At 37.9% G+C, this 72,089-nt stretch overlaps 3 protein-coding genes and 1 pseudogene across 3 annotated transcripts; 1 reads left to right on the top strand and 3 right to left on the bottom strand.

Annotated features, from left to right (window-relative positions):
* Window positions 1–3,895: 3,895 nt before the first annotated feature.
* LOC143622707 (protein SHORT-ROOT pseudogene) lies at window positions 3,896–5,714 on the bottom strand (annotated as a pseudogene).
* Window positions 5,715–20,268: 14,554 nt separating this feature from the next.
* LOC143622706 (cyclin-D5-1-like) lies at window positions 20,269–22,262 on the bottom strand. Its single transcript, XM_077093775.1, has 5 exons — window positions 21,864–22,262; window positions 21,692–21,778; window positions 21,036–21,330; window positions 20,829–20,962; window positions 20,269–20,728 (listed from the first exon to the last, which is right to left on the bottom strand). Exons 1-5 carry the CDS (start codon window positions 22,107–22,109, stop codon window positions 20,570–20,572), a joined length of 921 nt encoding a protein of 306 aa, XP_076949890.1. The 5' UTR covers window positions 22,110–22,262; the 3' UTR covers window positions 20,269–20,569.
* Window positions 22,263–50,205: 27,943 nt separating this feature from the next.
* Window positions 50,206–51,813, top strand: LOC143622705 (BTB/POZ and TAZ domain-containing protein 4-like). Its single transcript, XM_077093773.1, has 5 exons — window positions 50,206–50,478; window positions 50,555–50,676; window positions 50,747–51,053; window positions 51,134–51,420; window positions 51,517–51,813. The coding sequence occupies exons 1-5, from the start codon at window positions 50,224–50,226 to the stop codon at window positions 51,656–51,658; spliced, it is 1,113 nt and encodes a 370-aa protein (XP_076949888.1). The 5' UTR covers window positions 50,206–50,223; the 3' UTR covers window positions 51,659–51,813.
* Window positions 51,814–53,827: 2,014 nt separating this feature from the next.
* On the bottom strand, window positions 53,828–57,049 carry LOC143622746 (formin-like protein 6). The gene is made up of 4 exons (XM_077093809.1): window positions 55,634–57,049; window positions 55,354–55,553; window positions 55,024–55,265; window positions 53,828–54,952 (listed from the first exon to the last, which is right to left on the bottom strand). Exons 1-4 carry the CDS (start codon window positions 56,989–56,991, stop codon window positions 54,194–54,196), a joined length of 2,559 nt encoding a protein of 852 aa, XP_076949924.1. The 5' UTR covers window positions 56,992–57,049; the 3' UTR covers window positions 53,828–54,193.
* Window positions 57,050–72,089: the final 15,040 nt, after the last annotated feature.

Here is a 72,089-nt window from a genome sequence, read left to right as displayed (position 1 = left end):
CTGTTTTTTCTCCTTGGAGAGCTGGATCATAGCCTTATCCTTGGCAACCACGGCTTTCCCTAAACCCGACAGCTTGTCGCTCATTTGGCCAATAATCTTTTCATAGTGCTATTTGAAAGCATTCATAGCCTACACACAACAAAGTACTCAAAATCAGAAGGATATTGGATCCTACAACTCAAAGTGTCAGGATACAGGATACTTACAGAGAGGACAATGTCGTAATGGGTCTCAGGATCAGAGGATCTTTTCCTCTTGGAAGCCGCAGACTTGGCCCTGGTCGTTGCAGTCTTGGGCTCGGAACTAGTGCCCGCCTTCGTAGCCTCCTTCTTGACAACAGGATAAGTGACCATGCAGTCGATGTATTCAAGAGAGAACTTGTCGGCTGACTTCTGGGATTTCTTGGCGCCTGAAAAGGAAAAAAGTTATCAGATAAGTTCTCTTATTCTAATCTTATTTATATTAAAATTATTAACTTACTTGACATGCTTGAACTCGAGGAGATATCACAAAAACCTTCAACAAATCGAGCTTGAAAGGTCCTAACTTCGGTATCCAGTGCTAGGAACCGTTTTGTCTTTTCTTCTGTGCCAGGTAACTTGCCTAAAGAAGCAAAGTTGTCAACTGCAAACAAAAAAGAAAGTTCAGAATTCAAGTCAAAGCATCAAGGATCCTGCTATTTCTTAAGGATCCAGGATCCTACCCTTTCTAACCCGTTTTGAAGGAAGATCGATTCCTCCTGGTATAGAGTCACGCTTTACAAAAAACAAAACTGATTCCTCCACAGGTAATCGTTTAAGGTGACTTTTAATAACGGGTGAGGTTGTCGGGGCTTAGATTTGAAGATAAAGCGGGCAGGACCGTAGGTAGTGAGGGTATACAAATGTGATAACTCCGGAAGACCGAAATCAATCTTTTGCGCCTTGATGATTCCCTCGATAGTGTTGAGAACCCTCCAAACCATAGGCATGGCCTGTATGTAGGATATGTCGGTGGAATCAAAGAAGCATTGAGTAAAAGACGGAAAAGGGTATTTGTAGCCGATCAGAAATGGAGTCGCCGGAAAGCAGACCCAGACCTTGGAATATACATCACATCTGACACTGGATTCGTAGGGTCGGAATAAGGTTTTTGGAGGAAACAGTGCGCGAAAATCATCAACCTCTGGATCCGTGAGTTTTGCAGATTTCGGTAGACGGGTTGGCCAGCAGACATTGGGGTTCCATTTCCGTTAACTCAAAACCGTCGGAGGTTTGTTCAGAAGGTTTAGAGGGAGACGGAGAAGAAGAAGACGAAGCAGCAGACATGGTAAAAGAAATTAAGAGAAAAGTAAGAAGGATACCTGATGCGTCGGATGAAGGTGTGTTTATAATCAAAGATATAGGGCGGCATATATAGACGGTTATAATTAACCTGAGGGCTAAATGGTAAATATCCTGGCAAAACCGTCCCATCTATCAGTTTTCGCAGTAATTTTGAAATTCAAAATAACAGCTGTATTCCACTGTCACCCGCCATTTTGGGGGCAATTGTTAGGGCATGAATTTTATGCTGAGGATCCTTAATCCTTAACTATCTTATGGATAGATTATCCTTGAGATGTGTATCAGGGTATAAAGGATCAACGATCCTCGGTATTATTTGTTTACTAATAATTGCGTTTAGTATGGTGATGTGTTAGACAGGTATAACAATTCTAAGACGTACTTACATCAATTATCCTCATGGAGTCTCATCTAGCTGGAGTATGAATCCAGGATCCTTATTCAAGATAGCTGTTAATGGACGAATCCATGTGAAGATTGATGTTTAAATATCTACAACGGCTCCAAGGCTCGTTCTTCCGCTTATCTCGCTACTGAACGGCTATTGGCACGTGGTCAAAGTCATGGGAGAGGCTAGTGGAAGACTGCCGGATTGTTAGGAAATATTGTTATTGGTATTTTCTTATTTAATTGAGTTATGAACGAGTAGAAAAAACACATATATTATCACACACACTAGAGCAGAAGCAATAAACTCTCTCTAATCACTAGTTTACTTTATAATCTCGATCATCAACTCCACAACACTTGTAACCACCTTTTATTATCAATATAATCGACGGTGATAGTTTTCACCGTCCGGGGGTTTTTTGTGCCGGAGATTACTATAATCACATACTATCTGACCAAAGGTTACCTCGTTGATCCTTGACCGAAGTGATTCGATCAAAGATTACCTTGTTAAGTTTTGACCGAAGTAAGATTATCGTATTCAAGGGCTTTTTCCATCGTGATCAAATCATTGTGTTTACCAAGATTTCGATTACACATTCAATATTGTTGTTTTAGCACTAAACCTCACATAACATATTTGGATACATTATCCTTAGCAGGTTTTTGTCCAAAACATGTATAATGTTGCGTCTATGCTTTGAACCAAATGCATTCACTTACTTGCATCCAATTTCCTGACAAAAATTCCATTTTGTCTATCTTCATTTGATATGCGTAATTTCCACAAATCAACTATAAGATCGACCATGTTCATTTAGTATTCAAACAATTATCAACCGACTGTTAGTGTTATCAGGCCACCTCCCTCCGACGACAAACCACTTTCGCTGCAAGGGGCATATGCTCTCCATAAACCCCTACACAAAATCACAAATCACAACCACTGCAAGTGGGCAGTGGGTTTTGCTTCAATATTCATTTTCTTAAAAAAACACGACTGCTTTATTTGGTGAATGGTGAGTTGGTAACGGATGTTCGGTTTAGGGGCAAATTCAAACTTAAATGTTCTTTCATGTTTCAACGACTCAAGGTGACTACTTGTTAAACAAATATAGGTTCCCATATATCAAAATATGAATATACATTAATTTGGAAAGTTGTTGGAATTGATGTATTTGTTCTTGAGGTGACTTTCGGACAGGTGGAGCGCCCTATCTTTCTTATTATTCCGAGTAGATTAGATAAATAGTTCGTATTTATTTCGAAGAGATAAAATAGTTATTTTCATAAATTGATAATGTAAGTTTATGTTAATACCCATATATGTTACACATGTAAAGTAACATATCTCAAACAAGTAGCAGAAGTTAAACTAGTAAGATGCTAGTTCTTAATATGAAGTATCTGTGTGACTGTGTGAGTAAGAGTATTCTCAATTCATTCTTTAAAGTTGTCAAACCCATATTATTTAGGGTAAATTTTAAGAAAACCATCAAAATCACCTCTCCAATCCATTCCCTATTATAGGGATGAGTTATATGGCAACTAAAGTAAATCCCTAAATATAGGGACTCATTTTTTATCCATACCATATAATATATCACATATCTACCAATCACCATTTACTATATAATAAGACAAAAGAGAAAAAAAATAATAAAGAATTAATTTATGGATATGAATAGGGAATAGAATGTGGAAGAATTTTGAAAAATAATAAATAAATGTATGAAATAGTAATTTTTAACTAAATTATAGGGAAAGTATATAGAATGGTATGTGAATACTCAAACCGAGTATATTTACAATAGTATCTTGGTTGTGTAAAATTGATTTATAAATTCAATAACTAATTTTGCTTAGTCTATAGAGCCCACTTACAACGGAATCTTCAAAAGGAGGCCTATGGGCCATGGGCGACCTTACTTTTCAGACTTGACACATTTTAAGATAATCTGAATGGCCCATGACTCCTTTTAAGGTTCATGATATTTTATTGGTTGACAGAATTAATTTAATAAAATAGCTATGTAGAAACTGCGAAAAGAATAACTTTGATTCATGTAATAAAAAAGTTAACCAATAAAAAAAAATAAAAATAAAAATTCTAAACAAGGTTAACCCAACATTTATCAAACGCTTTAACCTCATGATCATCCCACGCACGTGCCACCAACTCATACCGGTTTCCATGCACTAGCCCACACCACCGGTGTCTCCTTCCGCATCAAGAATATTCCGGCACCGGTTTCCGAAGGCGACATCGACCACCCTTCCTTATATCTCCTCAGCAGCGCCCTCACATCATCGCAACCCTCTTCGCTAAGCGAAACACACTCAAACCCGCTTGCACGAAGCCTACTCCACCACCTCACCGCCGTCTCCCGCCTCTCTACCGAATACTCGGGCCGCCTTGCAACAAGGTCCATCACGGCCCGACCCGCCTCCCGCTCCAACATCAACCTTTCGTTACTAGTTTTAGAAAAACTATCGCTCAAAGCGTCGAAGTAAACCCGAAACCATCTTAAACATTCTTGAAACCCTCTCAAGAATTCAATCCCATCAGTCCCGATATCCAAGTCTGCTTCTTCTTCGACAATCGTTAAAATTTTAGGGTTTGTTCTACGAAACATTGAAATCAAATGATTCCTACGATCGGTGCAAACTGACCGTAATGTACCATTCAAGTTTATTGCTAAACACTCATCAGACTGAATGTCCAATTTTCCTAAATCCAAATACGCTAGATCGCCCGAATGGTGTACTACATTGAACTTAAACGGTACACCCATTAACCTTGCAAATTTGCCCATACGACTCCCGATTTCTTGCATTAACGATTCCATTCCGTTGTAGCTGTCATCAGACTTACCGGTGAGGATAACAGTGAGACGAAGATGAGGTGTTTCGTCTGTCCGGGTAGCAATGGCTTCGAGCAAAGTCGGCCATTGCGTGCAGTACGTGTTGCTGATATCAACTATGTGTAGTTTCGTTTCACCTTCAAAGGCTTCCATGATGGCGGCATTACACGCCACATGTCCGAATGTCGTCCAAGGGCTGACCTCTTGAAACTTGAGGCCCAAGTTTCTAGTTGTTTCAAAGCTGCATTTTCTCTCAGAGACTGATGATAAAGTCCGGTAACTTGAGTCGCCAGAGTTCGTCATGCGACAGTGAAACGCTTGGAGAAAATAGTACGAAAGCTTCTCATCGATGTCACCGTAAGGCGAACTAAGCTCGTTGAGCATCCACATTACTTGCTGAAGGCGGGAACTGTTATTATCCGCGGTGGCACGTGCTGCTTCTAATAAAAGCTCACTCGCCCAGCCGGTGGCCGAGAGAGAATTAGAGAACTCCATACCGATATCTTGGGGTACATAGTTAACATTATTATTGGATTCAGAACAAGAAAAGGCATGCGATTTCGACTGCGGAGGAGTGGTCGAAAACGAGTGATGCAAATGTGATGGTTGTAGTTGGTTAGGATCAGAGTAGAAGTGTTGGATTGATGAAGAAGAAGAGAGGTCATCTTCTTCCATGAAGAAGCATTCTTGAGGTGGTGGTTGTTGTTGGTGGTGGTGGTGGTGGTGGTCGGTGGAGGATCTAGAGCTGCCGGAGCTAGTGATGGTGGAGGTGAATGATTGATGATGGTATGGAAGAGTGAAGATGGTATCCATAGTTACAACTTACAAGGAAAGATGTTTTGTGTTGTGTTGTCATATATACGAGGTACTGTGTATGTTTATGTAGGTGGGATGAGATTGGTTTGCCTGCCGGTATTTAACAGAACAATATCTGAAAGGGTGTTTATGTTTTTTGGGTAATTAATCAGAGCAAGTGGAAGTTTGAAGGGTGTGTTTGTGCTTTTGGGGTAAACGTGGGGGGAAATCGGTAAAGAGAAAGTTTTATGATAGTTTTGGTCATATATAAAATTAGGATTAACTCTTACTGCATCTTGAAAAGTATATAATTTATCATAAGTTATATTTAGGATTATTATTATTATTATTATTATTATTATTATTAAGTATTGCGGGAGAAAAAGCTGTAAGAGTGACACATCTTTTAACGACCATGCCTTGCCTACTCAAATTCTTATTATTCTGCTTTTTGATTTTCCCATGCGACCAATCTTCATGCTTCTTCCTTTCCTCCCAAATTCCCATAATTAAATGATTCTTTGTTCAACCAAATTCCTATGAACGGATTTGGGCCTTAAAATGTATTAAGATATGAATTAAATTAATAGGCTAACTTATTTACCTAAGCGTGTCTGATAGGTTCGTTTAGAGATGAATCAATCTCCTTAGATAGACCCTTTGAGCGGGTTAGACTCCAAGAATAATCAGATTAAAGACAATATGTGACACCATTTTCTTTATAATTTTCATTAAACTTCAATGCAAATACATGGAATATAAATATGCAAACTTAGGAGTAAACCACTAACAGCCACTAGCCTTATTTTAAGGAAACTAGAATGCCACTAAACAACTAATGCATAATTAAACATTTAAACTAATGATTAACGGGCTTTCTGGTATGGGCTTGTTGTCTAGCCCATCTGGTTCAGAATGCTGGTAGTATCAACTATCAACTATCAACTATCAACTGCCTCACCCTTAACAAACAGCTCATCCTCGAGCTGTGGAGCTGTGATTTCTCCAAGGCGGGCGCCATTCAAATCTCCCACCTGAATTCGGCGCGGTCTCAACAATACGACACAATGGCCGCCGGTTGGTTCTTCGCGCAACATTTGGAGAAGTCGAAACAAAATGCCATGGAGCTGATTAATTAACTAAAACTAACGAAAAACTGAAATTAATTAAGCTGTAAACAAGAATATAAAAGGATGATCACCCATTCACCCCTAAGTTTCAGGTTTTAGAAGCTAGAAGTATAACCTAGATTGATTTACCGAGTAAAAAGGTTACATACACATAACCACATTTGTTCCAAGAATTCAAAGGACAAAGCCAAACACGAAATCCGGTCGTGTTGACCTAAAGGTTTGAACAACCAGTTACTCGGTTAGAACACAAGTTATAACCAAAACTCAAAACAAAATCTAACTTTGTTAGAACACAAGTTATAACCAAACCTCCTAATCAAAATCCAACAGATTAAATTAAGAACACAAGTTATAACCAAACCTCCTAATCAAAATCCAACAGATTAAATTAAGAAAAATCTAACTTTAGCACTCTTCAAAACTCAAAACAATGCATAAAATATTTATAACCAAAACAAAGTCAAGAATTACAAACGAGATACGTTCAGCTAATGGTTAAAACTCGGTTAAATACTTAAATACACTTAATAACTAAACCAAACAGCTAGGTTTGATCACAAGAAAATTAACCAAACATAATAACTAAGAAACCAGATACTGTGACTATCGTATTCTTCAAAAAAAAATACGAACTACAAATCCACTACCTATTTTCTACAACGAAACTCGAGAAACATTCTCGGTTACGTCCAAGCCACAATAATTGTTGCCTTTATTTTTCCTCTATTGTGCTAGGGGTGAGCATAATTCGGGTATACCCGAATTTATATGACCGGACCAGAAAAAGCCGATCACTAGCCAACGATAATGAATGTGGGCGGTCTTCGGGTCTGGATTTAAAAGAGAATCTGTTATCAGGTCGGTCTCGGGTTAATCCCATTGCAAACCAATAAGAACCGAATTCGACAGCATCCAAAACAGAACCAGCTAAATGTAATTTGAATCTGGGAGTCTCATATTATGCTATTAAACACCAATCATGATACTTATATCAAGAACTAATTAGCTAAATAAGTAAAATAGTCAAAGGCAAGTTTCACACAGGCATTTCATCGAACACTTGGCATGAATATATCAAATACACTATGGGGTTGCCAAATTTGATTCAATTGAATATCATAATCATAATTTATACATGATCATAACATCCAATATTGAACAATTGCACTTCAAATTAACGAAATCCGGTATGAATTTGAGCTAATCACTTACCTTTTGGAGTCTGCAATTGAATAATTAATTATTGGCCAACCAATTGATCGATTTGGGTCTTCACGTCCTAAAAACCCACATTACCTAACATTACTACATTTTGCTTTATTCAAGGCCCACATCACATTCTTGATTTATGGAAGCCCACTTTATTTACTAACTTCATGGCCCACCTGAGTTTTTCTTCTCTTCTTCTTATTTTTTTTCCTTTTAATTACACTTACATAACATGTATGCCCGTTACTTTTAACCAAAACCCGACTTTGAGAAAACTCAAACCCAAAAAAAACACTAACTCGAGATTGAAACGCAGTAATCGGGGATTGACTTGGGTTTGATTTTTGGGCTTCTGGTCAACCCGAAAACACAAATAAACATTTTGTTTTTAAAACCTTTTATAAATATTAGGTATGGGCTAAGGCTATCAATATCGACACTTCGCATTCTAGGCACCGTATAAAGTAGAACCTTACGCATGCCACCTGTTATGGTTGATTGATCATTTATTGTAGTGGCGCCCCAAACTATTTAGGAGGCCTAAAGCGAAGTAAAATTCAAGAACCTTTTGCATTGTCTTTATTCGATAAACTTTTGAAATTATTCCATTTATATGATCTATTAACAAAACTTGTATTAGTAACTTTGATACAAATATGTATTCAGTAACAAAAAAATATATAACTCCAAAAAAATAATCTACAGTTGGAGCAGTAATGAAAGGTTAATATTTTTTTGAGAAAAAAAAAACAAGTATCAAACTACTGGGATTCGAACGTGGGCGTTCATAATTGCAGCGCCCATCTCTTACATCTACACTGCATAGAACACTACAGAGAACAAATGTTGAAGAGTTTATTTATCTATTCAAGTCATGGTTATCTATTTCCTATCCAACCATAATTGAACATGCAGTCACGATAGCGTCCGAACATTTTCAATTGAACTTGAGGCAGCACCCTAATTCTCACAATAGTTCTTATTCCAGATACGTGTTTCGTCTGCTTTGCAACTGAAATTTCGATTTTCCATCTTTAAAAAGCCAATCGGCTTTGGTTTAACAAAAAGATGAAAATCTCATTATCATCTATTTGCTTCAAATAACCAACCAAGTCTTCTAGTTGCAGTATACCAAAGTGAAGATATCGTATATCAGTTGGTGTAGACCGTAGCTAATCTTGTGTGCAAATAAGTGACTCGAATGTCTTCAATGTTAGAGAGGTTCCATGTTATATCACCCTAACACATTTACTAAATGTGAACTCAGATGCAATAGTTGTTATTGCCTCATTGGTTCCAAAACATACCTAGAAAGTTGAGAAAGATATTACACTTAATTTGCTTTCCTGTATCTTAGACATCAAAGGTAACATCTAATTTTTTTCTTTTTCCATGTTCCATCACTTATTAAATAAATAAAATAAATACTTCGACTTCACTATTATAATAATACTAGCTTTTAAACCACGTATTACGGGGTTATTTTACATTATTTGTTTCTAATATTTATATTTTTATGGATTTTAATTTTATTTGCCGTAAGTAAGTTACTAATATAGTTAGAATTTGATGACGAAAGGGTTTTACAAATAAATGATATGTCATAACCCGGTTTAAAAACTATCTGGTTTAGTGAGACCCACGACCTGCTTAATTTTTTATTATAAAATTGTTTTTTAAATATAAATAATATATTATAAAAAGCTCATCTTAATGATGTAATTATTTGGAAAAAAAAATACTAACATGTGAAAAAGTTATGGCCGCTAAAAAAGTTGTAGGGTGGTTGGTTTTTGTAAGGCCCCGAACCCGGTAGCCCTACTTTAGCGTCGGATTTACTCATAAACGCAGTTCTTACAAATCAGAGTTCATTAAAACTTTTGCGGAATATAAAAACTTTCATGAAACGTTACAGCAATCCAAAACTTGCCTTAATTAATCATTCTTGTCTTTCAAAATAAACGTCAATTACATTAAAACATCTTGAGTCTTCAGATGCCAGTCTTCTATTCGCCCACCATGTGCCCGCTCAAGCTAGCTGTTTCATTCTTCTCACCTGCGTGCATACTAAAAGTCAGCTACGCTGAGTGAGTTCTAGTTAATAAAGCAACTTATCATACAACCACTACATGCATCATATACGAATCCGAAGACACGTAGTCCACTATCTAACCTGTTTACCTTACCACTTAGCCTCTTATTTACACCTACCACCTTATCACTTTGCCACTTTAATAACGTATAACGTTATGCCACTTTGCCACTTTAATAACGTAAAACGTTATGCCACTTTGCCACTTTAATAACGTAAAACGATATGCCACTTTGCCACTTTAATAACGTAAAACGTTATGCCACTTTAATAACGAAGGCACGTATAGGCTTACCCTACCACGTACTATCGTTATGCCACTAACACTCTTACTAGACTCTTGCCACTTCTAACACGCTCTACCTCTACTTATCTACAACACGCTTCATATCATTTACATAATAAGCAAGTCACATCAGCAATCATACACACATAATAACGATGGCACGTACAGGCTTTTCCCTATCACGCGCTCACGTTATGCCACTAACACCCTTACTAAACTCTTGCCACTTCTAACACGCTCTACCTCTACTTGTCTACAACACGCTTCATATCATTTACATAATAAGCAAGTCACATCAGCAATCATACACACATAATAACGATGGCACGTACAGGTTTTTCCCTATCACGCGCTCACGTTATGCCACTAACACCCTTACTAAACTCTTGCCACTTCTAACACACTCTACCTCTACCTGCCTATATCACACTTCATATCAGTTCAGTATTTACGTAATAAACAAGTCACATCATAACATTCATACACACTATCAACCACTTGGAATTTACTATCCTTGGCGATACGTGCAATATCCGAAGATCGTTTACGTACCGACAAGCGTTATAAAATATATACCTCGTATAACATCCATAGCATACACTTACCACTTAAGGTAAGTGTATTCACACTTCACATCGAGTATGCACACAGCCCCGAAAACATAACAAGGAAATGGGGCTAGAAACTCACCTGAACTCTGCTCTTCCTCTGATAGTTGTAAATTCCTTCTTTAACTGAGCTCGGCTGACTGTATAAGTTACACGTATCAATACTCGCCTGATCTAATCTGGTGGCCAAGTATTAGCTTACTTTTACTTATCGTTTTTAATTTATTTTCTAATCGAACTTGGCGTTAGGCGAAGTTAAACCTTAGGCGAACTTAGCTTTAGGCGAAGTTAAACCTTAGGCGAACTTAGCTTTAGGCGAAGTTGTCATCAGGCGAACTTAGCTTTAGGCGAAGTTGTCATCAGGCGAACTTAGCTTGCAGACGAAGTTCATCAGGCGAACTTAGCTTGCAGGCGAAGTTGTCCAGCTGCGGTACTGTTTGACCTTAATCACCTTCGTTTCTCAACCAAATAACTCGATTTAGGTACCCACGGAATCGTCTGACCAGCGCCTACAAACCCCAACCATCAAATCGACCTAACATCGATGTTTAAAGAGTGCGATTTAGGCATATAGGTTACGGGTTCATTTTATCAATCGATTAACCCATCAAATCATAACCATTTTCAGTAAGTTTAGCTTTGTTGGATTCGTTTTTACCATACAAACTCAGATCTATCATTTCTCAAATCAAACCGAACCTATACGAACGATTTCTAACTATAAACGTACCTTAAACGAGTCGAACTACGAACACGGTTAAGCCTTGATGTTGTTTTGGTCCGTCACGACGTTCCAGCACCAACAAGCTCGGGTTTTCGCCTTCGGATCTTGGTTCGGGTTATAAGATGGTGTTGTGTGTGTTTTGGTAGTGTATGGAATATGTGAGAATGAGGATTAAATGGTGATTAATGGTATTTATATTTAGGGATCATGGGCTTAAGCCCATGGACTCTCCTTCCTTCTTTCATAACCCAAGTCCATAACCCATATCCATTACCCAACACTAGCCCGACCCATACCAACTCCTACTCTATTTATTTATTTCCTGATAACCCGAGTAAACTTTCCCTCTATTATTAAGTAATATAATTAATATTATTTTGGAAATTTCGGGATGTTACAAGTCTTCCCTCCTTAAAGAGGTTTCGTCCCCGAAACCAAACTTATTCCCTATAAAAGGAAAACTTCTTATATTTACACACTTTATTGAATCGCCTTTGCTTTCTGGGTTATCCTTCTTACTCCTGACTTGTAGTCATTGAGCGGTGATCATGTGTTTTAGCTATTAAGGTAGCTTGTCCATGAGGCCCTCAACGTGCCAAGTCTCATCTTACCTTCCCGAGTAACTTTTTTTTTTATATATAATAACGCTAACTCCTAAGGCGACGCTTTTCCCTCACACAACTATTTATCATAACCAACACGCATTCAAGATAAATTCATAGGTCGTTCATACAAAATCACAAAAAGTCACAAGTACTTCATAACATAAAAGGAAATCATTCAAGCTTGCTAAACAAACATAGGTTCAACTGTAACATAAAACACTCTTTAACTACTAAACATAAAACAACTGTGACATGCCACTTATTCTCCTGCAACCTCCTCAGCAGCTAATAGACCATCCTTTCACGCGTCTCCTCTTCCTTCCCCCACTGCCACGGCTTTTCCACACTCCCTAGCTATGTGACCTGACTTACCACACTTGTAACACTTCTGGTCCTCGGTGCATTCACGGGAGATGTGCCCCTTCCTCCCACATCGGTAGCACTGATTTGGACCAGCCTTGCATTCCCCCAAGTGCATCTTCCCGCACACCTTACATGCTTCCTTTCCTGCCATCTTCTGTGTCTTTCTCCCTGCTCGCTCCACGACATCCCCAGCTCTTTTAGTTCCTTTCCCTTCTTCCTCATCTTCCACTTCCACATCATCCGCCGCCAGATCAACATAGACCATCTCCGCCAACTCGACCGCAGACTCAAAGGTAACAGGTTTGTTGGCCCTGACTAACATGCGGACCTTCCGGGGAAGTCCTCTAACGTAGCACTTGATCCGTTTCGCCTCGGTGTTCACCATGTCAGGAACTAGCCTAGACATGCGGTTGAATTCAGTGGTGTACTCACGATGTGTCATCTTGCTCGCCTTCAGATTCATAAATTTCATCTCGGCCCTCTCAACCTCAGCATCAGCACAGAACCTTTTCATCACTAACTCCTTAAGGTCATCCCACCTCATGGCCTTAATCTCCTCTCGGGTCTTCCTTTGTTCGACAGTTTCCCACCAGTACATGGCCTCATCTTCAAATGACTGAGTGGCATAACCCACTGCTTGGTCGGGACGGCATTCGCTAATTCGGATTTTCTTGTCCATTGTGGTTATCCACTGGAGAGTAGCGATTGCGTCTCCCAAACCAGTCAGCTTCGGCGGGTCGCATCCTTTGAAGGACTTGTAGTTACACCCACCTCGACCTCTCTTTCCATCACCAACCTCGACAGATCCAGCTTCACTCGAGTCACCCTTCCCTCCCTCACCATCCTTCCTACCATTCTCTCCTGATCCTTCAGCAATTTTTTCAGCAGATCCTTCGGGTTTCCCAGCCTTCATGGCAGTTGCCACAGCTTGGGCAATGGCAGCTAGAACAGCAGGGTCAAGTTGATGTCCTTCGTTGTTGCTCGAGTTTCCTCCAGCTGCGCCTCCTTCGTCTCCGGTGTTGGAAGCTTCTTCTACCGAGGGTTGCCGGACAAGACGAGGCCTGCCACGACGTCCAGTGCGACCCCCAGTTCCAACAATTTCTCCCGCTCCAGCCATCGTATTCTAAAAGGGAAAACACAAACATCATCACTCAAGGAACTATTTAGTACAAGGATAGCAAGGCTAACAGGTAATAACAGTGGCCAGCTGTGACTAGCTGATCACGTTGCTTTCCGTGTCCTATACACTTCCCTTTATGAGTCTCTTTGTGCTGGTTCTACTTAAGCAGTTAGTCAAATCAAACAATCAATTATTCCTATCCTGTCGTTCACATATCTTTTCTTTCTCATTAACATATATCATTTAATCATACACTTTACCTTTACTGAGCTTGCTTGAGTGACACATGGCTATCTTGAACTGGCATATTCTCTCTTTCTCATTTTAAATCTCACTCTCTGTTCGAGTCTAAGCATGTAGGATGCTTAAATCTCTCGAACTTATGCTCTGATACCAACTTGTAAGGCCCAGGGGCCAGTAGCCCTACTTTAGCGTCGGATTTACTCATAAACGCAGTTCTTACAAATCAGAGTTCATTAAAACTTTTGCGGAATATAAAAACTTTCATGAAACGTTACAGCAATCCAAAACTTGCCTTAATTAATCATTCTTGTCTTTCAAAATAAACGTCAATTACATTAAAACATCTTGAGTCTTCAGATGCCAGTCTTCTATTCGCCCACCATGTGCCCGCTCAAGCTAGCTGTTTCATTCTTCTCACCTGCGTGCATACTAAAAGTCAGCTACGCTGAGTGAGTTCTAGTTAATAAAGCAACTTATCATACAACCACTACATGCATCATATACGTATCCGAAGACACGTAGTCCACTATCTAACCTGCTTACCTTACCACTTAGCCTCTTATTTACACCTACCACCTTACCACTTTGCCACTTTAATAACGTATAACGTTATGCCACTTTGCCACTTTAATAACGTAAAACGTTATGCCACTTTGCCACTTTAATAACGTAAAACGTTATGCCACTTTGCCACTTTAATAACGTAAAACGTTATGCCACTTTGCCACTTTAATAACGTAAAACGTTATGCCACTTTAATAACGAAGGCACGTATAGGCTTACCCTACCACGTACTATCGTTATGCCACTAACACTCTTACTAGACTCTTGCCACTTCTAACACGCTCTACCTCTACTTATCTACAACACGCTTCATATCATTTACATAATAAGCAAGTTACATCAGCAATCATACACACATAATAACGATGGCACGTACAGGCTTTTCCCTATCACGCGCTCACGTTATGCCACTAACACCCTTACTAAACTCTTGCCACTTCTAACACGCTCTACCTCTACTTGTCTACAACACGCTTCATATCATTTACATAATAAGCAAGTCACATCAGCAATCATACACACATAATAACGATGGCACGTACAGGCTTTTCCCTATCACGCGCTCACGTTATGCCACTAACACCCTTACTAAACTCTTGCCACTTCTAACACACTCTACCTCTACCTGCCTATATCACACTTCATATCAGTTCAGTATTTACGTAATAAACAAGTCACATTATAACATTCATACACACTATCAACCACTTGGAATTTACTATCCTTGGCGATACGTGCAATATCCGAAGATCGTTCACGTACCGACAAGCGTTATAAAATATATACCTCGTATAACATCCATAGCATACACTTACCACTTAAGGTAAGTGTATTCACACTTCACATCGAGTATGCACACAGCCCCGAAAACATAACAAGGAAATGGGGCTAGAAACTCACCTAAACTCTGCTTCTTCCTCTGATAGTTGTAAATTCCTTCTTTAACTGAGCTCGGCTGACTGTATAAGTTACACGTATCAATACTCGCCTGATCTAATCTGGTGGCCAAGTATTAGCTTACTTTTACTTATCGTTTTTAATTTATTTTCTAATCGAACTTGGCTTTAGGCGAAGTTAAACCTTAGGCGAACTTAGCTTTAGGCGAAGTTGTCATCAGGCGAACTTAGCTTTAGGCGAAGTTGTCATCAGGCGAACTTAGCTTGCAGGCGAAGTTCATCAGGCGAACTTAGCTTGCAGGCGAAGTTGTCCAGCTGCGGTACTGTTCGACCTTAATCACCTTCGTTTCTCAACCAAATAACTCGATTTAGGTACCCACGGAATCGTCTGACCAGCGTCTACAAACCCCAACCATCAAATCGACCTAACATCGATGTTTAAAGAGTGCGATTTAGGCATATAGGTTACGGGTTCATTTTATCAATCGATTAACCCATCAAATCATAACCATTTTCAGTAAGTTTAGCTTTGTTGGATTCGTTTTTACCATACAAACTCAGATCTATCATTTCTCAAATCAAACCGAACCTATACGAACGATTTCTAACTATAAACGTACCTTGAACGAGTCAAACTAGGAACACGGTTAAGCCTTGATGTTGTTTTGGTCCGTCACGACGTTCCAGCACCAACAAGCTCGGGTTTTCGCCTTCGGATCTTGGTTCGGGTTATAAGATGGTGTTGTGTGTGTTTTGGTAGTGTATGGAATATGTGAGAATGAGGATTAAATGGTGATTAATGGTATTTATATTTAGGGATCATGGGCTTAAGCCCATGGACTCTCCTTCCTTCTTTCATAACCCAAGTCCATAACCCATATCCATTACCCAACACTAGCCCGACCCACACCAACTCCTACTCTATTTATTTATTTCTCGATAACCCTAGTAAACTTTCCCTCTATTATTAAGTAATATAATTAATATTATTTTGGAAATTTCGGGATGTTACAGTTTTGAATTAGGGATCATATATGTAACTATTATTTAAATTTATAAAAAATGTAGTGAAGTTGAGGAACTAGAGAGCAAATCAAGTCAACATTCGTACAACTCACTAATAATAATAAATCATTACTATTTATCAGATGCGGCCCAACCATTTTAGAGGCCTAAAGCGAAGAAAAATTCAAGGCCTTTACCAGAAGTTAGAGAGACGAAATTACAAAATTTACAATTTCTAATTTTCAAATTACAAAGTTTTTCCGTGTTTTGGTATATGATTATGAAATTACAAATTTTCAGTTTTGTTTTAATAAAAAAGTTTGATTTATATATAATATAATCAAAAAGAAGATATAAATATTAATTTAAAAGCATCCAACTTTCTCGTGGAAATGAACAACTGCAAAATGAATAGAAAATAAGAAACACCTAGAATAGGAAAAAAAAAATAAAGATAAAAAAAAGGCAACTTAGAAGAATTGAACGTGAGTAATGAAAGAGGTTTTATGAAGTGAAACATTAGTAACTTAACCACCAATCCAACATCTACAACTGCTATAAATATCAACTGTATGTTTTTAATATGCATTTCGGTATATATAGAAGGTATTTAAACGTTTTAAATGGAGATCTTATTTTCTCGGAAGCCTCAAACCCTAGCTTTAGCTGATAATACTGTAGGATCGCCCATGCTATTTATCATAGGCATTTTAATACTCATACATGATCATTCTTCATTTGGAAGTTGATAAAACTCAAAATGTGCTTATTACAAACACTAGATAACTATAGAAATTACCGCGTCTCACGCCCAAATACTTGTCACAAAAAAAATTTTGTGATACTATTATTTTGGATACTAAAATAGTACTTATATAAATTATACTGTATATAAATAAATACTATGAACGGTGTGCGGAGTATAACATTACTTTAGATTCAACAAACAAATTTATGAAACGAATCAATATGTTGACTAAATAATATACAACTATCGTCTTATGGGGGTTTCGCATTACTCGTTTATAATATTTATATATTTTTTGGATTTTAATTTTATTTATTATACAAAAGTTAATAGTATACTTAGTATTTGATGATAAAAAGGTTTCACAAATAAATGATATGTTATAACCCGATTTAAAAGCTATTTGGGTTTGATGAGACCCATGACCCGCTTATTTTTTACTATAAAATTGTTTTTATTTATAAATAATATTTTTTTTAAGAAATCAAATATTAATTTTTAGTATATCTTTGTTTTATGAGATTTTCATATCGAATATTTGGTGAGATTAATTTTTAATTTAATTAGATGTTATAACCCGTTTGAGGAATATCTGGGTTTGGTGAGACCCATACCCGTGAATTCGGGTCAAATGCATGAGAAACCTCTATTTACAAATAATGCAATCAATCTGGTGGCTTGAGAGAATGTAAAGACGCTTTTAAAGGTTTCATTTATGTATATTACTAGTTTTTATCCCCCGTATTACGGGGGCTGTTTTACATTATTCGTTTTTATTATCTATATACTTTTTTGGAGTTTAATTTTATTTATTGCAATGAAATTTATAATATACAGAGTTTGATGATAAAATGGTTTCACAAATAACTATTATGTTATAACCCGGTTTAAAAGTAATATGAGTTTGCTGAGTCCCAAGACCCGCTTATTTTTTTTTACTATAAAATTGTTTCTTAATTACAAATATCTTTTTTTTTAAATCATATAATAATTTTTAGTATATCCTATTTTATAGGATTTTCAAATCAATAATTTGGTGAGAATAATTTTTAATTTAATGAGATGTTATAACCCGTTTAAGGAATATATGGGTTTGGTAAAACCCATACCCGTGAATTTGGGTCAAATGCATGAGAAGACTACATTTAAAAATAAAGCAAATCTGGTGACTCCAAAAAAGAAGGGGATTGACCACATCACGACATGTAAGATTTTTATGTTTTCGTTTATATATATTATATAAATTATACTCCGTAGAAGATTATTAACCTTATCTTCGCATTCTTTCTCAAAATATTTTGAATCACTATCCCCTAAATCAACATAATCATTATGATTATTGATTAACCAAACTAGAGAATGAATCTTTGTCTTATAATTATAAAACAATGCCTTTATATTCGATCATTAATTTCCTTTTCTTTATCGGAGTCCATAACATATGTCAAAGTTAAACAACTAAGATAAATGTTATTTCGGAATCGAAAACTAATGACATATACAACAAGAAATTCATATTAACTAATTATCCGTATTAAAAAAAAAAACTAAATTATCCAAACATTTATTAAACTTTGTATTCATAAACTCTTATCTATTTTTTATTTCTTATCCTCATCCGAAAAGGCACAAACTATGCTATAGCTAAATATATGGCCAATCATCACCAAACAAAACAAACTAATTATCCGATTTTACACCTAATTTTGGAGACTTTTACTCCCATTGAGGATGCCGTCTCATCTTTTCTTCATACAAATTGTGTTTATTATAGCTTTATCTATTTAAAAATCGTAATTTTTAAACACTAAAAGATAAAAATGTTCAAAACTTCAACACTCAAGTTTACAAATTACAATTACCCTCATCTTATTTCTTGATGCATATAAGGCTGAGGGGTATGGTTCATTGAGCATTACTAGTGGTGCTAAGGTGACACCAATGGTGTCATGGGAACACCAGGTCCCCTACCCCTAGACCACTAGTGGGGTTGAAAGGTAAAAGAAAAGTTAAGTTAGTGTTGATGTTGTTAGTGATACAGAATGATGAAGAATGACCCTTAACACATAGCCTAAGCATCCGCACATCTAGCATTTCCCTAACTTGTAATTATCTAATCATTACAATTTTAAAGAGCATAAGCAAATCTAAGTATTGTTTCCTATAACTCATTTTTATCAATTTTGATCACTTGATATTAACACAGAGAAAGAAACCTTTGTAGTGAAAGATAACCATGAATATGCCCATAACTGATGTTGAGTTATGAGATGGAACCAAAACTGAAACTTCAAGATTGGACGTTACTTGTAACTTACTATATATGTAAGAAGCAAGGTGCAACAATTATTAAATATTGTTTAGCCCTGTTTTCAATTCTTTGTTACATCAAGATCAAATAATAACGACCCACTCAACAATTGCATCAAACAGTAAGAAGGAAGAGGGGTATTCCACTTACCATAAAGAGAGGCAGGAGAGGCAGGCACTCAAGCAAATCACAAAGAGATCAAAACCCATTTCACCTTTCATGCTTCATTATTCTTTTCTTTCTTTGCCACCCAACAAATGCATCTAATCATATCAAATCAAATAATGACTCTCCATTTCCCCAAACCCCTCATACCTTTCACCCTTTTCAAAGTCAGCATTCCTATAATGTAAAACTTACATTAATCTAATCTAAGCTATTCACTGTTTTATTAAAATGGTCGTGTTAAAGAGACATCACTGTGAAATCTACATACCGAAATGCATGTCATGCATATGAGTTATATGATGCCAGTATCAAGTTTATACAACAGAGACTGTCGAATTATACGGGTCATATGATAGTGCGACAATGGTTGTACATGTCATATACCTTTATCAACAGTCATTTGTGTGTCAGTCAACACATTATACGAGCCTTTCAATCTTTTCAAAGTCTACATCCCTATAACTCAAATATGTACACTAGCATGCATGTCATGTCATACGGGCCATATGATATAAAAATAAGTTTGCACACTAGAGACTGGCACATCACACGGGTCGTAGGGTGAAATGATCAAACGAACCTTATGATTTGGCAAACACAAACTCATACAGCCCATATGACATGTTAGTGGTGTGTGGAAACTACTAAGAATATCAAATTAAGTGATATAAGAACTAAAGAAAATAAAAAAAAGGAGATAAACAAAAACGTCAAAGGTTGCTTCACAATGACATATACTTATAAAACAGTACAAACTTTATCCAGAGCTAAAGCTTAAAAAGGGTATTGAAAAATACAATTGAATTAAACAGAAAGTAAACAAAAAACTCCACATTTCAACAATCAGACATTTCACTGTATGTTAAAACTTCACCATCCTCTAGACTCCAGTAATGTACCCCACACCCTGCTCTCACTAGTTTCCACTAGCAACACTTTCTCATTGTCATTCAATATTCAAATCCCCTTATGGTAGATCATACCATACGTTGGTAGATTCATATTTCCCAAAACTCAAATCTTATTCGCTCGAGATCACCCGATCAAACCAATCAACGAATTCACGTCTTATCTAAACAAAACGTTACTACAATCGCCTATTACTGTTCTGCGATGCGCATTATTGTTCAAAACCGTTGTACGTAAGCTTCCTCTTTATACCAATGTTGGAAGAACTGCTTCTTTGATTACTCAACATATTTAAAGAATTTGATTCAGGGGTGGTATTCTTTTTATTCACAAGCTCCTTCATAAGATTGTAGCAACGATATATACATTCCTGCTTGTAAAAGATAAACGAAACCGTCAAATTAAAGGTAGATTAATGTTGGATGATTGAGGTTAAATAAATTTTAAAAAATAATAATAAAAACACTTGCTTTTTCAAGAGAGTAAAGTGATGACACAACACCAATCTTGCACTCCAATGTATTTTTTGTTAACTGATCATCACAAGCTAACAAGACTGCTGCTAATGCAACAACAGATGGCCTATGATCCATCAAATTAACCTCTGTATAAACAAAAAACAACTAAAGCTTAAAGGGTATTTCAAATTAAGCTTAAAGATTCAAACTTTAATATACCTTTGGAGAAATCAATAACAAATTCACTAGCTTTGGATACAAGTGACTCATTACAGTCACATTCATCACAAATCTTGGAAAAAAAGTGGTGAAGGTAAGCAAATGGAGTGATGCCACACATTTTCCATTCTAATGTTGTCAAAACCATCAACTCCATTCTTTGAATCCCACTGCTATCAAAGCTGTACCCTTGTGGTTTATAGTGAGACAATAATGGTACCTTTTGTTCCTCCATTTTTGCAGCCAAAGATAAACATGCAATGCCCAACAATTGAAAAGCCCATTCTTTCCCACTCTATAAACACCATCAATTCATAAATCTTTGTTAATCATCATTAATCCCCAAAAAAAAACACTTTTGGAACAAATTGATGTCTACATTTTAAACAAGATAATTATTATTGAATACCAAATAAACACAATCAATTCATAATATGTTTATTAATCATCAATATTCTCAAAAATTACCCTGCTTTTCAAAAGAAAAATAAACCATCTTCAATTTTTTTAATTTTCCAAAAAATAAAAAAATAAACTTTTTAAAACAAATTGTAGTCTACATCACAAACAACATAATTATTTAATTACCATATAAATCTCTAACGAATCTAGATTAAAAAAATTTTAATTTAATCATACAAATACACCACACTTACATCGATAATTCGCTTTGAATTGAACCGATCAAAGTATGTCAAAGAAAGATAAGCAGTACGAAAATGAAGCCCCAAACTTTCTTTAGTCTGCATCAAATAATAATAATAATAATTTAAAAAAAAATCAACATAACTGTTAAAAACAAAGGATTAGTCATTTCATATTTCATACACTAAATATCCAATTAACAGCATCTAATCTTGCACATTTGAGCCGGTTTTTAGCAGTGTCATCATCAGAAACACAAGATTGACAACCATTCGATCTGGGTTCAGTTTGGATCAACAATTGGATGTAGTGATCGTCTTCTGATCTGGGTTTGAAACCAGTGTGGGTGATTTTGACTTGGTTTAAAGATGAATCGTCTTCTTCACATAGAAGACTTGTTAGAGAAAATGTGGTGTCTGAGTCATCCATTGTTGTTGAGAATCAATGGAGAATCTGTTGGATTGGATTTGATGATGAAATCTAGAGAATATAAAGGCGCGAAATGAGGGGAGCTGGTGAAGAGCAGTGGTTTCTGTGCCGCCAAAATTTGGCCATGGGATGATATTATTATTATTACTATTATTATTAGTAGTAGTAGTAATATTATTATAGCAAGAGATGTGGACTCGTGGGAGGTTTATTTTCTTCAGGGTTTTGGTTTTTATGTTTTTTAATTTATTTTATTTTTTTAATTAAATGTGAAATTTGATTTGTGGTTATTTTCTTGAGGGTTAATTATTTGGATGTGGAAGCTATATACATAAACGAAATTTTTAAAAGTTCTTTGTTTGCTTTTTACATTCTCTCAAGCCATCAGAATACATTATTTGTAGATGAAGGTTTCTAATGCATTTGACCCGAATTCACGGGTATGAGTCTCACCAAACCCAGATATTTCTTAAACGGCTTATAACATCTCTTTAAATTAAAAATTAATCTCACCAAATATTTGATATGAAAATCCTATAAAATATGAATATACTAAAATTTAATATCCAATTTTTATTAAAAAAAATATTATTTATAATTAAGAAATAATTTTATAGTAAAAAAAATAAGCGTGCAATGAGTCTCACTAAACTCAGATAGCTTTTAAATTGGGTTATAACATCTCAATTATTTGTGAAACTCTTTCATCATCAAACTATATGTATATTATTAACTTCTATACAATAAATAAAATTAAAATCCAAAAAAATATAAAAGTATTATAAACGAATAGTGTAAAATGACCTCCGTAATACGGGGGATAAAATATAATTTTTATGAATTCTTTTGGAATATTAAGATATGTTTTGTTTGTTGTTTGAGTTTCAAAAACTGATGGTTGTTTGCTAATCATGTGATGATTGAAAAGGTTATTGGAACTTAGGAGAGATCGGGTGATCAACTACTGTATGCTATTGTTGGGATATATTAAGGATATGTTGTTATGTTGTGTTGCTATACTTTGAGAACAGTAAAGGGTGTAGATGTAGCTTTTGAAATTTTAGATTTGTGGTTTCTTGTTTATGTGTTTTTTTGAACGGCCAACTAAGTAACGCCGGGTATTCCGTACGTGGTCCTCATTGGATAAAGGTAGCCCGAGCTGGCCGCTAGTCCAGACGGACGGAGCCCCTAGCGGTCCACCTGTTGAGGGATTCACCAGATAAAAGCCGACCCCACGCTCGCCAAACGGCACGACAGCGAGGAGCCGGTAAAACCGGGTGAGATTAAGACTCGAACTATGGCAAACCAGAGTCATCTCTCATATCTCCCATATAGATTGCTGGTAGTGAGGTTTGAACTCCCTACCTCTCACTAGTAAAATGAGTGCTCTACCATTGAGCCACATCCAATTTATGTTTCTTGTTTATGTTTAGGTGAGGGTTTTGGTTTTTATGTATTAATTTTTTTTAAAATGTGAAACTTGATTATATTGTTATTTTCCTAAGAATTAATTATTTGGATGTAGAGATAAATACAAAATTGAGATAAAATATTGGACTTTGTATTTTATAAATTACAATAGATGAGGACATCTCAGACATAAATTTTTTTAAATATTTGGATATGTTTGTTAGTTGTTTGAGCTTTAAAAACTCATTGTCGTTTATCATGTGATTATTGAAAAGTTTATTAGAACTCAGGAGAGATCAAACAATCAACTATGGTATGCTATCGTCAGGATATATGAATATGACATTGTGTTGTTCTACTTTAGGATTAGTAAATGATGAAGACGTAGCTTTTGAAATATTAGATTTGTGGTTTCCCGTTTATATTCACGTGTTTAGACTTTTAGTGAATCAGGAATGGTTAGATGGACACATAATAATGTCTTTGGTGTATTTTGTTTGTGTTTAAGTTTTTTTTATCTTTTAAATATTAAAATTACTATGTTTGAATTTTTTTTATAAGATTGTAATAAAGTTAAGTTTTTAAAAGTGATTTATAACATATGTGAAAATGAGATATGGCATATGCTAAGAAGATGGAAACAACCACAAATGCTATCTTAAATAAAGTGTAAACGGTAAAACTTTAAATTTAACCGAATATAAATATAAAGGTTTGATTGAGAATCACTTGTTTTTTTTTTTTCACAAAAGTTATGAGATTTAGTATGGACGGTTAACTTTTTAATTCCTGAAAACCAATTTTTTTAAAAAAGGAAAAATATATATAAATGTAGTCATTTTTATTCCTCTCATCTTTCTTTCTTTCTTTCTTTCTTTCTTCTCTTCTAAAATTTTTTATCGAATCATAGTGTTGGTGGCGATATAATATTAACAATAACAAATATATAGATATGGCGTGGTATGATGGTATCGAGAATCTTAAAAACTTTGTGGTTCTTCAATGAACGCCTTTGTTTATATATACGACCAAAGTTTGATATTGATGCTTGCAAGTTATTCTATTCGCTGATGTACTTAAATATGAATTAAACAAATTACAAGTCAAGCATTAAAGTTTTATGATTCTTATAGATATTTGCATTCTTACTGGACCATTCTCTATACATATTGAACATATAGAAGAGACAAGTTTGAAAACAATTCCTAACAACTATATTAAATGCTAACAACTATATTAAATGCTAACAACTATATTAAATGCTAACAATTCATAACGTACGTTATATATTAAATGCTAACAACTATATTGTTCATAATGTATTCATAAACAATTCATAACGTACTGTTCAATTCCTTATATTATGTAGATGACGTGATAATTTTTATATAGTTTTTTATTATTCGTTTTCTTGTTTTCATCTTACAATAATATTCATTTTACAAGTAAAATTCATTTAATCTTGTGCTTTCAAAATTTGAATTTCCTACCATATTTATAGGGATAAACATAATACCAGAACACTTTGGCACGTGCATTATTTGTTTTAATGTGATATTATAGTTAAACCAAAATATAAGGCACACATCAATTTATACAAAGGCTTTATACTTTCGGACTCTTTCTCAACACATCAATTAAATCTCACTTAAACTAACAAAACCATATAAATATAAACCATAACCTGTGTACCATGTTCGACTTCTTTGCCACATAAGTACCCCTTCCCATTCATTTGACCACCCGACCCCTTATGCATTTTTTATATTCTTTCCCTCACCCGACACAACTAAGCTAATGAGTATGACCTAACTCCCTAACAAACGATTCCTTCAAAAGTTACTAATGGATTATGGATAGTCATTTTTAAAAATGTTTGTAAAAGAAGTATTATATTGTAAAACATTGTCGATTTGCTGGGAAAGCATTAGTGACGCAAAATTTCAAAACATAACACTCCTGCTAATTATATGTATTATTAATTTTAAAAATGTTTGGTCATGAATAGAATGTTGGGATTGACAGTTTCAAAATTAGTATATCACCTATTTGTTTTGCAGTATCGTCATTGATGCATGGCTGCAATCACTATAGTTTTAATTATATGAAATAAACATAACACTCATGCTAATTATATGTATTATTAAGTCAACCATAACACTGTTACACCAATCACAATGAAAACATGAACCAAATTATAGTTAAAATAATTGCAAATGTTTCATATTAAATACAATTGTAAGACAACTACAATAATTTCTTTTTATCATTTGCAATTTGAGTTATGTGTTGGTAGGGCTGTAAACGAATTGAACGTTCAACGAATAGTTCGTGAACCGTTTGGCGGGAAGTTCATTTACGTTCATTTGTTTAATAATGTTTAGTTAAATTAAGGAGTTGTTCGATGTTGTGTTCGTTCATTTGTGTTTGTAAACACTCACTAATGTGTTCATCTATGTTTGTTTGTATAAGTTCGTTAGTTAAAGGTTTGTTTTATATTTTCATGATATTTTTTTTGTAGTAATCAACCTAACAATTAAACTTTATAACTTAATTGTTTGTGTTCAGTTCGTTTTGTTAAGGGGTTGTTTTATAAAGTCTTGTTTTAACTAACAACAAGTTTAACTTGTGTTTCATTGACGTTATCATAATAAAACCGCCAATTAAGGGATGATTATAGTTATATTATTATTAACGCAAGTGTTAACTTTATATTTAATTAAGGTGATTGTGTCTAATGTTTTGTATTAAGAATGTTGTTTTTTTCTTAAATAGTACATATTTGTGAACCGTACGTGAACAAGTTCAATTCCTTAACAAACAAACAGGAACAAGAATTTTCATTCGATTAGCATTCATATAAACCATTCGTGAACAAGTTTATGCTAAACAATTGAACATGAACAAGACTTCATTCGATTCGTTTACAGACCTACATACGAGTGTTACAGTTAAGTATCGTGAGAGTTGATTAAAGTGAGAAAAATGCTTAATATGAAAAGACAATGCCGCCATTAAAATTATATGAAAATATATGTTACATTCTTTGTCATAAATTTAAGCTAAAGTACTTTAATATTCTCATACCTGTCGCTGAATCCTGTAAAGTCTGTAACACCCCATTGAAGTAACTAGAAATGTACATGATCTGCATAAGACCCGTGAACTTGTTTTATAACTTTTAACTGTAGTTTTATGTTTTATATATTTATTACCTGAACGTGGTCACTCACAAGTGACGGGTACTCGGGGTACATACAAAAATGTTAACTCAGTGAGTGATATTTAGCTCATTAATACCCTGAAAGAAACATTTATAGTATTTTAATTTAATCAACAGAGTAAAATAATATAAAATGAGAATGAGTACCATATTTTATGAATCACGTGACCAACATATAAATGATTATTATGATTACTTGGGAGCGTTTTCACGTGTTAATATGGGGCACACTGCTACACCACCTTACGCTCCTTGATTTTTTTTATATTCATTTTTTTTTCCTATTTTAATAATAATGTTTCAACTGATGGCTAATCTAAAATACACTTTGTTTTTATTATTTAGAAAATATAAGTATTTTGCTTGGCAATAAAACAAATCACTTTTTATATTAATTATTATTAGTCTAACGTACCATCACTTTTAATCTAATTCTTTCTGTATATTGTAAAATCACTTTTCATATTATTGGCATGACTTAATTAGTTCATATTTATAACCATTTAATGTTTTTTTTGGTTTAATTGTTGTTTATGTTTCTTAGTTTTTCATTTCTAAAATTTTGGAACACTTTTTTTTAACATAAAGAAATCCGCAATCAACTCAAAATGAGGCTAAGTAGTTTACAAATTTATGATAGATAGATATATGGACTCAGATAGCCACTACAAATCATATGTTTTTCAGTGAGGGAAGTATCCGTACAAATCCCCCTAGGAGAAGGAAGCTGGTAATACTCTATCGAAAAAACAAGGCGTGGGTAATGAATTTACCGACACTTTCCCAGTAGAAATTGCCTAATGATTATTGATCGACGGATTGACGTCAGGACCTAATGACGCTTGCCATTGAAGTTTCGTCGAAGGGTCAACATCGAGACATTTTATCAAGAGATCACCATTGGATTTAACCGACATAATATATAAGGAAACACCACTGGTAATTGTCCTTTAGTGTCTCGTAACCGACTTATGCATCAGATTCAAAGCACCAGACACAAATAAATCATGTGGTTCTTGTAGTCATCATTATCAATCTCTCAAACATATATCTCAAATTCCTTTCTTTTGGTACTATTGTGTGCACGCATATTAGCGCCAATGTACCTATTGTGCATGCGCTTGCATTCTTGCACCATGTGTCAAAGGTATTTGTAACATCCTGAAATTTCTAAAATAATATTAATTATATTACTTAATAATAGAGGGAAAGTTTACTCGGGTTATCGGGAAATAAATAAATAGAGTAGGAGTTGGTATGGGTCGGGCTAGTGTTGGGTAATGGATATGGGTTATGGACTTGGGTTATGAAAGAAGGAAGGAGAGTCCATGGGCTTAAGCCCATGATCCCTAAATATAAATACCATGGCATTAATCACCATTTAATCCTCATTCTCACACATTCCATACACCACCAAAACACACAACACCATCTTATAACCCGAACCAAGATTCGAAGGCGAAAACCCGAGCTTGTTGGTGCTGAAACGTCGTGACGGACCAAAACAACATCAAGGCTTAACCGTGTTCGTAGTTCGACTCGTTCAAGGTACGTTTATAGTTAGAAATCGTTCGTATAGGTTCGGTTTGATTTGAGAAATGATAGATCTGAGTTTGTATGGTAAAAACGAATCCAACAAAGCTAAACTTACTGAAAATGGTTATGATTTGATGGGTTAATCGATTGATAAAAAGAACCCGTAACCTATATGCCTAAATCGCACCCTTTAAAATGGTTGGGGTTTGTAGGCGCTGGTCAGACGATTCTGTGGATACCTACATCGAGTTATTTGGTTAAGAAACGAAGGATTTAAGAGCGAACAGTACCTGCAGCTGATGAACTTCGCCTGCAAGCTAAGTTCGCCTGATGAACTTCGCCTGCAAAGCTAAGTTCGCCTGATGACAACTTCGCCTAAAGCTAAGTTCGTCTGATGACAACTTCGCCTAAAGCTAAGTTCGCCTGATGACAACTTCGCCTAAAGCTAAGTTCGCCTAAGGTTTAACTTCGCCTAAAGTCAAGTTCGATTAGAAAATAGATTAAAAACGATAAGTAAAAGTAAGCTAATACTAGCCCACCAGATTAGATCAGAATACGTGTAACTTATACAGTCAGCCGAGCTCAGTTAAAGAAGGGATTTACAACTATCAGAGGAAGAAGCAGAGTTCAGGTGAGTTTCTAGCCCCATTCCTTGTTATGTTTTCGGGGCTGTGTGCATACTCGATGTGTTGTTAATACATTTATCCTAAGTGATAAGTGTATGCGATATGTGATATATGTGACAACTGCCCAAATCCGACCCGACCCAGGTACCCGTTTACGAATCCGATTCTTTTTATAATTTAAAATTTGATTATTAATCTTTGTAAATTTAACATTAAATAAATTATAATTTTATATTACTTACTAATAATAATAATTTCTTGTCGCTGTCCCGGCTCTTTCTCTTTCTTGTCGCCATCCCGCCTCTTTCTTTTTCTTGTCGCCATCCCGCCTCTTCTTCTCTCTTGTCGCCGTCCCGCCTCTTTTTCTCTTTTGTCGCCGTCCCGCCTCCCTTTTTCTCTCTTGTCGCCGTCCCGCCCCTCTGCTTAACCCTTAAGCCTTGAAACCCTTTTAACTCTTTGCTTGTCCTTTGGTTCTTCCCGCCTAAGGATGTCTGCGCAGCTCCACGCTCCACACTCCTTACAAGGAAGCCTGCGCGAAGACCAGCTGTTCCTGCGAAACGCGAGGCGAACTGTTTCCGCAGCGCGCTAAGAAAGGTAGCTCTTCCCGCGGCGCGCTAAGGATTGTAGTTCTTCCCGCGGCGCGCTAAGAATGGTAGTTCTTCCCGCGGCGCGCTAAGGATTGTAGTTCTTCCCGCGGCGCGCTAAGAATGGTAGTTCTTCCCGCGGCGCGCTAAGGATTGTAGTTCTTCCCGTGAGGCGCTAAGAATTGTAGTTCTTCCCGCGGCGCGCTAAGGATTGTAGTTCTTCCCGCGGCGCGCTAAGAATGGTAGTTCTTCCCGCGACGCGCTAAGGATTGTTCTCTGTCTGCCTTCGCCCTCGCGCACGCTCGAGTCTTCTCGCGCTAGACCTTAAGTCTTTTCTTCTGTTTAGGTCAGCTTGTATGTTTTTGAAATATCTTATCTTTTGTTTGAGCACTGTAGGTCAGTTCCGACATCTGTCCGAAAAGCCACTTTCGGCGCAGCATGCGCACCAATCCTATTGGTTGACAGAAAAAGTGACTGACATAATCTTTTGAAATCTTCTTTTGCATGTCTTGAACAGTGTTTTATCTGACACCTCCCATGCTTTACCTGTAACCTGTCAGCTTTTCCTCATCCCCTGCAGCTGCCGGCATATCTTTTGATATCTTTTGCTTTTGTTTTCTTGTGCTTTTTAATATCTTTTGCTTGATTTGATAAGATCTTTTCCTCCTTTTAAGGGATTGTGTTCCCTTGGGTTTTTCCTATAAATTAAGCTAATTTCTTGTTTATTAACACTACACACACTACACTTAAACACTCCCCAAAACCCCTCTCTCTTTGCTCTCTGCCGTAGTTCTTCAGCGACGCCTCCAACTCCTCTCTTTGCCTCCTTCTTCTCTTCTGTTCTGCCCAGATTCTCGGTAAATAATTAATATATAATTTTTCCTTTTAAATAATTTGTTTAAGTGACTTACTGCATATATTCAAGACATAGAAACCAATCGTTAAACCAATAACCTCTTATTTATAGGTTAACTTGTGCTTGTTTAAAAGTTGGTTCTTGCATTATCTTTCAACGCACCGTTTACAAGTGAGTAATCTCGTACTTAATCCCCTTTTATTTTTAATGTTTTGGGATGTTCATGTGTTCGTACAACTTGAGTCTTAAACTTGTTTATGAAATTTATGTGCGCAAAACCCCATGTGTTATGGACGTTTACTTGGCTGTTTATTTGTATGTGTGAATCATTAACCGCTTTGTTCGGCCTATTCCGAAGTTTTCATGGATCCATTAGATGAACACGGGAGACCTATCGTTTACGGTTTTCTTGTTTTGTTTACACATACACGTATGATTATTTGTTTTTGTGCTCGATTGGGAGCACGGATTGAACTATGAGCTATGATCTATTTAGGCTTGATCACAATCTGATTACACCCTATGTTAAACCCCAGTTAAGCACATGTTGCGCGCAGTGTTTGTTATTATCTATTTATATCTATTAAACTTGATTTCTCACCGACACGCAAGTGTTGACGTTTTATTTTAACACATGTTCAGGTTTGTTGTAGCTGCTTTTGGGAATCTCAAGGACACGTATGATGTTTTCTTTTTCTTTGGACCTAGATTAAAATGTAACAAGACAAATTATGTTATTTAAATATTTTAAGTTATAATATGATTTATGTTACTTTATGTCGTGTTCTGCGCGTGCGCAATGAAATGTATTTATTAAATATTGACACCCAAATAGTGTCGCGAGTAATGAAACAATACGTGGCGCCCCGATGTATAATCCGCCATCGGTCGGGGTGTTACAGATTGGTATCAGAGCTCCGTGACTTTAGGATAGGTGGTTAGACGTAACGACCTAGAATACCTAAGAGTCCCTTCTCGCGCATGAGAAATATCTCATGTTTGCGCGCTAATTGTTAATTACTCGATATTTATAAAATATGCTTGCGCTTACGCAGCACATGATTTCATGTTTTATTCGCGATCTTTCGATTTTATTGTTAAATTTCAATTTATTTCTTTACTTGCATATTCGTTTGTTGTGGGGATTGAAAATCCGAGAAGTCATGGTGGTACATGAATAGTTGATTTTCAATTACCATTAACTTTATGTTTTAAATTGAAGATTTGAAAAGTCATGGTGATACATGAATTGTCAATCTCCAATATTCATTTGCTCGATATTTTAAATTGAAGATTTGAAAAGTCATGGTGATACATGAATTGTCAACCTTCAATGCTCGTTTACTCGATATTTTAAATTGAGAACTCGGAAAGTCATGGTGATGCATGAATTGTCGATTTTCAATTCGAATTTATTACTTGTATTAAGTTTGCATTTAAATTCATATTTTACTTCAAAATTTGATAGCATTTAACTCCGTGAAACAAGCTTTACGACGATATACTTTGCGCTAAAACGATTTCCCATACCAAGATATTAACAAAAATTAAAACTTTTATAGAATGCCTCCGCTATCTCGCCGTCATCAGAGGAGAGAAGCCTCGCGCAGACGTAGGCAGCAACGTTCCCAGGAAATGGCCGCCGCAATAGCCCAAGCCTTAAACCAAAACAACACCAACCTCTCCGGATACAATATTAAATCCTTTAATGCGGGTAACCCTCCGAAATTCACAGGGCTTGAAGGAGCCACCGTAATGCTCCAATGGCTCGAGAAAATTGAGAACACCTTCCTCCATACCCAATGCCCTCCAGACCGACGAACCTTATACGCCTCAAGTGTCCTAGAATCAAGGGCGCTTACTTGGTGGAACGGAGTAGCTCATGCGCGTGGCGCAGAGGCTGCTTCTAGCATGCTTTGGGAGGAATTCAAGGAACTTGTGACTAGAGAATTCTGCCCTCCCAACGAAATAAAGCGCCTTGAGGAGGAATTTTGGAACTTGAAGCAGTACAATGGCGAAGCGCGCGAGTACGCTATGCGCTTCCACGAACTAAGTTTGCTTGTCCCACACCTAGTTACCCCTTCCCGCCGAGCCATCGAGAAGTTTCTTGGGGGTCTTCCCATGGAAATTCAAGATTCTGTATGGGCCAGGAACCCAGTAACCCTCTCTGACGCCATCGAGTTGGCCGCTGTGCTCAGCGACAACCATGTCAGGGCAGGAACCCTGTTCCTGCGGGGAGTCGAGAAGACCAAACTCACCAAAACTGTCCCTGAACCAACAGAAACCAAGCCAGAACCCTCTAACCGTAACAACCTCAAGCGCAGGCGCAAAGCCTACGCGCTTACCAACCCGCCCGTTGTCCAGCAACCCGCCTACCAACCTCCAGTATACGCTCCTAACCCACTGTCAACTTACCCAACACCCCCTGTAGTCCATAACTATGCCTTAACCAATCCCACACTCCCTGCCCCGTCAACTAAGAAACCTTACACAGGAAACCAACCCTTTTGCCCAACCTGTAGACTTCATCACCCAACTCAAGCCCCGTGTCGACAATGCAACCGATGTGGCCGTAATGGTCACACTGCTGAGTACTGTAGAGTCCTTCCCGCCAACCCAATCGCGCAAACACCACCAACTTACCCGCTAAACCCACAACCAACATACCCTAATCCACGACCCAGGTCGTGCTATAACTGCGGTGACCCCAGTCATTTCCGGAACGCGTGCCCGAGACTGCAAGTACAAATTACCCAAGCTAATCCGGTTAACCAAATTTCAAACCAAGTGACGCGCGGACGAGCTTTTAATATAACCGCGCACCAAGCGCAAGCGAATAATGACGTGGCTAATGGTACATTTTTTCTTAACGGACAATATGCATCTATACTTTTTGATACTGGCGACGATAGAAGTTTTATTTCTCGCGCATTTGAACAAAAACTTGCGCGACCGCGAGTAAACTTAAACGAAAACTTTTCAGTTGAATTGGCTAATGGTGAAACTATTTTAATAAACTCCGTAATCAAAGATTGCACGCTTAACCTTAATGAACACGATTTTCTAATCGACCTCATTCCCATGCCTCTTGGAAGTTTTGATATTATTTTTGGTATGGACTGGCTCTCGCAAAATCGCGCCGAAGTAATCTGCGCCAAGAAATTGATTCGCATTCCTCGGGAAAATGGTCAAGATCTTCATATCTACGGCGAGAAACCATCTAACGGCCTTAAACTTATGTCATGCTCTGAAGCCCGAAGACTTTTGCGGAAGAAATGTGTAGCGTTCTTAGCTAATGTGGTCAAACCCGATGAAGGAAAGAAGAAACTTTCTGAAATCCCTATCGTGCGTGACTTTCCTGAAGTCTTTCCCGATGATCTTTCTGGTTTACCTCCCGCTCGGGAAGTCGAGTTTCGTATTGATCTTGTCCCTGGTGCATCCCCTGTAGCCAAATCTCCTTATCGTCTTGCACCCGCTGAGATGCAAGAATTAGCAAGTCAACTTCAAGAGTTGACCGATAAAGAATTCATTCGCCCTAGCTCTTCGCCATGGGGTGCTCCGGTGTTGTTCGTTAAAAAGAAAGACGGTTCGTTTCGCATGTGTATCGATTACCGCGAGCTGAACAAGCTCACCATTAAGAACCGGTATCCCTTACCGCGTATTGACGACCTCTTTGACCAACTCCAAGGTGCCACTTGTTTCTCCAAGATCGATCTCCGTTCTGGCTATCACTAGTTGCGTATCCGCGAAGAGGATATTCCCAAGACTGCCTTTCGAACCCGCTACGGTCATTTTGAATTCTTGGTCATGCCCTTCGGTTTAACCAACGCACCCGCTGTCTTCATGGATCTAATGAACCGGGTGTGTAGGCCTTTCTTGGACCGATTCGTGATCGTGTTTATCGATGACGTTCTGGTGTATTCTAAATCCAAGACCGAGCATGAACAACATCTTCAGTTGGTGTTGCAAAAGCTTCAAACCGAGCAACTCTATGCCAAACTCTCCAAGTGTGAGTTTTGGTCGGATGAAGTACATGTGACATCTGCCCCGATCCGACCCGACCCAGGTACCCGTTTCTCTGACCCGATCTCTTTCTTTTATGATTTAATATTTATACTTATATTTTACTTTTAATAATAATATATATTTTCCTTCCCGCCTCTTTCTCTCTCTTTCTTTCCGCCGTCCCGTCCCTCTCCTCTCTTTCCGCCTTCTTTTCCCTCTTGTCGCCGTCCCGCCCTTACGCCTTGTTTCCCTCTTTTTCTTCTAACTCTTTGCTTGTCCTTTGTTCCTTCCCGCCTAAGGTTGTCTGCGCAGCTCCACGCGCCAGACCCCTTACAAGGAATCCTGCGTGAAGACTACCTGTTTCAGCGATACGCGAAACGAACTCTTCTCGCAGCGCGCTAAGAATTGTAATTCTTCTCGCAGCGCGCTAAGAACGGTAGTTCTTCCCGCGACGCGCTAAGGATTGTAGTTCTTCTCGCAGCGCGCTAAGAATCGTAGTTCATCCCTCGACGCGCGAAGAATTATAGTTCTTCCCGCGGCGCGCTAGGAATTTTAGTTCCTCCCGCGGCGCGCTAAGAAATGTGATTCTTCCCGCGGCGCGCTTAGAAATGTAGTTCTTCCCGCGACGCGTTAAGGTTGGTTCTGTCTGCCTTCGCGCTCGCGCTCTCTTGACCTTCTGTGTCTGCCTTCGCGCTCGAGCCTTCTCGCGCTAAACCCTTTGAGTTTTCTTCTGTTTAATCTAGCCGTTTGCTTTTGTGTTGTCTTATCTTTTGTGCTGTTGACCTAATCTGCTTTATGTCTGAAAAGTTACTTTCGGCGCAGCATGCGCACCAACCCCATTGGTTGGCAGAAAAAGTGACTGACATTATCTTTTGAGATCTGCTTTTGCCATGCTTGACCAGTACCTTTAACTGACCTGCCCATGCCTTTTTACTGTTCCCTGTCAGCTTTTTCTCTTTTTCCCTGCTGCCATATCTTTTGATATCTTTTGCTTTTGGAATCTTTTACTTTTTGAGATCTTTTTCCCCTTTTCTAGGGATTGTGTTCCCTAGGGTTTCTCTATAAATAATAATAATATTTTCCTAACACTACACACACAAAACACTTAATCTCTCCTGTTCTCCTTGCTCTCTCTGCCGCCTCCCTCTCTGCCTCCGTCTTCCTCCCTGTTCTGTCCTGCTCTTCCGGTAATATATATATATTATATATAATAATTTACTTATTAATTATGCTAACTTATAATCAAGACTTAAAACAGATCGTTAAAACAATAATCTTTAACTATAGGTTAACTTGTGCTTGTTTAAAGTTGGTTCTTGCTTTATCTTACACCGCATCGTTTATCAAGTGAGTAATCTCGTACCTAATCCCTTTTTGCTTTTAATGTTTTGGGATGTTCATGTGTTCATACAAACTTGAGTCTTAAACTTGTTTATGAACTTTAGTCGCGCAGTATCCCATGTGTTGAGGACGTTTACTTGGCTGTTTATTTGTATGTGTGTATCATTAACCGCTTTGTTCGGCCTATTCCGCAGTTTTCATGGATCCATTAGATGAACACGGGAGACCTATCGTTTACGGTTTTCTTTGTTTACACTTGCACAGATGTTTTCTCGTTTTTGTGCTCAATTGGGAGCACGGATTGAACTATGAACTATGAGCTATGATCTATCTAGGCTTGATCACAATCTGATTGCACCCTTGTTAAACACCAGACATACACGTGTTGCGCGCAGATTTATTGTAATCTATGTATTGTATTAAACTTGATTTCTCACCAACACGCAAGTGTTTGACGTTTATTTTAACACATGTTCAGGTTTGCAGTAGCTGTTTTGGAGCTTGTGGACACATAGGACGTTTTTACTTTTGGACCTAGATTAAAATGTATCAAGACAAGTTATTGCTGTTCGAATATTATGATTTATAATATATTGATTTATGATGATTTATGTTATCTTACTTTTACTTTGCGCGTGCGCGAATGAATGTATTTATTAAATATTGACACCCAATAGTGTCACGAGTAATGAAACAATATGTGGCGCCCCGATGTATAATCCGCCTTTGGTCGGGGTGTTACAGATTGGTATCAGAGCTCGTTGACTTTAGGATAGGTGGTTAGACGTAACGGCCTAGAATACCTAAGAGTCCCTTCTCGCGCATGAGAGAAATCTCATGTTTGCGCGCTTATTGTTAATTACTCGTTATTTATAAGTATGCTCGCGCTTGCGCAGTATATGATTTTATGATTTATTTCGCGATATTTCGACTTTTGCTGAATTTCGATTTTTATTGATTTTTCTTGCATATTCGTTTGTTGGGATTTGAAAATCCGAAAAGTCATGGTGATACATGAATAGTTGATTTTCAATTTCCATTTATGATTATGTTCTGAGGTTGGAGACTTGAAAAGTCATGGTGATACATGAATTGTCAACCTCCAATACTCATTTTCTTGTATGTTTTATATTGAAGATTGAAAAGTCATGGTGATACATGAATCGTCAATCTCCAATACTCGTTTGCTCGTATATTTTAAATTGGGAATTCGGAAAGTCATGGTGATACATGAATTGTCGATTCTTGATTCGAATTCGTTACCTTTATTAAGTCTGCATTTAGGGTCATTTATTTTACTTTAACTTTTGACAGTAACTGACTCCGTGAAACCAAGCTTTTCGAGGTTATACTTTGCGATAAAACTAAGATATTAACTAAAATTAAAATTTTTATAGAATGCCTCCGCTATCTCGCCGATTTCAGAGAAGAGAAGCCTCGCGCATGCGTAGACAGCAACGTTCCCAGGAAATGGCCGCCGCGATAGCCCAAGCCTTGAGCCAAAACAATACCTCCAGTTATAACATTAAGTCCTTTAACGCGGGTAACCCTCCAAAGTTCACAGGGCTTGAAGGAGCCACCGTGATGCTCCAATGGCTCGAGAAGATTGAAAACACTTTCCTCCACACCCAATGCCCCTCAGACAGACGAACCCTATATGCTTCCAGTGTCCTGGAATCTAGAGCGCTTACATGGTGGAATGGAGTAGCTCATGCGCGTGGCGCAGAAACTGCTTCTAGCATGCTCTGGGAGGAATTTAAGGAGATTCTGACGCGAGAATTCTGCCCTCCCAACGAAGTTAAGCGCCTGGAGGAAGAATTTTGGAATCTTAAGCAGTACAGTGGAGAAGCGCGCGAGTACGCGACGCGCTTCCACGAGCTAAGCTTACTGGTCCCTCACCTTGTTACCCCTTCACGCCGAGCCATAGAGAAATTCCTTGGGGGTCTCCCCATGGAAATTCAAGATTCTGTATGGGCCAGAAACCCAGTAACCCTCTCTGACGCCATCGAGTTGGCCGCTGTGCTCAGCGACAACCATGTCAGAGCAGGAACCCTGTTCCTGCGGGGAACTGAGAAAACCAAACCCACCAAGACTGCCCCTGAACCAACAGAAACCAAACCTGAACCCTCAAACCGTAACAACCTCAAGCGCAGGCGCAAGGCCTATGCGCTTACCAACCCGCCCATTGTCCAGCAACCCATCTACCAACCTCCAGTTTACGCGCCTAACCCTCTGTCAGCCTACCCAACACCTCCTGTAGTCCATAACTATGCCTTAACCAATCCCGCACTCCCTGCCCCGCCACCTAAGAAACCTTACATAGGAAATCAACCCTTTTGCCCAACCTGTAGACTTCACCACCCAACCCAAACCCCGTGTCGACAATGTAACCGATGTGGCCGCGTTGGTCACTCTGCCGAATACTGTAGAGTCCCTCTCGCCAACCCAATTGCGCCAACACCACCAGTCTACCCGCAGAATCCACAACCAACCTACCAAAACCCACGACCCAGATCGTGCTTTAACTGCGGTGATCCCAGTCATTTCCGGAACGCATGCCCGAGACTACAAGTGCAAATCACACAAGCGAATCCGGTGAACCAGATTTCGAACCAAGTGACGCGTGGACGAGCTTTTAACATAACCGCGCACCAAGCGCAAGCGAATAATGACGTAGTTAATGGTACATTTTTGCTTAACGGATTTTATGCTTCTGTACTTTTTGATACTGGCGCCGATCGAAGTTTTATCTCTCGCGCCTTCGAGCAGAAGCTTGCGCGACCGCGCAGCGATTTAAAAGAAGATTTTTCAGTTGAATTGGCTAACGGCGAAACTGTTTTAATTAACTCTGTGATTAAAGATTGCACGCTTAACCTTAACGAAAACGATTTTCTGATCGACCTCATCCCCATGCCTCTTGGGAGCTTTGATGTTATCATTGGTATGGACTGGCTCTCGAATAATCGCGCCGAAGTTATTTGCGCCAAGAAGTTGATTCGCATTCCTCGAGAAAATGGTGATCTTCACATCTACGGCGAAAAACCCTCCAGTGGTCTTAAGCTTATGTCTTGCGCCGAAGCCCAAAGACTCATGCGGAAGAAGCGTATTGCATTTTTAGCCCATGTGGTCAAACCTGCTGAAGAAAAGAAGCTTCGCGATATCCCCGTTGTGCGTGATTTCCCTGAAGTTTTTCCTGATGATCTTCCTGGTATCCCTCCCGCTCGTGAAGTCGAGTTCCGTATTGATCTTGTCCCTGGTGCTTCCCCCGTAGCTAAATCTCCTTACCGTCTTACGCCCGCTGAGATGCAAGAATTGGCAAGCCAACTTCAAGAGTTGACTGCTAAAGGATTCATTCGCCCTAGCTCTTCGCCCTGGGGTGCTCCGGTGTTGTTCGTTAAAAAGAAAGATGGATCGTTTCGCATGTGTATTGATTACCGCGAGTTGAACAAACTCACCATTAAGAACCGGTATCCCTTACCGCGTATTGACGACCTCTTTGACCAACTCCAAGGTGCCTCTTGTTTTTCCAAGATTGATCTCTGCTCTGGCTATCACCAGTTGCGCATCCGCGATGAAGATGTTCCGAAGACTGCTTTTCGAACTCGTTATGGCCATTTTGAATTCTTGGTCATGTCCTTCGGTTTAACCAACGCACCCGCCGTTTTCATGGATCTAATGAATCGGGTGTGTAGGCCTTTCTTGGATAAATTCATGATCGTGTTTATCGATGATGTTCTGGTGTATTCTAAGACCAAGGCCGAGCATGAGCAACATCTCCGGTTGGTGTTGCAGAAGCTTCGAACCGAGCAGCTCTATGCTAAGCTTTCCAAGTGTGAATTCTGGTCTGATGAAGTACAGTTTCTTGGTCATGTTGTAAACAAGATGGGTATCCATGTCGACCCATCCAAGATTGAAGCAATCAAGAACTGGTTGACGCCATCCACTCCTTCTGAGATCCGTTCCTTTCTGGGCTTAGCTGGTTATTACCGGCGCTTCATTTCGAACTTCTCGAAGATCGCTTTGCCTTTAACAGCTCTAACGCACAAAGGTAAACCATATATTTGGGGCTCGAAGCAAGAAGAAGCCTTTCTAACGCTCAAGCGTTCGTTGTGTGAAGCTCCTGTCCTTGCGCTACCTGAGGGTAACGATGATTTTGTCGTGTACTGCGATGCCTCCAACCAAGGTCTCGGTTGTGTTCTTATGCAACGAGGCAAGGTTATCGCTTACGCATCAAGGCAACTTAAGGTTCACGAAAAGAATTATACAACTCACGACCTCGAACTTGGTGCAGTTGTTTTTGCCTTGAAAATCTGGAGACACTACCTTTATGGTACTAAGTGTATCCTCTACACTGACCATAAAAGCCTTCAGCATATCTTTGATCAGAAGGAACTTAACATGAGGCAACGCCGATGGAACGAACTCATCAGCGATTACGATTGTGAGATCCGGTATCATCCTGGTAAGGCTAATGTGGTAGCCGATGCGCTCAGCCGAAAACCCTGCCAGCTTAACTGTATCTTGCCGCGCACGCATCTTCACTTTGCGCCGATTCAAAGCAACCTTGAATCGCGTATTCGTGACGCGCAGCGCGCATCCATCAGTAATGGTAACCTTCGCGCCGAGTTAGCGTGTGGCGCGGAAGCGCACTTTGTCCCTAATCTGAGTGGAATTCTCTGCTATCTTAATCGCATCTGGATTCCCTTTGATGAGAATCTTCGCGCTGATATCCTGAGTGAAGCGCACAAATCTCGGTATTCTATTCATCCTGGCGCTGATAAGATGTACAAGGATTTGCGCATTACTTATTGGTGGCCCGGTATGAAAAAGGATATTGCTGTGTTCGTAGCTAGATGTCTGACTTGTTCTAAAGTGAAAGCTGAACACCAACGCCCATCTGGTTTGCTCGAACAACCAGAAATTCCTACGTGGAAATGGGAATGTGTAGCGATGTACCTATTGTGCATGCGCTTGCATTCTTGCACCATGTGTCAAAGGTATTTGTAACATCCTGAAATTTCTAAAATAATATTAATTATATTACTTAATAATAGAGGGAAAGTTTACTCGGGTTATCGGGAAATAAATAAATAGAGTAGGAGTTGGTATGGGTCGGGCTAGTGTTGGGTAATGGATATGGGTTATGGACTTGGGTTATGAAAGAAGGAAGGAGAGTCCATGGGCTTAAGCCCATGATCCCTAAATATAAATACCATGGCATTAATCACCATTTAATCCTCATTCTCACACATTCCATACACCACCAAAACACACAACACCATCTTATAACCCGAACCAAGATTCGAAGGCGAAAACCCGAGCTTGTTGGTGCTGAAACGTCGTGACGGACCAAAACAACATCAAGGCTTAACCGTGTTCGTAGTTCGACTCGTTCAAGGTACGTTTATAGTTAGAAATCGTTCGTATAGGTTCGGTTTGATTTGAGAAATGATAGATCTGAGTTTGTATGGTAAAAACGAATCCAACAAAGCTAAACTTACTGAAAATGGTTATGATTTGATGGGTTAATCGATTGATAAAAAGAACCCATAACCTATATGCCTAAATCGCACCCTTTAAAATGGTTGGGGTTTGTAGGCGCTGGTCAGACGATTCTGTGGATACCTACATCGAGTTATTTGGTTAAGAAACGAAGGATTTAAGAGCGAACAGTACCTGCAGCTGATGAACTTCGCCTGCAAGCTAAGTTCGCCTGATGAACTTCGCCTGCAAAGCTAAGTTCGCCTGATGACAACTTCGCCTAAAGCTAAGTTCGTCTGATGACAACTTCGCCTAAAGCTAAGTTCGCCTGATGACAACTTCGCCTAAAGCTAAGTTCGCCTAAGGTTTAACTTCGCCTAAAGTCAAGTTCGATTAGAAAATAGATTAAAAACGATAAGTAAAAGTAAGCTAATACTAGCCCACCAGATTAGATCAGAATACGTGTAACTTATACAGTCAGCCGAGCTCAGTTAAAGAAGGGATTTACAACTATCAGAGGAAGAAGCAGAGTTCAGGTGAGTTTCTAGCCCCATTCCTTGTTATGTTTTCGGGGCTGTGTGCATACTCGATGTGTTGTTAATACATTTATCCTAAGTGATAAGTGTATGCCATATGTGATATATGTGACAACTGCCCAAATCCGACCCGACCCAGGTACCCGTTTTCGAATCCGATTCTTTTTATAATTTAAAATTTGATTATTAATCTTTGTAAATTTAACATTAAATAAATTATATTTTTATATTACTTACTAATAATAATAATTTCTTGTCGCTGTCCCGGCTCTTTCTCTTTCTTGTCGCCATCCCGCCTCTTTCTTTTTCTTGTCGCCATCCCGCCTCTTCTTCTCTCTTGTCGCCGTCCCGCCTCTTTTTCTCTTTTGTCGCCGTCCCGCCTCCCTTTTTCTCTCTTGTCGCCGTCCCGCCCCTCTGCTTAACCCTTAAGCCTTGAAACCCTTTTAACTCTTTGCTTGTCCTTTGGTTCTTCCCGCCTAAGGATGTCTGCGCAGCTCCACGCTCCACACTCCTTACAAGGAAGCCTGCGCGAAGACCAGCTGTTCCTGCGAAACGCGAGGCGAACTGTTCCCGCAGCGCGCTAAGAAAGGTAGCTCTTCCCGCGGCGCGCTAAGGATTGTAGTTCTTCCCGCGGCGCGCTAAGAATGGTAGTTCTTCCCGCGGCGCGCTAAGGATTGTAGTTCTTCCCGCGGCGCGCTAAGAATGGTAGTTCTTCCCGCGGCGCGCTAAGGATTGTAGTTCTTCCCGTGAGGCGCTAAGAATTGTAGTTCTTCCCGCGGCGCGCTAAGGATTGTAGTTCTTCCCGCGGCGCGCTAAGAATGGTAGTTCTTCCCGCGACGCGCTAAGGATTGTTCTCTGTCTGCCTTCGCCCTCGCGCACGCTCGAGTCTTCTCGCGCTAGACCTTAAGTCTTTTCTTCTGTTTAGGTCAGCTTGTATGTTTTTGAAATATCTTATCTTTTGTTTGAGCACTGTAGGTCAGTTCCGACATCTGTCCGAAAAGCCACTTTCGGCGCAGCATGCGCACCAATCCTATTGGTTGACAGAAAAAGTGACTGACATAATCTTTTGAAATCTTCTTTTGCATGTCTTGAACAGTGTTTTATCTGACACCTCCCATGCTTTACCTGTAACCTGTCAGCTTTTCCTCATCCCCTGCAGCTGCCGGCATATCTTTTGATATCTTTTGCTTTTGTTTTCTTGTGCTTTTTAATATCTTTTGCTTGATTTGATAAGATCTTTTCCTCCTTTTAAGGGATTGTGTTCCCTTGGGTTTTTCCTATAAATTAAGCTAATTTCTTGTTTATTAACACTACACACACTACACTTAAACACTCCCCAAAACCCCTCTCTCTTTGCTCTCTGCCGTAGTTCTTCAGCGACGCCTCCAACTCCTCTCTTTGCCTCCTTCTTCTCTTCTGTTCTGCCCAGATTCTCGGTAAATAATTAATATATAATTTTTCCTTTTAAATAATTTGTTTAAGTGACTTACTGCATATATTCAAGACATAGAAACCAATCGTTAAACCAATAACCTCTTATTTATAGGTTAACTTGTGCTTGTTTAAAAGTTGGTTCTTGCATTATCTTTCAACGCACCGTTTACAAGTGAGTAATCTCGTACTTAATCCCCTTTTATTTTTAATGTTTTGGGATGTTCATGTGTTCGTACAACTTGAGTCTTAAACTTGTTTATGAAATTTATGTGCGCAAAACCCCATGTGTTATGGACGTTTACTTGGCTGTTTATTTGTATGTGTGAATCATTAACCGCTTTGTTCGGCCTATTCCGAAGTTTTCATGGATCCATTAGATGAACACGGGAGACCTATCGTTTACGGTTTTCTTGTTTTGTTTACACATGCACGTATGATTATTTGTTTTTGTGCTCGATTGGGAGCACGGATTGAACTATGAGCTATGATCTATTTAGGCTTGATCACAATCTGATTACACCCTATGTTAAACCCCAGTTAAGCACATGTTGCGCGCAGTGTTTGTTATTATCTATTTATATCTATTAAACTTGATTTCTCACCGACACGCAAGTGTTGACGTTTTATTTTAACACATGTTCAGGTTTGCTGTAGCTGCTTTTGGGAATCTCAAGGACACGTAGGATGTTTTCTTTTTCTTTGGACCTAGATTAAAATGTAACAAGACAAATTATGTTATTTAAATATTTTAAGTTATAATATGATTTATGTTACTTTATGTCGTGTTCAGCGCGTGCGCAATGAAATGTATTTATTAAATATTGACACCCAAATAGTGTCGCGAGTAATGAAACAATACGTGGCGCCCCGATGTATAATCCGCCATCGGTCGGGGTGTTACACTATATGTGATGGATATGAATGATTGCTTGTCGGTACGCGAACGATCTTCGGATATTGCGCGTACTGTCAGGTTAAAAATAAAGGTACGAATATTATATATCGAAGATGTATGAATATTACACATGAATACTTGTCGGGGCGTGAACGATCTTCGGATATTGCACGTATCGACAAGGGGTATGATTGTTAAATGAATGATGTAAAGAACGCCTAGAGTGTTCTTATGCTATAATGTAATTATTGTATATGTGGAGTATGTGTATACAGGTACACGAATGGTATGTGAGTTCTACGTTCGACATAGTAAGTTAGGATGGCAAATCCCTCTAGCTTCTGTCGGACATAGACTCGGCTAGTAATGGCGTAGTTAAGGACTGCGGGCCTTATACGTAATATAGATGATAGATGTAAACGTAGATAGGAATTAGGTTGCAACATAGGGAAGGACTGTGGACCTTGTACGTGTTGTGGTAGCATAGGGGAGGACTGCGGACCTCGTACGTGCTATGAATTAGGTTGCAACATAAGGAAGGATTGTGGACCTTGTACGTGTTGTGGTAGCATAGGGGAGGACTGCGGACCTCGTACGTGCTATGAATTAGGTTGCAACATAGGGAAGGACTGTGGACCTTGTACGTGTTGTGGTAGCATAGGGGAGGACTGCGGACCTCGTACGTGCTATGAATTAGGTTGCAACATAGGGAAGGACTGTGGACCTTGTACGTGTTGTGGTAGCATAGGGGAGGACCGCGGACCTCGTACGTGCTATGAAATAGGTTGCAACATAGGGAAGGACTGTGGACCTTGTACGTGTTGTGGATGTAAGATGGTATAGGGAAGGACTGCGGACCTTGCACGTACCATGAATGGTGAACATAGGTAAGGACTGCGGACCTTTTACGTGTTCACGACCTTGAGTACAGGTATAGACGGCGGACTATGAACGTACTCTCGGTAGACTGAGGTTAGTGATTGTAGATATGTATGTATGTATGGTAGTAAGTATGTATGTAGAACAGAAGGGTAACAAGTTAAGTATGGATATGTATCTTCGGATATGTATATATGTGTATGTATTGTATGACGTCCGATTAACTAGAACTCACTCAGCGTAGCTGACTTTTAGTATGCACGCAGGTGAGTAGGATGAGGCAGCTCGCTTGAGGAGACACGTGGCACCGAATAAGAGGCTGGCATCGGAAGACTCAAGACATTTAAGTTTAATGTTTCGTTTATCTTGAAAGACAAAATGATGTTTTAAGACAAGACGTGTTTTGTTATGAAATGTTTTATGAAAGCTTTTATATTCCGTGAATGTTTTAATTAACTCTGATATTTAGAACTGCGTTTATGAGTAAATCCAACACGAAAGTAGGGTTACCGGTAACGGGGCCTTACAGTATTCTCTCTTAAGCAAGGATCCTAAAAATACAATCGTGCGCATATACAGTCAATCATCACTAATGCCATAAATTTAAACATGCACATACACTCATCAATGTTAAGTCTAAACTTACACAAAATATTTGGAACCTGAGTTAGCACTTTGGATCAAGAGTGTTCTTCCAAAAATGCCACAAGTACCACTATATTGTAGTTTTAGTTCATGAACTTGATAATAATTTGATTGAATAAATGTTGTCTAAATAAGTATGTTATGAGAAAAATGCTTCGCTGCTAGTCATCAAGAGGGTTGTCAAATTAAAAACACTCAGTACACACAATAAATTGGGTGTAAACCCCATCTTATTAAGTCAGTGTTATAAAATAATTCTCTCATGTTTTGGTAAGTCATTGTAACCCACTACCCCTCAAATGAGTAATTGATCAATTATGAGTCATTAAACAAACAACCTTTTATCTCAAGATTCTAGTTTTCTAGAGAGATTCGATATGTTTGGATCACCGTATCCGATATAAGAATTATCGATACCTAAACATCCCTTTACGTGTTTGTGTGTTGAAACGAGTTATGAATTAGTGATATTGATGGAACAAACTTTACACCTTAAATAACAGGAGTCAAATACTGTATTGTCATTTATAACTTAAATAAGCGTTGAAAATGATTAATAAGCGAGTCCATCTTTGGCATCTTTCGAGTTTTGTCAACTAGCCTCAAGCATTATATGTTTAATGATAATACTAGAGTGAAAATGCACGACATTAGATTTACATAGGACATGATTTAAGACAGTACTATCGAAGGAAAAAAGTAAGTTATGAAAGAAAAACGGATACACAACATGACTCTATGGTTGGTAATGATGACCCATTGACTCGTTTGATAATGTTACCATATTAGGCTAAACAGTAACAACTGTCTTAAATGGGCTTAGAAGTTTATAAGCTAAAGTCTAAACAAGGTCCAAGTACAGGTCCTATGTTAAAAATGTGGTGATGAAAAATTTCACAATATATAACATTTTTCTTATAGGCAATACTACTATACAATATTATTTTTTTAACGAATAATGAATAGAAGCGCGGCTACCTTGGGTAACCAAATAGCAAAAGACGACCTTGTATGTCTGCGATCGCAGACAAAAGTAGGCAACCCAAGCCCACCATCTCTTGTTCCGAGGAAAACTTGCCGCTTGAAGGCCAACAGTGACGAAAGCCAATTGAGATTGGATTCGAATTTAAGACATTGCAGCCTCCAACATAAATATTCATTTCCCCTCCCATGCCCAGTTGAATTAAAACTATTGACTCCTCTACAATATTATGTGCAATTTAATTTTTAGTTAGTATATTATTATCTTTGCATGAGTGGCCTTTTATTTTATTAAGTGTCTCGTTTATAATTGTTTTCATTTGCCAAAGCCCAAATGTATTTCTAAAATTTAAATTACACATAATAAGGTGATTAAACTATTTTAACAATATAGTACTTATTATTACTTTCTAGTTTTTGAACTAGAATAAGTATTATTACATTATATTATTTTTTATAATATAATTATATGATAGTTTAAAGCTGTAATTTACTCTAGTTATTTGTATGTTTAGTAGATTAATTTGTTTATACCGGATCCCATCCATCGTCTATAGTTATCATTTTAATTCAAATGACGGGTCTATTCAGTTATGCTAATTATTGCCAAACAACATGTGGCATTTATTTTATATATATATTGACTTACTTATTATGCATACATTGACTTATTTCATCACTTATCTATTTCATTTGTATTATCGCACTATATCAAACAAAACGTACAATAAACCATTTGTCCCATATTGCTCAATTATTTGATTCACTAGGTCACATGGTTAGTATCATATACGATCAAAGCGATTCATCTTTATGATCCAACTATTCTTGTCTTTACACACTTTGTTATATGACAAGATTCAAGAAGACGCAATTATCACACGTCTCATAGTGCTGTAAAATATTTGTTTGATCGAGCATTGAAACTTGATATTTGAGTCTTAGGCTTGACGTATCTTCACACAAGCGTTACTTTTTTGAATCGCTTAAGAGAGTTGTTATATTTTTAGTTTTGTCTTTAGCAAAGTTATCTATAAAATTGGAACTAGTGAGTTAGATGATTGATTGTTTTATAATTTAAAAAATTTAAGAGTTGAGCGCATATGAGTAATATGAAATTTAAGGAATAATTATAGATACTAACTTTTACAAAGTAGTTATTACATCGAAACAAACAGAAGACAAACAAGCAACAAATTACGCATATGAGTAATATTAAATGAAAATATCTGTATTTACACTAGAACCAACATAAATACCAATATTGAGTTTAATGTTATATAAGTTACACACACAAAAAATATTGAGTAATCCAACCCAAAAAGCCCATATTCTAATCCGCAAGTAGTTTCATGCTATCCTGAATGGGTGTTCGATATTCGTCTTTAAACAGAATATGAAACCGAACCAAAGCACTAAAAATTGTATACGGGTTTTGTTTAAGCTTTTAATCGAATCTCAAAAGTAATGGATTCTTGAAATGAGCTTAGAACTTTTCATCCCATCACATTGGAAAAAAAACTAATTTACCTCATAAGTTACTAGAGGTTCTTGATTAGTTCATTTTTAATTCAGAATATATAACTACCTACAAATTACATGAGTTTTGATGCTCTTATTTGTAACGATCCTTCAAACTCATTTCAATGGTTATACAACTTAAATTCACAAATTCGAAGTCCATATTTGTCAAATTCTTACAATTTATTCTTAACTTTTAAGTACACAAAAAACCCCTAATGAACTATTGAGGATGCAATTTGAATTTTTTTTTATTATTTTTTTTGCCATATAATGAGAACAATTCATGTTATTTTTAGTTAATGATCATAGAAAAGGTTGAGAAAAACAAATTTGACAAACCTAAAAAGCCATAAATCACAAATGTAAACCAATAATCAAATCTAATTCATTATTGTAAAGACGAGTAGTACTGTTAAGCTCAATTGTGATGTCAAGTATAATTATCATTTCCTCGAAGAAAACTAAAGAGTGTTGTAGATCAATGAAGAATGAAGAGAGAACAATGAAAAATACATTGAATTGTTTTGTTGTGCATGTATTAGCAAGAAGAGAAGGAAAATATACATGTTACACTTACATAAGTATACAATGAAGGGGCACAAATTCTTGGAAATTAATACATCCCTTAAAAATGACTTCTATTTGATACTTTATCTAGACACACAAGGGTTATGCACTTTTGGGTGTTTTTTCTTTACCGGGCTTGTAGCTTTAGGTCTTGAAGCCCCTAGGTCATCTGAAACTCTTGTACAAGTATTATATGGAAAATTGGAAATGTATATTGAAAACTAAAACCTAATTGTTACGTTAAGACCGACACAAAAATCATACTCACCATTGAAAGTCGTCGATATGAACAATTATTTAACATAAACTTGACATTAATCTTACTTAGATCAATTATTAGCGTTGATATATAGCTTTATGATAATAACTGAGATGAATGATGACACAAGTGTTTCCAAATCTGGATTTAGGAATAGAGTGATCAAAACAAAGAGAGTTGTTTGGTCTTGTGACCAAGCTCAAACGATGAAGTATATAGAATATGCATAGAGCTAGCGCTTCCCCGTGTGTTATATTGTATCAAGCTATACTGTTTTTAAAACTTGAGAACTGGAGAACTATATAAAATACTTGTACATGGTGCATTAAAATTAATCAAAGTAGCGAGGGATAAGAGAAAGTGTGATGGTTATGTAAACCATGAGTGTATTATACGTGTCGCATTGTCAACATTATTTAATTTCTGATTTAAACATCTCCAAATAATGCTATTTGGTCTGAAATAGATACGTCATTATTTTGGTCCGTTGTTTAAGTTGATCAAAACCGTTAATTAGAAAACAATCTAAGGACCATTACGGTAACTTACACATTTGTTTGTTCTAACGTTTTTAAATGTTTTCCATCGTTGTTCCATCTTTTGGTTCTCCTCGGACGTCCTCCCTTGAATAGCCTAGCTAGGAATCCACCACCAATCTACGCCGGTGATTGGTGGCTGGAAACAACGACCCACGGCTTAATCGGTGGTGCCTGCGTGGATATATTGAATCGGATTTCATATGTGCATGCATTCACGTTCAAACACATGCATACATAATATTATTGACGTTGGTTTAGGCTTCAGCAAGTCGATCATATTCATATATTTCGACATCATTTCTCAATCAGGTAAGTTTCTCGTTGTTTAGAATTAATCGGAATCCGATTCTAGAATTGGATTCCAAATTATATATGCAAATGAAAAACGTTCAGCTTGGAATTTATTATTTTGATAACTATTGTTTCAATAAAAATTCATTAGAATTTTAATTTTCAGAATTTCACATGTGAAATTCGCAATGGCGATTTCTGGATCAATTGGTCACTACTCTCGTTTTTTAGTTATCGAAATTCACACAAAAATCATATATATGAAGTTGTGTCAATTTGAAAATTCGGGAGAATTACCATTGTTTCATGACTCTCAGATTATCCAAGCGTTGTGTTTTACGAATTCCCAACAAGGAATTGAATCGTCGAATAATATACACATTAATACATGTCGATTCATTTCTATTTGGTCATGACTCGTGAACATAGAGTTTATGATTGCAATTGCGTTGATCATCATTCGACAGGTGAACACTTGAAATCTGAAGAAAACAAACAAGTCATGGAAAATAGCCACGAAGAAGTCGCCAACAAAACCAAACCTGTACCTCCTCCATTATCTGCTCCAACAACAAAATTCATCAATCAACGAAAATGTTGCAGTCTGAACAAAAACAGGCCAACATTGATAGGAAGAAATTGTACCATCTCTCAAGCTAGGGGACCATGGGACTGTCTTTTTGATGAAGCTTACAGAGCAGATGTTGAGATTCTTACCGACACCGATTCCATCATCTATGCTCATGCTAGTATTCTTGTAAGTTTAATTATTTATATACAAATATTCTTCCATGTAAAGTTTAGCTTCCTTTTGATTGATTCCATTCTTTCAGGGTATTGCATCTCCTGTTTTCAGAAGCATGTTTAAGAAATCGAGACGCAAGCATGACATTTCGATTAATGGTGTCCCACCAGAAGCTGTTCGCATTTTTATGCGCTTCTTGTACTCTTCATGGTATATGAAATATAGACTTTATTGCAACTTATATCTATATCGTTATGTTTTATTTATTGTCTTGTTGTAGCTATGAAGAAGCGCAAATGGAGGAACATATATTGTCCCTTTTGGTGCTTTCGCATGCGTTTGCAGTACCGCAACTGAAACAAGAGTGCGAGTACCAACTCGAACATAGATTGCTGAACATGGAAAATGTGGTTGATGTGTTTCAGCTATCAGTGTTGTGTGATGCTCCTAGGCTTACAATCATTTGCCAGCGGTTCGTGTTAATGTGCTTCCAAGGAGTGTCTTTTTCTGCAGGATGGAAGGCCATGAAAACAAGTCATCCACATATTGAAAAGAAGCTTCTTGAATCTCTAAAGTTTGAAGACCATGTAAGCATATACACGTTCGATAATGTTGAATTGATTTGTTGATATGATTGTGTTATTAATATCTAAATTTGGTTATATAGAGGCAAAAAGAGAAGATGAGAAAGTTGAATGAGAGGAAAGTTTATCTTGAGTTATATGAGGCAATGGAAGCACTTGTTCATATATGCAGAGACGGTCGTAAGCCACATGACCGAGAAGCTTGCAGGTATGAAGCTAACAAAGGGCTTGAATCTCTTCTTCAACATTTCTGTGGATGCAAGTTGAGAGTTGCTGGTGGCTGTCCTCATTGCAAGAGAATGAAGCAGCTTTTGGAGTTGCATTCGCGAATCTGTGCTGATTCTGATGTTTGCAGGGTTCCTTTATGCAAGTGCGTCGCGTTATCATAATAATAATAATGCTAGTAACAAAAATTAAAAATACCATGGTTGATATTATTAATAACATTTTACTTGTTTGAGAATAGGAAGTTGAAGCAGAGGATGATGAAAGAAAAGAAGAACAAGAAAAAGAATAAGGATGATGTGAAGTTGAAGATACTGGCGAAGAAAATAATGAGAACGAAGAGTATTACGGGAGCTCCATATTTCACGTTGGCATCATTATGAGGACGAGGGTTAGCAACGGGTATAGTAATAGAATAAAATTTGCAACTGTTGTCGTTTTGTATCCATAATCATACACAAGAACACAAGTATAGTGTATATCTTGTTCTTGCATTTATTGTACAGCTGTATGTACACTGAAATCTTCATGAGTCAGGACGAAATATTGAGGAAGTCTAATACTTCTAATCTATGCACCAAATTGACTAATCATGTATGTCGTCTACTCGTCTGTCCTACGATGTTTTGTGATTGTATAAAGAAGTAAAAGCAATGATAATTATATGAGTATCATATCAGTATATCACATATAGAGCAATTTGTAGCTCAGTGATTGAACAACCATAGCGGCGTGTACAAATTGGTAAGGTAAAACTGAATGCGACTGACTAGACCGAATGGAGTACATGTTATATGTAGATCTAGTAAATTCAAAGTCTGACACGAGCATAGGACCCTGGCTGACCGGCTCTCCATCAATTCATTCGTTGCACACCTGGAATAAAGAGTTGCAAATCGTGCGAGGTTCTTACCAAGACATCATTGTGTCGGTTTCTTCCACTCGTGTCACAATGCATATCATACTGCCTATTTATAAAAGGTTGTTGACCCTAACGGGCCACCCTTGTCTTGGACTGGCGGAATTTGGGCCAACTTGTGTTAGGATGGCTCATCAACAATGTTGAGACTATTAGTACGATCTTCTCATCACTCTCGAACTGCTATTAGAACGACCTTAACAACCAAAGATAGGTCAGCTCATTTACTACACACCTACTTACTATTCTCATTTAATACAAACAACCAAAAGGCACTTGTTGTCATGCTAGAGTGAGGTTAATGAATAAGTTCACGCTTAGCGTTACGACTTACGAGGCTAGTTTGTAATTTATCCTTGAGCAAAGAAGATTACTTAATGGTGTGAAGTTCTCAAGCTTTGCCTGGAGAGGTTATTTGTACTAACATTATATTTGGACTTTTGGTTTGGTGGTTTATAATAACTTTTTTACATATTGGATTCAGGCATTAAAAGTGTACATATTTACAGAGGGTTGGAATGATAATTGAATAAACCTATTTCCATCATGTATTTGTCAACAAATCCCAGCTAACAAAGATCGGGCACGACCTACGCCACCTCTTCGTGCTATATTTTATACGTAAATCGAGATGGGGATGTAAATAGAAATATAACCCGAGGTTAGGCGTATAGGCGCACGAAAAAACCTGTTTGGACCTGCCAACCAGGTTTTTAACCCGGCCCACTACACAAAAAAAAAAACCAAAACCGGTTTGGCTCAAACTGGTTAGGACCCGACCTGACCCGCCAATTCGTGTACCAATTTGTAGTCTAGTTCCCTCAAACCGGCTTGGAACCTACCCGGTTTGAATTGCTTGCCAAAAAAAACCATTTTTACCCAAACCAAATTTAACCCAATCCAAACTGGTTTGATCGGGATGAACATTCTTGCCTCCAAACTGCTTTTAAACCCGATCCGGTTTCTTCCAAACAGGTTTTGACCTGGCCTTGACTAACCCGAACCGAGTACATGTGTAGGTTCGCGGAGGCCATGGTTCAATCACCCATTTATCAGGGCAAGGGCCTAAGCCTAAGAAGACCAAAATTCTGGCTTAAGCCATTGTATAACTTTGGGCTCAAACAGACCTACAACCTACAGGGTCTGGGTTTTCTTTTGAGTCTGAGTCAACCTTGGGTCTGGCCCGTTTACTCATCTCTAGGTCCAAAGACTATGTACTGTTTTAAACCCCTGAACAGAACAACAACAGTAGCTTAAGCTCCGTCGCAAAACCCTACATCATTTCAGTTTCAAAGAACATCGTAAAATCATACTATTAGTATAAGTTCTTTCATTGCCATTACTGTATGAAGCTTGCATTAATATTTTATTAGCTTCAATCAGCCCTCACTCGCTCGTCTGTCTGTTACCTATATGATATGTTCTAATGACAGTGCCATTTTATCACTCACCAGGTCTATGGTAAGTCATCTCAATCTTGCACATTTTGTTCTTAATATAATAATTATAGGTGCTAATAATTCTAACAATTTAAACATACTCTTTTACTTTTGTACTCAAGTATACCACTTTAGGATAATTAATTAAACAAAACTTAACACCATCTTTAATCTTTAGACTTCCATTAGACTTTAGTCAAAATATAGCTCTAATTTTGGTATTGGGTGAAGTTATATTTGATCTTTAAAGGTGTTTAAGAGACAAGATTTATAACATAATTTAAGTACAGTAGTGACCCCTGAAAAAGACAAAAAAATTAGTATTAAGTTGAGCACTACATGCTAAGAAAAATAATGCTCTACTAAACTTCAAATTATACCTTAATAAACATTAACATTATTTTCTGTTAAGAATGTATACAAGGAAACAAGATTACTTCTATTATCAAGTATATGTATTCTATACCAGTTAAAAACATCCATCTTCTTCATCATTTGGACTCACTCTCATGATTTCAAAATATAGCAAGATAAACCTATTTTGTACAAGCTGCTGCATTTCACGGAGAAGAATACGCGCTCTCATCATCAGAACTTATATTATGACGCACGTTATATCTATCCAAAACCGGTAACGATGCAGTGGGAGCGATCCTGAACGATCTTGCCGAACCCATCACGGTTCTATCCTGCATTTGACCGACCTCCTTGCAAACCCGATCCAATATCCCTAGAAAATCCCTTACAATCATAAATATTCTGAACGGTTGTACTCCTTCGCGTGCAGTATCACCATGAAAATACTCAGTCACGTCTCTTACAGACGCCAACGCCTTCCTTTCGTCAATCTTGATTTTTGCAATTTCGATTTCCGCTTCTTTTAAAAACTTTTTCATCGACTCAAAAAACATTCCTTGCGTGTCGGCCTTTTCATGACCCGTTATTCTGATCTTTTGAAGCCCGATTTCAAGCTTTGTCACGTACCCGCTTAGCACATCTGAATCCATTCCCGCTGCCTTTTTAACATTGCTTAATTCTCTACTCAACCCGCCGACAACTTGCAGCCCTTGATTCTTGAAACTGTTGTTTTTAGCTTCATGATCTGAGTATTCTGATCTTATAATTTCTTGAACTACAAAGTGGAGTAATGTGGTTTTGCCATCGGTTCCTTTTATATCCACTAGTTTTAAAAGCGTGTCGAGTTTAAAAGCTGTGGCTTCACCACGATTAGTACCGACATTCATTCGGTTACCCGTTCTTAACACAGCTTCAAGAAGCTTAAGAAACAGACGACTGTTCTTTAGCTCCTCACTTGCATCCTGATAGATATTTTTATACACAATGACCGAGTGAACAAAATAGAAAATACTTGATTTATGAAATGAAATACCTCTAGTGTTAAAAAGGAAGTCCTGAGGTATTTAACTTCTGTATCAAAGTTTGCTCTGTAAAGCATGGCTTCAACTCTTTTGAATGCAAATGGTATATCAAGTATCGCCTTTAGAAACCGCTCTGCAGACCCGAGTTTCGACACGTCACCTTTATAATCTCTAAGTTTGATCTCTTCTTCTTTGGTTGGAGCCATCTTTACCAGTGTTTCTAATAGCTCTGCACCTAACCCTTCTGGATTCCCTGTTATAAACCCAATACAATACACTTGTTAAACTAAAGTCTAAAAGTAACAAATTTATAAAAGTTGCATAATTTGTAACTAATTTACCATCTAGAAGTGCATCGGCTACTTCATCTCGGGTTACATTTAATGCTCTTAGTAGAATGGCTATGTTTTGTGACTTCTTTGGATCTAAGACTCGGTTTTCCTTTACGACTGGAGGTAGAACCGATCGACGGGGCTCTTCTTTTTTTGCAGGGCCACCCGAGTTGCATCCGAATAGGGATTCCATCATGTCCTCATTTAATCTAGGGAAATCATACATATTGAGCATTAATGTTTTGACTAAATGTCTAAATGATGTGTGTTTCAGTGTGTGTATACTTACTGGAAGGAGCTTGATTTTAACTGATCCCAAACGGTTGCTCTATCGGAAGTCGCCCGCACTTTGTCCCAGTGTAGAGGCTTCAGCTTCGGTTTCAACCCGTCTGCATCATCAGCTTCAACACCATTGTTTGTAACATTCTCTAACGGCGTTTCCTTGATTATCCCCGGGATCACTTTAGGACTAAGGCTTCTTGATTCCGACATTGCCTGTTGTTGAGTGAAAGCCGGTTTCATAGGAGATACTCTCATCTTCTGCTGCGGTGGCATTGCTGGTGGCATCGGTGGTGGTGGAGGCGGAGGTGGCGGTGGTGGAGTTGGTTTAGATTTGTTTGGAGTCTGCGCTGCGAATTCGGTCCTTTGGGGACTATACGTTATCGCTAATGGCTGATTCGATGGGGGAGATAGAGGCGGCCGTGGTGGCTGCTTGGTTGAAACATCCGGGGAAGACGAAACCGAAAGCCTAGACCTCGGTGAAGTTCTTTTCGAATGAGGAACCGGGCTAGTCGAGCGTCGTGGTTGGATCACCAAACTCCTACTATTACCATTGCCATTACCATTAACACTACCATTACTCGGATTAATCTTTGATTTTCGAATCGAATGCCCGTCTTCGGTACTGGCATTTGATCCATGAGGGGTGTAAAAATCATGGGTTTCGTGGCTTTCGTCATCCGAAGAAGACGAAGACATTGCGGGTGGAGGCGGTGGTGGTGGTTGGGGTTTATGTAACGGTGGGAGGGGTTGAAGATCAGGGCTGGGTCGGTACCGGTCCAAGGCCTTGACAGAAGCCAGTTTATGATAAGGCGAATGATTAGGTGGTGCATTGGTGGGTTCAGTGACAGATCTCGGTGGCTCAACGGTCCCAATGTATAGAAAACTAGACGGTGGCATATTATCTTCACTATCCTCATTCTCATTCATATTATTATTATTAATATTATTATTTCTCCTGCGTGAATGCACCAGCTTTTGCGTGTCACCGGCGTGTTTCACTTTGTGTTTGTAGACGTAAAACGCTAATGCTGATAGCATACCCAGAGTAACAATTCCAACTGAAATGGCAACAGCTATTTTTTTGGCGGGTTTGGTGGGTGGTTGTGGGGCAATGGGGTGGTTGTTGGTGGTGTCGGCGCCGACGGCACCTGGTGTCGGTGGTGGTGGTGGGGTTTGGGTTGGTTGGGCATTTGGGTTTTCGTTGAAGAATGGTTGGTCGGGTGTGGTGGTGGTGTCAGGTGGTGATGGTGGTGGTGGTTCGGAGGTGACCGGGAAAAGTGGCTGGTGGAGGATTCTTCGTTGGGTTGGGTGGGCTGAGGAGAGTAAGGTTAGAAACGATAGAGATAGGATAAAAAGGAGTTTCATGGTGTTGGTGGTGTTTGTTGTTGCTAATGTTGTTTCTTCACGCAATTCATGTTATCCGGGTGGCTTTGTTTTCTCGTCTCGTCTTGTCATTAACATTAGCAAGTGTGTGTGTGTGTGTGTGTGAGAGAGAGGGAGTAAAAATAATAATACTAAATAATATTAGAAAGAAGAAGAAGAAGAATTTGTGAAGCTTCTTTGATCTGCAACGCAAGATCTGGATGGTAGCTATGTTTTTTTCTTTATGGTAGGTGGGTACAAGTGATTGCAGCTGGGGTTAACTGCATTTGGGAATATTTGTTCTGGAATAAGGGGAAATTAATGGTTGGACTTTATTGGATGGATTTATGGTGTGGATGGTAATGGAAAAACTCACCTTTTATTATTATTATTATTATTATTTTTAAATATTAAATTGGAATTATAATTTATAAAAGCTTTTAATTAAACCACCAACTATGGTTTTAAAGAATGACAAACAAAATAGATCACAGACCAGTTTTACTTGTTTGACGGTTTAAACCTTTGTTATATTTTTGTAAAAGTTATTAGCTTGTATTTAAATATTTTTTCATGATTATATTATAAGTGCTTAAATCAGATAAAACTTAAATAAAAGTAAATATAAATAACGAAAAATTAAACAACTGTTCTTTCTTTCACTATGGACGAACTGTGAAAACCAGCATACCGTTAAGATCTTACTGTTTGGAATTTGGATACAAAACAAGGAAAGTGAATGTTTTGTTGGTTTCAACAATTTATTTATAAGCACTTATTTGATTAGATTTACTTGTTGGGTAGGGTGAACAATATGGCACATTGTATCGAATATATATTAATTAATGGCATTTATGAATCATGAATTAAGGATATTTACTAAAGCGTGTTGATATCCAACTTTTTAATTAACTAGATTAAGAGACTCGGTAATCTGTTTTTACCTTAAATTAATTAGTGGGTGTATTTATGTTATATTATTGAATGATGGTGAGGTCGTTTTTGAAGTGTCACGTGAAATGCAATAGGCACCGACTGTCTCTTTTGTGGTACATGGCCACGTCACTTTAAGCATCTTACCTTTGCTTTTCTCCTTTGCCAACCCACAATTCCTTCCCCTCGGGATACACAATCAAAATCACCTGCTCATAATATAACGTCTTGTCTTCTTTTAAAATTAAGGGGCGTTTATATATATATTCACTTATCACATATATCCTCCTTTTTAAACATAAAAATTATCAAATTTACCTATTTTGATTTATTATTTATTTTAAAATAAATTATACAATGACAAGTTTACCCTTTTACCTATATCTTCTACACAAGATGGATAGCAGTTCAAAACAACAAACAAATCAACAGGTGACCGTACACCTCCATGGCTCCATGCCTACCATCGTTAACCTGATGCGTTCAATTAAACGATTACCACCAACCTATCAAGTGGCTTTAGGTTCGCCGGAAAACATCAAGCTTGGCGGAAAAACCCTATGCGCCGCCGTCTCCGCTAGTTGTCTTCTTCGGTCTCATCATCCCGCCATCGTCAGAACACCCCCATCATCGATAATCGTGTAACGTCATCTCTGTTCTTCATCCGTCGTTGCCGCCAGTGACGTGGCAACATCCGTCCGTCTATCTTTGTTTGCGTCGCGGGAAACGAAGGCAAACCGAGTTTATGTTGGAATTGAACATTAGAACATCAGAAAACCCATTGCTTGCGATATGAAAACCCGTATAATAATTAACAAAATTGAATGCCATAATCAATTGGATTGAATGGCCGATGAGAAACAAATTCAGATAAGGGTTAGGTTTTTGTGAAGTTTAAATTTCTTTGTTAAGTTTAAAAAAGGCATTAGTAATTTATAAATGAAGGGGATATATGTAATTTTAAATTTTAGATTAGGGATATATGTAATAAACGAAGTTAATAGGGGGATATTTGTAAATCTTCCAAAAATTAATATTTCATGTTTTTGAAACGGGTTATCAACTGTTTATATTGATATGACGTGGTCTGACTTATTCTGAAATACCATTAATGAATAAGCACATCACTGTATGAAAATCTTTCGCATCGAATCTCAAATTTTAACCATCATTACAATTTACATGTCACTTGAACAAAAGAACACTGTAGATATAAACTAAACTAAACCATTTATAAAAACTTTAGATTTTGCAATTATATAATGTGTTTAATCTATATGATTAACATACATTAATATGATCATTAAATCAAGTCATGTCAAAATCAATCTCAACTCTCAATCTTAACTCGCCTTTTAAAAAAAAACCTTATCTATGGTGCCACTGTTGAGTAAAGTGATACTAGAGTGGATTCTGCTTTAGTTTATTATATTTGTTTTTAGATCTTTATGTCAATATATTATTACACAAATTCACAAAATAATGTATTGACAATGTTTGAACTTGGAACGTGCATCATAATGCGTTTAAATTTAACTTATAAGGAATTTTTTAAATACATAAGTTTTCTGTTTAAAATTTAATAAATAGTATTTTTAAAGAAATCATGAAACAATATAGAAAGGATTTGACAGTGAATAATAAGATATTCCAATTTCACTATCACAAGTAAGGTACATACTTATACTTTGCTTGAGCACATAATCAATGATGCACCAACACCATATGTACACACATGACGTGACACATACATATATAAAACATTCGAATTATAGTAATTATTAGTTTGTATTTAATAAAAAAATAAAATGTTCAAATTTAGCTCAATTGTACCAATGATGGCTAGCTCATTTGGCAAATCCTCTACTGAGTTAGTTCTAAGGCTACGGGGACGTTGGCATCCAGGTTCGATTTACACTTGTGACAAATTCTTGAGTGTATTTACCTCCTAGGATGGCTGCTGGTGCTAATAAATAACACTTTTGGGGCCAGACAACAGGGTCAAACCCGGGTTTACCTTGGCGTAGGTCTCCTATAGTGTTTTATCGCGCACAAATGTAACCACTGCGCTACATGCAGTCCAAAAAAGTACTAAACTTAAGATATTTGTGAATATATAAGTATGATGCGTAAAAGAAAGCAAGACGAAAATTGTCTTATTAGGAAAATGTGGTGTGTAAGTTGCAAATGGGCCCTTTTCTACAATTTAATTGCATGACATGAAGGCATGATTAAAACTTTGAATTCCCTTTCAAAACCAACAGGAACGCAATGGACAATAATACAATGGTCAACATCACAAGAATATCATAAATAGGTGTATGCATATGAAACTTTTATTCATTTACCAATAGTATAATATCTAGATATATTAAATATTAAAATAAAATTTAGACTAGTTTTTTCTTGATCCCGTAAACCTTGTACTCAGACTAACGGATAAAACCTAGCACCTTTGATACTTGGTGGATAAGCTTTCTAGTGGTTTAAAACTTGTATGGGAGGGCTGGAAATGATTGTAAGCTCTTGTCGGTAAAATATGATTTAGTGATGACATCGTAAGGACAAGAATGGGTGGGTATAGAAAGTTTTGTAAGCTATAACATCGTATATATTGCTTCAAAATGGGCGGTGGAGGCTCGCTAACAATCCTGATTTTAGGTCAAGGTTCTAAAATCGATTCGTGGTGGGTAGCCGTGTATACATGCTTGACGGGCACAACTTGTATTGTTGAAGTGATGTGTGGAATCATATTGTCATATCTTCTTGTTATTCATTCTAAAAGTATTCTTTTCTTGTCTAAGGTTTCGAGCAAGGTTGGAATTTGAGATTTCGTGTCCTTTTGGTAGGATTTTTGGTTAAGTGATTTTCTTCGTTGTGAGAGACTCATTTTACACTCATTTTTTTCTCTTGATCCTTCTTCTTTCTACTACTTAATTTTCTGAAGTAGTAGACTTATGGAAGTAAACAAGTCAATAGGAAAAACTTGACAACTAAATCCAAAATGCAAAGGTGAAGGTGAGTTTATACAACTTTGACCTTAAATTTTGTGTTAGTATAAAAGAATGTTGGCTTTATAGTTGATTACGTAAGAGAAACAACATAAATTAGCATAAAGTAAGTTGGTACATGTGTGAAATAAATAGAATTCCACAATTGAACTAGAGGCGTACATAAACCTCAAAGTAGAGTTTAACTTTCAATGTGATTAATATAAGCATCAAATATATATACGTGCAATTAAGATATTCTATGAAGTAATAGGGTATCAATCATGAACTTGAATCAAAATGTATTTAAAGGACCTACAATGAACTTTCCATACGCCCACGGGTATATCCTTACACAGGACCTACAATGAACTTTCCTATATCTTCTGTCATACGCCAAAAGTGAAAGAAGGAGCGGCGTATATGCATACACCGCATGATGTATGTGTATGTCAATGTCAAAACTTTCATGAATCGTTTCATCTTCTTTTAGTATGTTAAGATATCTCATAACATGAGTGTGCAATCATAACTTAGTGTTTTTAATAGCGTTAACTTCGTAGAAATGTAACGAAGTTTTAGTATGTAGTACCACTTAGGTTACTCGAACTTTATTTTGTAACATGTTAAACATGTAAAAAAAAACTATGATTAGAACATTTGGTGAAACTTTAGTGACTTAAGTGACACGCGCATGAACTTCGTTACATATCTATGAAGTAATCCGGGGTTTAATAGAGTTTAAACCGAAAGATAGATAATGAGATTTTTTTTTATCATTAGTTATTACAACTTTGATATTGAAATGCCAAAGAGTTTGACGAGAAAACTAATAAATTAAAGTATCATGAATTGAAATTAGTGCAAGGTATGTTTTTTTAACTTCTCATGTGCTAAAATGTGATTAAATATATGATGATATATTCTAAATGTAGTTGCAATAAATCAAGCATGCATTAAGATATGTTTTCAAATAAAGACATTTTGCTTTGCTGTATGCAAAACATGTTACTTTTTTCTTTAAATCAAATTAGTAAATTACACTTGGAGTTATACGTATTAGCAAATTGAAGAAGAAAAATAAACTTGTAATTTGAGGAACCTTAAATTTTTATATATATATTAGAAATAAATAAATGAAGCTCGCTTCTTTATAATAATAAAAAAAAACGTTTTCTATTAATTAAAATAAAAAACACATTTATATAGTGTTTGCTCTTAACTTTTTTTTTTCCGAGTCGGCATGTTACAGGATTTCAACGCTCAACTGCTCAAGGTCCAATATTCTCCGGTGAATCCATAATGCGGTGTTCGCAAATTTAATCTAATGGTCCCATATCCTTGTTTATTAATTTGGTTTAAAAAGTCAGCATTTGGTCAGAGTTTCAAAAATCTCTTTCTTCTTGGATAAGAAAATAACTTATTTAAGAAAGTAAATAATTCAAGAGGTCTTACGTACAATCTCAAACAATGAAAAAGTTTAAGAGTGAATAAGGATAGATTTACCATTTGTCGTTCAGAAGAGAAAAAAAAATAAGTCACTTGCCATTCGGAAGAGAAAAAAAAAGTCATGAAACGAGCCTTTTTTTCCATATTTTGTTAAGCAACAGACACTTGAAAATTTTTTTAAAAGATGTCTCAAAACTCAAGCTTTTTAAGAAATTTAAATTTCGTATTTTTCTCATAACCTAACAATATAATAACAGCATAACTGATGGTCATAAATCGACTAAGGTTTCTTCAAGTGTATGGGTTACCATGCACTTTCCCGCAGCCTATAACTTCACCTGTTCGAAGGGGACGTGACGTGAGTAAAGCTTGGATTTGTAAACAAAATGCCTACACGAATGTGCATCACGTGAGAATTTATAAATTTCACTTTTTCCCCTTACTATTTTTATTTTTTAACTAACAAGTTTGCCCCCATAATTTTAGTCTTTTTCCCAATCAAATAAAATATGAAAAACCTTGAATATATGACTAACTTAATTACATTCTATATGTGAGACAAAAATTAAAGACTTCAAAAGTTTTTATCAGACCAAAATACCAACATTGTTTTTGAACTAGGAAAAGAAGAATCTATTAGAGGGGGAAATAAAAGATATTTTGTTCTACTATAGAAAATTATTTGATTTTTGTCTTTTTTTAAAGAATTTTCAGGATACACAAGAAAATTCATTTTATTTTATATTTTTAGGGTTTAATGATACCTAAGAACATATTCACCCATTTATTTTATCTTTTAAAATGATCTGTTGGTTTTTAGGTGTAATCATTTGATTTGGTAATAATATTAAAAATATAACAAATAGAAAAGAATAATGTCATGGGCTGTATATCAACGCCAATCTGCGGTAGAATAGAAGGTTCCATCGGAACAGTCTTTTATTTCAATGTACCTCTTCACTATTTTTTTCCAAAGGGGGAGGCTGTGTGAGGAGAAATGACAAAAAGATATTGAAACATCAATTTAGAAGAGATGATGGAAGCAGACGTTCATTTTGGCCATGGTACTAGGAAATGAAACCCTAAAATAACACCTTATATCTCTACAAAACGTAAAGGTATTCATATTACAAATCTTATTCGAACTGCTCGTTTTTATAAGAAGCTTGTGATTTGGTATTTGATGCAGCAAGTAGGGGAAAACAATTCTTAACTGTTGGCACTAAATATAAAGAAATTGATTTAGTAGCATTGGCTGCAATAAGGGCTCTGTGTCATTATGTTAACAAAAGATGGCTCGGTGATATGTTAACAAATTGGTCCACTACAGAATTGAGACTTTATAGGTTTAGAGACTTGATAACCGAACAAAAAACGGGGGACTCACCCGTCTTCCGAAAAAAGGCACGGCTATGTTGAAAGACAATAATCTCATTTGCAAACATATCTGGGCGGGATTTGTAGGTTCCTGGACGGATCGTACACGGGATATCGCTAACAACGCAGGTGCGGAATCCCTGCGCAGGTAGTTACGAGTGTAGAGATAGAATCACACGAGCAATAAATCAACCACGTTATATTGATAACCGAACACGTGACTCACGGTCACTATTACAGAAAATAACACGTAACACCAATATGAAACACACTGAAACAAACCCTAAACGACCAACCCTCAAACTGTTTCAGCGAAACAGTTTTATACACGACAACTTCGCCATTGGCGAAGTTGTCCATAACTTCGCTGATTCAACAAGTTCGCCATAGCGAACTTGTTGACAACTTCGCGTATTACAAAACAATCATAAACAAAACATAATTACATTACAGACTCGATTACAAATGCTAGACTATGAACTACTGACACACATGTACCAACAGACTCCCCCTTGGCAGTAGCTTCATATCTTGATCTTCAAATCTTGAGTCTTGTAATCTTCACCTCTACGCGTGCGCCCCTTCTCTCACACATACCGACACTACCCCTTGATATTTCCTAGCTTGATCCTTCCAAGCAGGAATGTAGAAGATCTTCTTCTCGTTGAGCACTTTCAAATCAGCCTGCGACAGATTAACAAGATGCATCGGGTCGTAAACCCGAAGTACTTCTTGTTCATCCTCATCTTCCATTACTGCCTCAGCTGTCTCGCAATCTACGTACCACCATTTTAAATCTTTTAGGACGTTCTTGGGCATAACTTTCATCGGTACTTCTTTCAAATGACGGACTGGTTTATACTTCATAACCATCCATGGTTTGCCGTCAGCCCTCATTCCACGATCTTTGTCTTCTATCAACTTTCCTTTTTGAGGCTTTAGCAGTTCAAACTTTTTGTCTTTAATGGCTTCTTTACATACAATCTTCTCAATGATTCTTGCCATATCATCATTGCTTCTATTGATCAGCCCCAATCTCGCTAAATCTTTCACCTCACATTCTGGTAAGGAATTCAGAGATCTCAACAATCTCTTAAAGTACTGAATGCCGTCGTACCGTTTGATCACAAATAGTTTCAGCTCTTTGTCGTACAACCAGCATATGATTCCCTTCTTTGACTCTGCATAGCCCTTTATACTATAAGTCTTTCTGAACATCGTTGGCACTGCAGGCTTCTTGGTTTTAACAAACCACTGAGCACAGCCTTCTTTCCAGTTCGGCTGCTCCTCCCATACTGTATCTTCTATCACACTCTCATCCCCCAATTCTGATCTCTCAACAGCTGGAATCTCATGTTCCACTGAATCATCCACAATCTCACCTTCTTCTAATACATCTTCCACATTAATCTGTTCTCCTATCCTCTCAATCTCATCCATAGGCAACACGTCGTCATCATCCATCAACTCATCGTCCTCCTCCTCATCCAACTCCTTCAAAGCATCGATAACGTCTTCAACATCAGCGTCGTCATCCACAACTACAACATCATCACCAGCTGCATTTGTAGACTCCCCCTCAGTTGTGGAAGCCCCAAGAGCCTGAGAGGTTCTTGGCAGCTCATCACCTGCACCGGAAGGTGCATTGGGATCATCGTCATGATCTTCTCGTCTTTTCGTTCTCAACTCATCGCCCCTACAAGTATTCTCCCCCTGAGATGCCAAGTAATCCTTGAAGGCATCTATTATTCTTCCATGTTCAACCAGGAGGGCAGCTTGTAGTCGATTGGATTCCACTAGGCTTTGAATGGTCTTTGTCTGATCAGCAACAATCCGCTCTAGTGATGTAATCCTCTCGGAATCTGAAGTAGGCGTTGGAGTTGGCGGGACATCAGCAGAAGTGACCGCAGGTGGTACACTTGGTAACACTGCAGTAGAAGTGATTGTCGACTCCACAAATCGTGCAACTACCACCGGTGGATTAAGCGGTTGGGGTGGTAGGGACACAATTGCTGGGGCCGACGTCTCGACCGATGTAACCTGTGCTGTAGTAGTAATAAGAGACATACCAGACAAGGCAGGTGGAGCAAAACGTACTAGTCTTGAAGATTCTCCAGCTCCCGAACCTATACCTCTCTGTTCTCTTCTTGAACGTCTAAGCACAATCTGCACTGCCTCCTCTTCATCCACTTCATCCTCATCCTCCTCCACAGTTCTCGGCCTCTTTCCCGTAGTCCGTTCCCGAGACACCATAAGTCTTCTTGCCTCAGCAAACGTCTCGTCTAGATCAGAGTCAGCTACCGAAGTAGCTGCACTGGTAACATCCATAAATTGAGGACCCGAGACATCCATATCAAACACACCATGTACGCCAAAGGCAGCATTAAGATCAACGTCTTCAGCAGTAGACACAGCATGAGATACAGTAGCTGGCACAGCAGCAGAGGCAACAGTAGAAACCACAGGCGCAGCTGATACAGCATGAGGTGCTGCCGCCTGATGTGGTTGGGGATCTCTGAACTCGTCCCCTCCTGCAGGAACATACTCCGGGTTGATGAGATACCCGAAAAGTGGAGTATGCCTGGGACGCCGCTCAGGGTTGCTACGAGTGCTCGACGTCCTGCACTGAGCAAAGATACGTTTTGTTACGCACTCAACGTATCTGATAGGGCGTCTTTGCGGTATAGACGGAGCGACATGATTAATAATCATTTGTAGAAATCGAGGATACATAATAAAACGCTCGCGCGCCGTCGCCCGTCTCTGACGATCAATCTCGTAAAAGATTAGCTGACTAAAAGAATATCTGCGGTTGTAAGTCAGCGCAATCATGGCCGATTGCATCGTCGCACCCATCCCGTCTGTTCCTGCCTTTCTGCCGGACATGCATACTATTAACACATGCATCAGAAAGCGCCATTGATCCAGCAGAAAGCCTTTCCTCCTCTGCGAGTCCCCCAGCGGACCCGAATAACCCATCCTCAAGTAAGCTCCGTCACGGAAAGGAGCTACGAACTCCGTTGGGTCGTCTCTCATTTCATCACCGAACTGCAGAGCCAACCGTATGTCTTCCGAGGAAAACTGTATGTTGTGACCATTTACGGTTGCTCGCATCACCGGAGGCTCAGGTCTGCAATCATAATACACCGTCTGCCAGAAATCTTCAATGTTAGGCAGAGATATGGGTAGTGTATTAGTGATTGCGTGAAAAACTCGTGATCGTTGGAGAAATGTGATAATCTCCCTATAGTCTTCAACGCCTCGTGCGTCTGGATCCAAAGTGATGTATTGGTTATGGGCTGGAAAGAATTGTCGTTGCTCATCACCATCATCACCACCAGCACCTCCAACAGCAGCCATATCTGCATAAAACAAATCAAGTTAGAGACCATATAACCATCTCACAAGTTCGCTGTGTACCATGTGCGAAGTTGTGATGTACACAGAACAGGCGAATTTAAAGGTGAGGCGAAGTTGGGAACAACTTCGCTTCATCTGTAAGTTCGTCTGAAATCTTATAAAAAAAATTGAAATAGGAGAAGTTGTGTTCAAGGCGAAGTTATGGATAACTTCGCCATAGGCGAAATTAAGCTTCAAGCGAAGTTGTGGATAACATCGCTGAAGGCGAACTTAAGCCACTGGCGAAGTTGAGAATAACTTCGCGTAAACCTTAACTTCGCCTGAATCTGAAACGGCGACTGTTCAGATTCAAACAAGTTTTATCCGACGTTTCGGACCGATTTATGGATATAACAATGAAGTCCAACATATTTCAATGGTGTTAGGACGAAAAGGTCGTCCATGAACACGTAACGTGAGGTCGAAAAACTTGGTTTCGAAGGTTCGACGACCCGAGGTCTCGAACCGGGTAAAACAATAAAGAGAAAGATAGGATGATATTGACAACACATACCACTAGTATAGTAGAAACAAGGAACACAAGATCGAAAACGGAATGAAAACAAGATCGCCGGATATAATGTATTTGATAATATGTTCGCCGGAAAATAAGAATTTATGTTACTGATACTGTTTCAAAATCCTTATATAGGGCAGAGTTTGTTCAGGCGAAGTTACGTTTAACTTCGCCTAGGCGAAGTTAAGCACAACTTCGCCGAATTCAACAACTTCGCCCGTATTTTCAAAATCAGCCCTTTAAGTTTGAAAAATCTTGCAGTTAACACTAGAAGTTTCCAAAAAGAGTTAAACAAATATGATCAAGACCCAGTAACCAACAATAAAATAATATAACTACAAAAACTAAAAAACTTAGAAAAATTTTAACGAAATAAGGGATCAAATTTCAGTCTAGTCAGAGACCACTACGTTTTAGAAAAGATCCTAACAGGAATCATACTAACGATGTGACTGTCACTTAGATCCGTGTTTAGCTGTATTATGACATAGAGACACAGGTTGTAAGCATGTAAATAACGTAAATGGTTTTCATCGTTTCTGTGATACGGATTAAGGTTCAATTAAGCTCAAAAATTTAAGATGGCAACATCTCAGAGATAATGATGTCTTCTATCTATTCTCAAAGCGTATTTGGCTATACCCAAGTCACCCCGAGTTGACTTCGACCCATAGTGTCTGATTAATTTGTATATACTCGTTGACTGCATCCCGTTCTCTTCTTACTCCAGACATGAGAAGTCTTGATTGTTACTATGTCTCATAAGTACTTAAAAATATACACGTATATATATATATATATATATATATATATATATATATATATATATATATATATATATATATTTTAAACAAACATTTTTATCGACTTCGGAGTACTAAACCACTGCAAGTCCCGAATCTGGATCACTGCAGTATCTTGAAATGCTTTCTTCACGGGAATCAGAACACTTACGGGCTCGTGTATGACTGGGTAGTCGCTTTTCTGCCTATCCTTCGAAAAGATATGTATGAAGACATACAAAACTCTTAAGGAGTTTCCACGTAAATTCGAGTAAATTTAAGTTAGTATCACATACACTTTTACGCACCATAAAAATTACCATGACATACAATGACTGTTCTAAAGCCTTTTAAGCCTAATAACTTCACTAGTTAAGCACACACAATCAGTATATATATCATTTTCCAAGGTTGGATCAATTTTCTGTTAAACACAGCATAGAACTTCTTACGAAGTAACAGACTTGAAAATTAATTTCATTTCCCAAAAGAGAAAAAAAAAAAAACTTTAATTTCAATCGCCCCAATCACGTCAAAGTCGTCAGGTAAACGGCTATCCTGAAGATCCAATGGATCAACTGGACCGACCACATACAAGTATGTGTCCTTCTTACTAAGTATGACCGACAAATTTTCAGCAACTGAAAGAACACACGTCATAGCTGCCCCGGTTACTTTCAGTCTTCCGGTTAATGGCTATCCTTATTTTCTAAGTCGAAAAACGAGGACCAAAACATATCCGAGGATATGTTCATCAAACTGAGGTAACCGACTGATTTTAAGCAAAAATGACCCTTTTTTTTTTTTTTTTTTTTTTTTTTTTTTTTTAAAACAAAGACATGGTTACTCGGGATTGATCATCCCGTTTAGCTCAATTAGGTTTTGAAATCTGGATTTATCAAACGCTTTTGTAAACAAGTCAGCAAAATTTTCAAGTGTATCAACTTTTTCGATCTTTATCAGTTTCTTCTCAGCACAATCCCGTATGAAGTGATGACGAATGTCAATATGCTTAGTTTTACTGTGCTTCACGGGATTGTTAATTACTGAGATGGCGGCAGTGTTATCAATTAAAATAGGAGTAAGTAAGAAATTCAGACCATAGTCGCGCAATTGTTGCTGAATCCACAAAACCTGAGAGCAGCAGTTGGATGCTGCCATGTATTCAGCTTCGCATGTTGAAATTGCAACTGATGTCTGTTTCTTGCACTGCCAGGAAACTAATCTTCCTCCAAGAAACTGACAGCCTCCTGTTGTTGACTTCCGACTCTGATTACATCCACCATAATCAGAGTCTGTATATGCCACCAGTTCAACGTCTCCTCCCTTTGGGTACCACAACCCTAGTTTCGGCTTGCCCTTAAGATACCGCAAAATCCTCTTCACACCTTTCATGTGAGATTCCTTTGGGTTTGCCTGAAAACGAGCACAAAGACAAACAGAAAACATTATATCGGGCCTAGAAGCAGTTAAATACATTAATGAACCTATTATCGCCCGATACAGAGTAGGGTCCACATCTGCGTCACCATCTGATTCAGCGCCCAATTTGTGATTGACGCAGATTGGGGTGTCATATGGAGAACTGTCCTCCATCTTGAATCTCTTCAGCACATCATGAACATACTTTGTTTGATGAATGAACATCCCATCCTTCTTCTGATCAACCTGCAATCCTAGAAAGAAGGTTAGTTCACCCATAGCACTCATCTCGAATCGTTTCTTCATGACAGCTTCAAAATCCTGACACATGGATACTCTTGATGCAGCAAAAATGATGTCATCCACGTAGACTTGAACCAGTAGGAAGTCACATCCTTCTCTCTTCACAAACAACGTACTGTCAATCAATCCTCTTTCAAAACCATTTTCCAGCAAGTAGTCTGATAACGTTGAATACCAGGCACGAGGTGCCTGATGTAACCCATATAACGCCTTGCTCAACCTGTATACGTGATCCGGAAAGTCTGGGTCAGGAAAACCCGGAGGTTGCTCAACAAACACAACCTCATCAACTTTCCCGTTAAGAAACGCGCTCTTCACATCCAACTGAAACACCTTCATCTTTTTAGATGCAGCAAACGCCAAAAACAATCTAATCGCTTCTAACCGGGCAACAGGAGCGAAAACCTCATTGTAGTCAATACCCTCTTGCTGATTAAAACCTTTAACAACCAGCCTCGCCTTATTTCTCACGATAATCCCCTTTTCATCTCTCTTGCACTTGAACACCCATTTCGTGCCTATAGCATGCACATTCTTTGGTTTTTCAACCAAAGTCCAAACTTCCATTTTTTCGAACTGAGCCAACTCTTCTTGCATGGCTTCGACCCACGAGCTGTCCTTTAAAGCCATTTGATAATTCTTCGGTTCAACTTGGCTTATGAAGCAAGAGTACAAACATTCGTTCATGATACCTGTATCTTTAATGCTTGTATAAACACAGGTGTGCTCATTCAAGCTACTTCTGGTTTGTACACTAGAGGACACATCACCTATAACATTCTCCAATGGGTGATCTTTGTGAATTCTCGTGGTCGGAACAGCACCGACATGCAAATTGTCTTCCAAGTTTGAAGAGATCTCATCTATGGTAGTTTCATGCTGAGAGTGAAAAGGATTAATAAACTCATCTTCAGTTGAGGCCGCAGGGGTATCGATAGGGTTTGATGTGGAAGGCTGAGATTTTTCTGTCATCTGATGTTGCACTACCTCCTCTTCCTCATCAAATATCATCTTCGTCACTGCTCTTTCGTCTTCTTCAGAAATTTCCAAAGTAGGTACGTTAAACGACTTAAAAAGTTTAACATAGTCAAACAGCTCAGCAGGTCCATTGCTTGGTTTTGGCGGTTGGTAACTAGTAATGTCGGTGTTACAAACCACCTCCACCTTGCAAGTTGTCGTATTGAAGACCCGTCTGTTGGGAGTCCCAACAACATAACCGACTAGGATTCCCTCATCAGCTACTTCACCAAATTTCGAATTAGTCTTCAAAATCGAACAAGGAGACCCAAAAGGTTCAAGACCGCACAAGTTGGGCTTCCTTCCGTGCATAAGCTCGTAACAAGTTTTTCCAAGTCTCTTAACGGTTAACACCCGATTCAGAACATAGCAGGCTGTAGCAACTGCTTCAGCCCAGAACATCACAGGAAGCTTTGAGTCTGCCAGCATAGTTCTGGCTCCTTCAATCAACGTTCGGTTCTTCCTTTCAGCTACTCCGTTCTGTTGTGGAGTATACGGAGCGCTGTATTGATGCTCAATACCCTTCTGAAGACAAAAGATTTCCATCTCAAAGTTCTTGAACTCTGTCCCATTGTCGCTTCTGATGAATTTAACTGATTTACTCATGACGTTCTCGACTTTTGTAATTAGATTCTTCACCATCTGAGTCGTCTCGTCTTTCGTTTTCAGAAAATATACCCACGAGTATCGCGAGTAATCATCAGTTATCACCAAGCAGTAAGAAGTACCGCCTAGACTTTGTACATTCACCGGACCGAAGAGATCCATATGAAGTAGTTCTAGAGTACCAGCAATTGAGTTGATCGTCTTGGTGAGATGGCTTTTCTTGTGTTGTTTTCCCTTCTTGCACGCTATGCATTTATCTTCAAAGTTAAAACTCTTTAAGGGAACGCCCATCACAAGCCCATTTTT

Source organism: Bidens hawaiensis, unplaced genomic scaffold (assembly GCF_021521415.1).
Source record: "Bidens hawaiensis isolate Kalapana, Puna unplaced genomic scaffold, B.hawaiensis_p1.1 tig00003241_1, whole genome shotgun sequence".
Lineage (NCBI taxonomy): Eukaryota > Viridiplantae > Streptophyta > Magnoliopsida > Asterales > Asteraceae > Bidens > Bidens hawaiensis.
This window is presented reverse-complemented; position numbering and strand designations above follow the sequence as displayed.

Coding starts and splice junctions, on each gene's coding strand:
- LOC143622706 (XM_077093775.1), bottom strand. CDS start 22,109: ATGGATGACTCAGACACCACATTTTCTCTAACAAGTCTTCTATGTGAA. Junction 21,779..21,863: donor CTGTTAATTGGATATTTAGT/GTATGAAATATG, acceptor TATTTGATGCAG/ACTAAAGAAAGTTTGGGGCT. Junction 20,963..21,035: donor TGTTATTGATTTCTCCAAAG/GTATATTAAAGT, acceptor TTGTTTATACAG/AGGTTAATTTGATGGATCAT.
- LOC143622705 (XM_077093773.1), top strand. CDS start 50,224: ATGGAAAATAGCCACGAAGAAGTCGCCAACAAAACCAAACCTGTACCT. Junction 50,677..50,746: donor CGCTTCTTGTACTCTTCATG/GTATATGAAATA, acceptor GTCTTGTTGTAG/CTATGAAGAAGCGCAAATGG. Junction 51,421..51,516: donor TGCAGGGTTCCTTTATGCAA/GTGCGTCGCGTT, acceptor GTTTGAGAATAG/GAAGTTGAAGCAGAGGATGA.
- LOC143622746 (XM_077093809.1), bottom strand. CDS start 56,991: ATGAAACTCCTTTTTATCCTATCTCTATCGTTTCTAACCTTACTCTCC. Junction 55,266..55,353: donor AGCCGATGCACTTCTAGATG/GTAAATTAGTTA, acceptor GGTTTATAACAG/GGAATCCAGAAGGGTTAGGT. Junction 54,953..55,023: donor CTTCCTTTTTAACACTAGAG/GTATTTCATTTC, acceptor AATATCTATCAG/GATGCAAGTGAGGAGCTAAA.